Source organism: Gracilinanus agilis, chromosome 1 (genome assembly GCF_016433145.1).
Source record: "Gracilinanus agilis isolate LMUSP501 chromosome 1, AgileGrace, whole genome shotgun sequence".
Lineage (NCBI taxonomy): Eukaryota > Metazoa > Chordata > Mammalia > Didelphimorphia > Didelphidae > Gracilinanus > Gracilinanus agilis.
This window is the reverse complement of record NC_058130.1, coordinates 590,693,890-590,765,731: the sequence shown is the minus strand read 5'-3', so window position 1 is coordinate 590,765,731 and position 71,842 is coordinate 590,693,890. Positions and strand designations below refer to the sequence as shown.

The following is a 71,842-nucleotide window of genomic DNA, read 5'->3' as shown; positions in this document are numbered from 1 at the left end:
TAGTGTTGCTTTACTTCAAATACTTGGAAAGTTTGGAAGCTGGGCAAAATTCCAGATGAAGCCTTTCGGACACTCCCTAAAGAAGGAGCTGAGCCCAAAGGGACCGTTATTTCCCTGACAAATCAAGGACCAGTCTTGGTAGGGAGGATGGAGAAGGCTCAGGGCTGGGGGTGAAAAAAGAACCTTGTTTATCTGGAATGTTCCCATCACTGGTGAGACATAAAGTGAGTGAAAGTAGATAAAGTTAGAATAATAGTGTCTGGGCTGCCTTAGCCTGAAACCTCAGCCCTGGAAGGGAAGAGGAGGAAGAAGAGGAGGAGGAGGAGGAGGAGGAGGAGGAGGAGGAGGAGGAGGAGGAGGAGGAGGAGGAGGAGACCTGGACCCTGGAATGTCATAAGATTTATAGTGTCTTCAAACCTTTCCTTTGGCCACTCCAGGATCTGGTGAAGATAGGATTAAAACTCCCCTTTCTTATTTTTAGTTAATCAAATCAAGAACTTAAAGTACCCCTACTTACCATTAAGTAGGAGAGTTCATAAGTCACTTACTAGAGTAAGCTCGCATCTCCAAAAGCTACTGTTCCCCCTCCCCCCTGCAGTGCTAGGCAAATTGAAAAACTGCAATTGGTTTCTGTGAAGAGGGAGTGACAGGAAGTGATGTGGATAAAGGAGCACAAAAGAAGAGACCAGCAAGCTCTAGGTATCATTCCTTTCCTGGCATTTGTAGTGAGTGGCTGCAATTCCTTTTCTTGCCTTTGGAGACTTTTCCCCTGAATCCTGAATCCTGCATCCTGTATCCTGCATTGGCTTGCTGGGTGAGTGCCTGAGATTCCTGCCTTGGCTTTGGAGGAAGTTGTGTGGTGGAACTCTAGCTGAAGTTACCACCAGGACTTCTGGCTGAGGATTACTGGTGACATGGGCATTGTGCAGAGATGGCAGAGACCCTGTACCCCTTAACTCAGGCTGTGAACAGGGAAATTCCCTTCCCCCTTTCTGGCCTGGTGACTCCCTAGGCAATGACCATTGTCCTTGGAATTCCTTTAAGTTGAGATAGATAAAGAAATACACCTCCTCCATAACATCAAGTTGTATATCTCAGACGTCCATCTATTCCCCCCCACCACTCTAGAATCACATGCTCATCATGACACAGCATCATGTCCCCACAATTGTAAAAAGTATATAATCCCCAGGATTGAGGGATTGGAGGGGAGCCTCCCATGGCTGCTCCACTCATGGTGTCTTGCTGGCCATTAATCCTATCTTACTAATAAATCTTTCTTTTTTACTTTTAAGCTAAGTTTGGAGTCCTCTCATTCTTGAGAATGGTTTCCTTCCCGAACCCAGGGGTTCACCAATTTGCACCCCTATAACACTGGGAAATCCACATGGAAATAGGGACTTGAGGAAGACCCTGCCAGGGCTAAGCTAGACTTCACCAGAGAAGGGCTGATAGGCTTGTTAGGAATCCATCTCTTTATCTACATTTTCCACTTTCATTCTTTCCACCTCTTTGTAAATAAAGCTGCTAAAAGTCATTTTGACTTAAGCTATAATATTTTGAAATCTGCCACCACAATATTTTATAACTCATTTAGTCATAAAAACCTAAATTTAAATCTTATAATCTGATCAACCCCAACACCATGAAACCTTACTAATGTAAACTGGTTAAGAAATAGTAAATAAGAGTTCAGAGTAAAAACCAAAGAACAAGTCTGGCTTTAGTGTGAATTAAATTCAGCCCAATTCAATAAACTATTAAGAAGCAACTAATTGGGTAATGAGGTGGCTCAGTGGATTGAGAGCCAGGGCCAGAAACAGGAGGTCCTGGGTTCAATTCTGGCCTCATTCTTCCTAGCTGAGTGACCCTGGGCAAGTCACTTAACCCCCATAGCCTAGACCAGGGATCGGCAACCTTTTTGGCCATGAGAGCCATAAAAGCCACATTTTTTAAAATGTAATTTCGTGAGAGCCATACAAGTGCTTGCAGTGCACGCTCCTGTAACAGCCCCTGAAAAATAAATGACTTTATGGCTCCTGTAGAAAGAGCATATCTGGCCCTCAAAAGAGCCAGATATGGCTCCCGAGAGCAATGCATTGCCGACCCCTGGCCTAGACCTTACTACCTTGGAACAATGTCTCCGAGAAAATGCACCATGAATAGAAATGTCCATCACAGGAATTTCCCTCATGAGATTTTCCGAAGTGTCGATGTGAAATCTAGAGACCTCAAACTTGTGGCCTAGTGAGATCTGATGAACCCCAGGTTTTAGGAATAGCTTGTAGGTTGGAGACCCCCAAAGCTTGTGCTTGTTCCCTGTTCCCTTGAGAATCCACCCTGAAGAGAATCTCAGACTAGCAGTAGCAGACTTAATAATGGACCCTAGAGTAAATGCTAAATACCCTTTTGTCTTAGGTAATCTTCCTTCCCCACAGTATCTGAGACCCTTTCCCAGGAACTCACCTAGGGGAAGGGACCATCCTATAGTATCCATTGTAAGTAGCCCCTTCCCTTACACCCTAGCCCCTGGCTATAATTCCTTTCCCAGGCTTGATTGGTCAGTATGATAATGTCAATCATCTTTCCCTGCCCCTGGATCTTCCCAAATGGTATATAAGTTCCCTGATTTCTTTTGTTCTGAGGAGTCCCATCTAGAGGTGGCACTCCTAGGGGTCAGGGACCAGAGCAAGCAGTGTTCAATCCTCGGACTCAGCTCTTGAGTTGAGGCCTAATTAGCCCTGTTCCTTTTCCTTAAAGAGTGGCTTTTATGACTATTTAATAGTTCCGTGTTTTTTCTAAGTTAAAAGAACTGAAGAACTTGAGGTCTTATATACTCTTTGGATAATAAAGGAAAGGACTATGATTGGCTTACATGGAGGCTAGGGAAGGATTCCAGCCTGGGGCTGATATACCTGGGAGAGGCCTAAATATACAGAGAGAAACTTCTAAGACAAAAGGGTTCTTAAGATATGATTATCTATCTTTCCAATTCAGGGTGCTTGTGTCCCAGTTTGGGACAAGGGTCAGTTTGAGAGTTCCTTGAAGGCAATTTCCCAAGGGACAAAGATAAATTTGGGGATTCCATAAAACAAGGCCTGTAATATGCTTCCACCGTAGTGGCCCTTTACTCCCATTGTTGCATTCCTCTTGAAGCCTCTATTCTGGATTGATCCCACCCTTGCTCCAGACTTCTTTCCAGAAAACCATGCCTCCATGCCAGGTGGCCCTTCCTCTCAAGACAGAAATACACACACACACTCCTGGGTTTTCAGATCCTTTCTGTGCTGTCCTCTCCTGTTAGAATGCAAGCTCCTTGAAGATATCTTATCATCTTATTTTTTCCTTCTATTTGTATCTCCAGAACCTAGCACATAGTAGATGCTTAATAAATACTTGTTGCCTTCCTACCTTCCCTTTTTTTATTCTTTCCATTAAGACCTGGTCCATAAAAGGAAAAGAGGTTACTAGAAAATAATGTTCACTCCAAGATTCTCTTGTAATAGTCTCATTCTAAGAAATTTAAGGAATGAGTACAAATTTACAAGATAGATAAATGATGAAAGGATATGAACAGGCAGGTTTTAAAAAAAGAATCTTACCTGTGTGAAGTAAGAAATTAGTAAATTCTCAAGTTGTTAATATCTCCAAGTTAGTAAAAGCTGGTTCCCCCCTCCCATTGTACCCCATCCCCATTCTTCTCCCAGAAGGACTCTTTAAGTGTTTTGGGTTGGGTCTTTGGAGTTTGTTTGGAAACTTGCCCTAGGCTTGAATCCCAAAATGCAGGTCTTATAACCTGAAAGTACCCAAAGATCAAATCCTTAAATACTCTTCTGTTTTAGAAGCCTCTTCTGTAGTATCAGAGGCTTCTTCCAGGACTTCCAAGTCCTATGGCCCAAAGATTGTCAGTCCCCCCCCAACCCCCCCAGATAATCCAGTCCTGACCTCTTCTCTTTGAATAATATTCTTTATTTCTGGATGAAAACCTTTGTCTTCAACCCTGGATCACTTCTAGAAATGTTAATTTGCTTGAATGTATAAAATAAGCCTTAGGGGGCAGCTTGGTGGCTCAGTGGATGGAGAGCCAGGCCTAGAGGTTCAAATCTGGCCTCAGACACTTACTACCTGTGAGACCCTGGGCAAGTCACTGGACCCCCATTGCCTAACCCTTACCATTCTTCTGCCTTGGAACCAATACACAGTATTGATTCCAAACCTGAAGGTAAGGGTTTAAAAAAATAATAAGCCTATTGTATTTCCCCATAAGTTGGGAGTGTCTCAGTCATCCTGGAAACATTTTGTATTAAGAACACTGAATCAGGCTTAGTCTGTTTCTGGGGCATCCCAGACAGACATGGCCATCTCTCTCTCTTTAAATTTTGGGGGGCAGTTGTCTGAGGTCAATAACTTGAAGTAGTACCCCACATTTCTCTCTCAATAAATACATTCCATTTTAAAGATGGGTTTTAAAAATATGATTAAAGAGGGTATAATTTGCTATTTTCGAGGTCCCATTAAATTTCCACTTCACACATGTCTTAGAATCAAATATATGTATTGGTTCCAAGGCAGAAGAGCAGTAAGGCTAGGCAATGGGGATTAAATGACTTGTCCAAAGTCACATAGCTAGGAAGCTTCTGAGGTCACATTTGAACCCAAGACCTCTTGCCTCTAGGCCTACCTCTTGATCCATTGAGCCACCTAGCTGTCCCCAGAACAGGCAGTTTTCAACAGAAGAAATCCAAACCACCAACAACCATATTAAAAAAAACAAAAAAAAAAACACTTGAAATCATTAATAATCAGAGAAATGCAAATTAAAGTACATTTTAGGTTGTACTTTAAACCCATCAGATTGACAAAAATGATAAAAGAAGAAAATTTAAAATATTGAGTGTGGGAGGGAGCCATACTAAAGCACTGTTGGTGGAACTATGAATTGGTACAGCAATTCTGAAGAGCAATTTGGAATTATGTTCCAAAGATCACTAAACTGTACATGGGCTTTAACCTGGTAATACTACTTTAAAGCACATAGGCCAAAGATTCAAAGAAAAAAAAGAGAAAGGATCTGTCGACATGGAATCTAGAGTCCCCAAACTTGTAGCTTAGTGAGGTATGAGGAACCCCAAGTTTAGAAATAGTTTGTAGGTTGAAGACCCCCAAAGCTTGTGCTTGTTCCCGGTTCCCGTGAGAATCCACCCTGAAGGGAATCTCAGGCTGGCAGTTGCAGACTGAATAATGGACCCTAGGGTAAATGCTAAATACCCTTTTGTCCTAGGTAGTCTTCCCCATTGTATCAAAGACCCTTCCCAGGAAGACTACCTGGGCAGGGACCATCCTTTAGTATCCATTATGTAAGCAGCCCCTTGCCCTACACCCTAGCCTCTAGCTATGATCCCTTTCTCTAGCTTGATTGCATCCGGTCAGTATAATGTCAATCATCTCTCCCGGCCCCTAGATCTTCCCAAAGGGTATATAAGTTCCCCAATTTCCTTTGTCCCTAGGAGTGGTCATCTAGCACGGTGTCACTCCCAGGGGGGTCAGGGAGCAGAGCGAAGCAGTGTTCCTTTAGACTCTGCACAAGGCGCAGCTCTGCATAAGAGGCCAAGTAGCCCTCATCCCCCTTTCCCTTGATTAAAGAGTGGTTTTATGACTATTTAATAGTCCCGCGTTTTTTCTAAGTTAACAGATCCATATGTACAAAAATATTTATTGCAGTTCTTTTCATAGTACCTAAAAACTTGAATGAGGAATGACAAAAGAATGAGTTTAGAAAAACTTGGAAAGACATATGAACTGATGCAAAATGAAGTGACAAGAACCAGGGGAATGTTGTATGTATATAAATTATATATATAGTAACAGAAATATTGTAAGATGTGAAAAGACTGTGAAAGACTAAACCATTTTCAGCAATGTGTCAATCTTGTTTCATGAAACCTGAAATTTACCTTTGTCCTAGGGGAACTCCCAGACTGAACAAAAAGCCATCTAGCATCCATTAAGCACCCTGAATAGGAGTGATAGAGATACAGTGGTACCTCCATAGATGAGCACCTTGCGTCTCAAGCAGAGCAGTCACAATTGGGATTTTTTTGCTTTTAAGTGATGAGCAAATAGTTGAATCATGAGCTTTTGCCACCTCTCCACTAGATAGGTTGCCAAACGTTTGGTTTCGAGTTAGACACAGCTATCTTGTTCAGTGTTTATCTGACTGTGTGAGCATCTGTATTGAACTGTTTTTGCTTTCTACTTCAATTTTGTCTCTATCGGTTTTTTTGGCAAATTTCATAACTTTTAACCATAGGTCCTGACAAAGGAAGAACTGAAGGAGTTACCACAGCAGCAGCATATGGAGGTTTTGCAGGAAATTAGTGGGGAGGAGCCCGAAGTCAATGAGGTAATTGGTACAAGTGAGATTAAGGAAATGTTGAGGATTTGGGAATGTGGAACCTAGAGAGTCAGAATTAAAAATCCAGACCCCTGTATAACACTATAGTGAAACAGGCTTGTCTGCAGGAATTCCAAACCTGCAGACCTTTGGTCTCCAGAGCCTAACCCTTGCAAGATAAAACAGCCTTATCTACAGGAAACTCTCACCTTGCAAACATCTACAGGAATTCCAATCTTGCAGACAAGATCCTGTCTCCGCCCTTTAAAAACTCAGTTCTGCACAGCTTGGGGTTCCACATCAGCATTTCTATGTGAGACCCTAGCCTTAAGCTAGACAATAAAGTCCCTTTGCATTTTGCACTGCTGGCCTCAGACTCTTTATTGGGACCAACTCCAGGCACTTCAGGGAAAAAATTTAACAGTTTATTGAAAAGATACATCCAGAAAAAGTTGCAACAGGTCGTGCATTGGAGAACGACACTTGTATCACACACTATTGAAACATTCTGAAAGGGAGGAAGAAACAAACTTCCATGAAAAGGTTTTTGTTGAAACAGCCTCTAAGTTAAACAGAGGAAAGTATGGCAAAACAGTAAAAATTCAATAAAGAAAATGATGATAATTAAGTAAAATAGAAAAATACCAATTAATTTTAACAATAGTTACATATCATAAGTAATGTGTAAAGTCAATTTTGCATTTAAAAGTAGCGTTCTGTGTGTAGAGAGTAAGTTATGTTATGTTAAGCAGCACATGAAACCTCTGCCTGAACTTGCAAGTAAATAACATTTCATTAACGAGTTTATTTCTTTACATTCTTTCTTATCTATAAACATATTTATTATTCATAAAGTACATTTTTTGTATTTAAAAGCATATAAAACAAAAAATCCATGTGTTTTTTTGGGGCCAGAATGGATTGTATTTCCATTTACTTAAATGGGGAAATTTGATTTGACACATGAGTAAATTGAGTTACCAGCTTGGCCATGAAAAGAATTAAACTCAGGTATGTAGGTAGCCAGGGACTCAAGTCTTATGTACTCCTTTTGGTTTCTTGGTTTCTAATTGTTTTTGGGTCTCTCCCAGACACCTTAGCCTCAGGCCATAACCTCTTTCCCAAGCCCCTATGTAACTGGTCAGTTGTTCTTCCTTTACTATATTTCCTATATTCCCAAGTTCTTTAGTTCAATAGAAAATCTCATGAAGAAGATTCCCATTCTTGGAGTATTTTCCCAGAGACACTGCTCCCAGAGTCTCAGAGCTTAACTCAGTGTGGTGTTGCCCTGTATATGCATGACTGTGTGGTTGCCATAAAGCACTGTCTTCTTTGTCCTAATTAAAGACTTGTTCTTTGTAACTGCTTTCATGGTTTGTTGTTTTTCCAGGTTGACAAATGCAAGGTTCCAAGATAACCCCAAAAGACATGATAAAATAAAGTCTATCTGTAGCCAAAGAAGGAACTGTTGGAATCTGATTGCAGATGAAAGCATTCCATTTTTCATTTTTTTATTTCCTTCATGAGTTTTTTCTCTTAGGTGCAATGCCTTCTTTCATAGCACAAGGAATATGGAAATATGTATTACATAACAGTACTGGCATAACCTATATCAGATGGTTTATCACCTTGGGGAAGTGGAAAGTGATAGGAGGGTATGAGCTTTCCAGAGATATCCCCAAACCCCAGAAGATGTCCCAGATCAGAGAATACATAAAGGATTCGTTTTTCCTTGCATTCCTGTAGTGCAGAGGTAACTTTGAGCTGAGAGGAACATTCCCTTCAGCCTCTCCCCTCATTTTTAATGAGCACAGATAGGCACCTCCCAGCTTGCTTCTAATAAGCATCTGTTTTGAGCTCAGATATCTAAACAATCCCCTGAACTGGACTCATTCACCCCTCCTTTTGACTTTGAAAAGGCATAGGACACCACCACATGACCCATCTCAGGTCCCAGAGTCCCAAAAAACATCATTCCTCTCCTCTGTATCATAACATGTCCTCCAACCATCACCCCATCTCTGGTCACGGAAGCCCTGTTGTGAAGAGGGTATAAATATCCCAAACTTCATCTCCTCTAGGAGGCAGTATTCCACCTTCTCCTGCCTCCAAGCCACTCAACTCAATAATTCAACTTGCATTAAACTTAATACATTTTTTCTCTTTTAAAGCTAATTACCGGAGCTTTGTCATTCCTGAAAAAGGATCCCTTCCTGGCCCAGGTTTCCTGATCAGCTCTCCCACAACAGGTGGGAATGGGGGAAAGGAGAGAATCTAAATTGCAAAATGTCATATACCAATTGTTAAAAATTGTTTCTACATATAATTGTAAAAATATTTTTTAAAAAAGGAAAACGGTTTGTGAATGTAATGGAATATTATTATACCATAAAAAATGATGAAATGGGCAGTTTCAGAGGACAAAGAAAATTTCTCTATGAAGTGACTACACTGAAGAGAGAACTAAGAAAACAACTTATACAACGACATTATAAAGAACAATCATTTGGAAAGACTTGGTCACAATGCTCAGAAAGCTAAAGATTAAGCATTTGTTACTATCCATTTCTTACAAAAGGTTATGGGCTTAAAATAAGGCAGCTTTGGACATGAAAAATATAAAAATGATTTAACTAGGTATATTTGTTAGAAGGGTTTTAATTCTTTCAAAAAAAGAGTTCAGATGGGAGAGTGGAGATGAGTAGGAGATCAAAAGAAATATTCATTGTTGTGAATTGATCCAATCATTGTGGAAGGCAATTTGGAATTATGCCCAGAGGGCTTTAAATAACTGCCTGCCCTTTGGTGGAGCCATACCACTGTTGGATTTGTATCCCAAAGAGATAAGAAAAAATACTTGTAAGAAAATATTTATAGCCGCACTCTTTGTGGTGGCAAAAAATTGGAAAATGAGGGGGGTGTTGTTCATCAACTGGAGAATGGCTGAACAAATTGTAGTATCTGTTGGTGATGGAATACTATCATGCTCAAAGGAATAATGAATTGGAGGAATTCCATGTGAACTGGAAAGACCTCCAGGAATTGATGCAAAGCAAAAGGAACAGAACCAGGAGAATGTTGTACACAGAGACTGATACACTATGGCACAAGCAAATGTGATAGACATCTCCATTAGCAGCAATGCAATGATCCAGGACAATTCTGAGGGACTTATGAGAAAGAACGCTATCCACATCCAGAGAAAGAATTGTGGGAACAGAAACACAGAAGAAAAACATTTCCTTGATCACATGATCTAATGGGGATATAGACTCTATTGTAAATATTAATAATATGGAAATAGGTCTTGATCAATGATACATGTAAAACCCAGTTGAATTGCTCGTTGGCTATAGGAGGAGGGAGAGAAGAGGGGAGGGAAAGAATATGAATCATATAACCATAGAAAAATATTCTAAATTAAATTAATTAAAAAAAATGTTAAAACCCTCATCTTCAGACTCATATAAATGGAAATATTACTCTGAGCAAATGCACTCAGCCATATTAAAAAAAAAGAAGAAAAAACTCATTAACTGGGGAGAAAAAAACAAGTGGTTTTTAAAAAATACTGGCCCCAAACTAGAGAACTCCCAAGGCCCTTTTCAAGTCTGATTCAGACATTGATTTACTGGTTGGAAATCCATGAACAAATAAGAATTGAGACTTCTTTATATATAAAATGAAGATAGTAATAGTACTTACCTAATAGGATTGTTGTGAGGATCAAATGAGGTAAAAATGTAAAGCATTTTGAAAAACCTTAAAAGCACTATAAATGTTATTATTGTTAATAATTTTTTCAAAGAACTGGTCCAGATTGGTGACCTTGAAATTACCTATATAATTTTAAATGTTCCTACAGGAAAATAAAATCCAATGGGATAGAGTAACTGCTATGTTGCCTAATTAGCAACTTAGACAAGAGCCAGTCTTTTGGCTACCAAAGATTTCTTCAACTCTTTCCCCAGATGGATTTGTAAATCCCTTACATGTGGTTGAACTCAGAAAGCCATGATTTCTATGATCTCATCTGAAAGACTGTAAAAATGATACAATCAACTCAATTTGCTTCATTAACAAAAACCCAACTCAGTCACCCAATTCCCACTTTAGAGATAACAAAATAAAAGCATCTGACCATAATTAAAATAGTCATGGAGAGGTTAGGGTAGAGTATCAACCTATATTTTGTTTGTCACTGAAGAACAGACTAAATTAAGAAAAAGAGCAAGTCAGAAATATATCTAATTAAATTATTTTGATTAAGAACTTCCATGTAGAACACTATGATGTAGTGGGAAGCACAAAGTTTATATAAAACATCACCTCTGATCTCATGGAGGTTACTGGGAGAAGACAGTTTTGACTGCTTAGAAACAATGCTGGACTTGGAAAATTAGGGCAACCCAAGTTCAAATCCAACCTCAGACATTTATTAGCTGTATGACCAGGGCCATTTTACCCTGCTTGAGGTTCTTGATCTAAAAAAAGTATCTCCCCGCTGGGGTGGTTATGAGGATAAAACAAGATAAAATTTGTGAAGCATTTTGCATGTAAATCTTAGCTATTATTATCAGTCAACAAGAATTTTAAAAGTATTATGTGACAGGCACTGTGCTACAAAATGAAGGTAGAAAGGTAAAAACAATCCCTTCTGTTATTCTACTGTGGGCAGTTAGATGGCGCAGTGGATAGTATCAGGCCTAGTCAAGAAAATACATCTTCCCAAGTTCAAATCTGACCTCTGGCCATTATTAGCTATAGGAACCTCGGCACTTAATTCTCAATTTCTGCTACTATAAAATAAGTTGGAGAAGGAAATAGCAAACCACTCTACTGTCTTTGTTAAGAAAATGCTAAATGGGGTCACAAAGCTTCAGACATGGCCATTGTGGAAAGCACTCTAAGTTCTGCAAGTCAAAGGATCTGGGTCCAAATCCAACTAATATGACTCCAGGCAAGTCTCAACCTCCCAGGGTCTGTTCCTAATCTGTAAAATAAAGTTCGACTATTTGGCCTCTGAAGTCCCTTCCACTTGCTATGACTCAAACATATACCTATACTACCTAGTGATATGTACATTGATACACTGTTGTTCATTCATTTTAGTCATGTCTGACTCTTTGCTTAAGACAAGAGTGTAGCCTCTGGTCTTTCTCCTTTTTCTGCTCTAAGAACATCCTCTGAATCCCTTTTCTACAAGGCCTAGCTCTAAGCTGGATGCTCGCTGGTCCTGGGTCTCAGCTTCCTTAGTTGTAAAAGAATAAGAGGATATTTGTACTGGTCAGGAGTTGTACAAGAGAGTGCTAATGGTGCTACATCCATGAGTTATTATTATTACTCTTAATTTTGTCTGGACTTGTGATTCTAGCAGGGAGTTCCTGGGGAGCAAAATCTCCTAAGATGCAGATCAGCAACTATTCTGCCTTGAGAGGGTAACTTGTCCCAGTTCATTAGACCAATAGATATCAAAAAAGCTGGATTTGAAGTCTAGGTTGTCCTGAGAAGGGCTTTCTATCCACTACTCTATGCTCTCATTATTATTATTAATATTTTAATAAAGGTCTATAGAAGGTCAAAAGCTATTGAGGAGTTCATTCAAATAATCAATTTCTAATAGAATGTTAAACAGAGGGGGCAGCTGGGTAGTTCAGTGGATTGAGAGCCAGGCCTAGAGACCGGAGGTCCTAGGTTCAAATCTGGCCTCAGATGCTTCCCAGCTGTGAGACCCTGGGCAAGTCACTTGACCCCCATTGCTTAGCCCTTACCACTCTTCTGCCTTGGAGCCAATACACAATATTGACTCCAAGATGGAAGGTAAGGGTTTAAAAAAAAGAATGCTAAACAGGTCATATTAAAAATATCAAACATTTGTTGTTGTTTAGTCATTTCGGTCATATCCAATTCTTTGATCTTATCTAAGGTTTTCTTAGCAAAAATACTGGAGTAGTTTGCCATTTCTTTCTCTTGCTTATTTTATCAATAAGGAAACTGAAGCAAAAAGGGTTAATGACTTGCCCAGGGTCACATAGCTAGGAAGTATCTGAAGTTGGATTTGAATTCATATCTCCCTGAGAGTTGATACTCTGTCTGCTTTGTACCTAGCTGTGGAGATAGTCAACACTTATTAATCAAAACCTCCTTATAAAGAAGCACTGTTTCAAAATATAGTTTAAAATTCTGCAGAATCAAGGCCAGTCTTGGCTTTCATCTCCACTGCTCTGCTCCCCTCCCACATTTGAACAACCTGTGACACTGGGCACAATGACCACATACTTAATGTGACCTCTGGCTTTTTTCCACATTTTTCTGCTCTTTTGGTCCATATCCTAGACTTAGCATTCAGATCAAACAACACTGGTATACTATGAGGAAAGGGGAAATAAAATGATAGGTATGGAAATGACTTAAAGTCAATCAGTGAAATCAGTTTTAGAGCCAAAATAGAATTCTTTTCTCTGTTTAAGCTGAGAAAGAAGGAAAACAATTAAACCAGTAGAGAAATGCAGGTACTATAATTGGTATCTTTTGCACATCTGAACTTCCTCTTAAATAGCTTAAAACATGTTAAAAGTTGACTCTGTCTTACAATACCCAAGTGAGACACTATTCTGCAGACACAGTAACATTAGATGATTTGCACATTAATTTATTCATCACTCCAAGTCAGAGAAGGTAGAAAATTTTTTGTGCAGTGCTATGCATTCAATTTAATCCCTGTGCATCCACGAACAAGGAAAAAATAGTTTCCTTAAGCAGAGCAGTTGGGGCAAACACGACTATCCAGCAAAACTTGAATAGATCTAAGTCAACCTAAAGCAGAAACCTCTATGCATAGCATAGGTTGGGTTCTAGTTCTATAATTAACCAAAGGGTAAGGAATGTAAAGGTGAAGGGTAAGGTCACTGACTCATTTACCCATGAAAACATTTCCAAAACATGTTATTCAAAAATGATTTCATTTTCAACATCTACCTGAACTCAACTTTCTTTTCCTTGTTCCTGGGTCAACTAGTGAGAGAGAAAATTAATTTCGATTCTTTATATGTGACTTGAAAGGAGACATAATAGTAGTTCTTTTATATCCTTTAATAAAAAAGACAAGGCAGTTTTCTCATGGATTTAACCAGATAGTCTTACATGATTATTAAATGACTAAGATTAATCACATTATCCAAAGTTTTCCAAAATGATTATTTGATGTTAAACTACTATGATTAACATTTTTACATTTTCCTTCCAGTTAGTACACAGGAAATACAGTGATTTATAAATTCCATTTGCCTTTTTCTTTGCTATTACTCATTATTTTCTTTGTTAATTCAGGCTAATGAATAAAAACAAATATGTCCCATTTTTCATTGTCTTTTACTCATGCTTATCCTTTTCCTTCCAATAGCCATGTTAAGGAAGTGGCCAAGATAAGACAAAGGACTAGGAAAGCCACAGTCCTATCACCCAGAAGATCCACAAGGGCAGTAGCAGTAGCAGAGTTGGTACTAAGAAAATCATGTCTTCATTTCAACCAGACCAACCAAATAGACTAGAGGGAAAATTAAAAGTCCAACTAAAGAAGGTCTTTTATTTAAAACTTACAGTTCTCTGAGAGGAAAAAAAAATCTGTGGAATGAATCTACAAAGAGAAACAGTAATGGAGCGGTGAAGATTCAGCCTCTTGGGTGATAAAGTATTTTTCCAAAACAGGTTCAAAATATCATCAAATCTTTGCAAGAAATCTGACAAAAAAAAAACTGTACAACAGGCTTAAAAATATACACATCTGAAAAATATTCACAGTATTACATCAAAGCCACAAAGAAGACCCCAATGATCACTAGGAAATCTACCACAGTCCAGCTTTTCCAACCCAATTAGATCCAAATTGCGTGGAATAATGTGACAATCACCTGCTGCAGGTCTGAAAAATATCCGATCAAATCGTAGTTTACAGCTAGCCTCTATTGCCAAATTAGTGTTCGCTTGTGTATCCCAAGTATACCGACAATGCTCAGGTTTGCCCAAAAACTCCCAAACATCCAAAATTTTGTCAGGCAAACCACCCACTTTAGAAACCTAAAAGAGAAAGGGAAATCTTTCATCAAATTTATAGGCTTTTTTTTTTTTACTCAAAAAATCTGCTTCCTTTGTTTAGGAATAACATTTAATATTGGAACAGTTAAAGCATTTGTTTAATGAACCCATACAAAATACTTAAAGATAACGCAATGTAAAAATAACTCTGCTACATGGTCACAGAAAATAGCACAAGGAAATAGCTAAGCTAAAAAAGAGTAAATAACTTGCTGTGTTGTGAACTATTCCTCCCACTCCCCTCATAATAGGGCAAGGGATTCTTTTTCATTTTAACTTTTAAACTTTTAGTTTTAGAGGCTGGGTCTCCCTATGTCATTCAGACTGGAAATAGAAATAATCACATGTGGGACCGATACCAAATTTTTGTTGGTGTGGAAGGTTTGGTCTCCATTATGTGGGGCTCACCATATTGGTGCTGACTTAGTGTAGGCATCCACACTCATCTTAGCCCACTCCAGCTCAGAACTCCCAAACCCAAGTGATCCACCAGCTACAGCCTCCCCTCATTGTAGGGATCACAGAAGTGGACCACTAAGGATTCTTAAGTACTGCATGAACATAGTTTAGAAAAGAAATATTTTGGTCATTATATTTCAAAATAATAGGTTTCTTTTGTAATCTTAAGTATTTTGTTTTATGGTCTGGAATGAAAAAAGTATATCTTCAACTCTGATTTCAACAAAAGCTCAAAAGGCGGCATCGCATATATGTTCCAAGTATGCTCCAGTCACCTTTTTCCTCACTCAAGATTCTTGCAGTTTTCAAAAGATTTATTATATTTAATTCTTAAGGATTTTAAAGTCAATTAACAGGCAAGTATTACATGCCTATTATTTCTAGGAACTGTGCCTGGCACTGGGGACATAAGTGACTGTGCAAGGTCATATCGCTAGTCTGGTTGTGGTCTGAATTTGAACTCTGGTTTCTCCCAACTCATGTCCAATGCCCATGCTACCACACTGCACTATGCTGTATCACATCTAAGGGTTGTCAGGAGTCTCAAAAAGTCTGGTATTAAATAGTTTTTGATATGTGAACTAAGGCATAAAGTCATTGGGATTGGAGAATAAAATTTTTGTTTTATTTGGAGAGGTATCAGAATACATATAGAATGGGAAGTTTAATTTATTTAGGACTCCCTTTTAAGGCAGAGCAGAAGTAAATAAATGCCCCCATTTCAATTCATTTTCATTTTGATGTAAACTAAGAAGCAAAAAGTAAAATGGAAAGCCAAATCTAACAATATAATATTTATGGGATCTCCAGCCTACACTAAGGTCAGCCCAGAATATACAAAAGGCCCAAAAACAGAAACAAAAGTTCTATTCTCTAGGGAGGTTAAATTTTAAGGCCTTAAAACAGGCCTTCCTGTTGCAGATACTTCTCACTTACATGGTGCCTACTTAGATGTTTCTCAAGCAATATTCTTAATAGATTAACCATAATACAGGGAAAACCTGAGAGAAATAGCAGCAGTTTGTTTTAAGCCCTATTAGGCTAGAACCCCCAAGGTATTTCCAATGAAATATATACAGTAAATCCAAGAGTCCACTGTACATATTCCAACTTTCTGTCTCTCACTTCCAACACAGGAATTCAGCTTTAGCCAGGGGAGGTCTTTTTATTCTTTCCCAAACATATCCTGCTAGGTACCACCTACAGCTCCCTGAAAGATAGGTGGCACCTAAATTCAAATCCTCAGTCTCAGGCACTTATTAGCTGAGAGATCCTAGAACAAGTTACAAGAACCCATTGGCCTCAGTTTCCTCAAAGTTAAAGTGAAGATGATTATAATAATGCCTATCTCCTAAGGATATTGTGAGACTCAAATAAGATAATTAAGTGCTTAACATAGTGCCTAGCACATAACAGGCATTTAATAAAATGTATATGCTTCCTTCCTTTCCTTCTCATATTTAATACCCTTCCCCATGTCCTTATTCTTTGCTCTTAATCATCCTTTTAAGTCAAGTACCATCACCTCCATGAAATCACAGGATCAAAGACAAAGAGATTTGGGGGAGGGATATGGAGGGTGTCATTGAATCTAGTAGTTCAGAAATTAAGTGATCAAACACCTACTAGATATCTGAGAAAGGAATAGTCGGCCAGTCTTCCTGACACCAGGTTTTGCATTCAATCCAGTAGGACACAAAGCCACAAGATTTCCTCAACTACTCAAGTCTATATAGCCTGCTTCTTGTTCTGAACTCCTATGGCACTTATTGTCTATATGACTTCTTTTGGTACTTAATTATATACTAGAGTATCATTGCCTCCCCTGTTTTGTTTCTCTAAGAAAATTCTAAGGTCTTTATGGGTAATCATGTCTTGGACTTTCTTATATACCCCATTCTATCTATAAGAACAGTAGGCACATACCAAACAATTCACAGAATCAGGTTTATATATCTATGTGCATGTAACAGATTAATTAAAGACATGGGCTTAATGTAATTGGTCAAATTATTGTTGCAAAGAAGCAAAATGAGGCTCCTCTCAAGAAGAAAGTAAGCTTTTTCAGGGCAAGGACTGACTTTCTTTCTTTCTTTCTTTCTTTTTTTTTTAAACCCTTGTACTTCGGTGTATTGTCTCATAGGTGGAAGAGTGGTAAGGGTGGGCAATGGGGGTCAAGTGACTTGCCCAGGGTCACACAGCTGGGAAGTGGCTGAGGCCGGGTTTGAACCTAGGACCTCCTGTCTCTAGGCCTGACTCTCACTCCACTGAGCTACCCAGCTGCCCCACGACTTGCTTTTTTTTGTATTTGTATCCCCAAAGCTTAGCACACAGCTCACTGGAGAGTCTTAATAAATACCTGCTGACTAACTGAAATAAAAGAAATTTCCTAACTCTAGCTATTTCAAAGAAGAATGGGTCTTCTTGGGAAGAAACCCTTCATTGGAGTCCTTCCAGTAAAGTCTGGATGACTATTTGTCAAGTAGGCTGTAGTAGTGACTGTTTTTCAGTTATAGGCAAGACTAGAAAAACCATCAAGGTCCTCACACCTCTGAAATTTCATTCTGTGATCCCAAAGAGAGAAAAAAACAAGCCCTAGTTTACCACAAGAAATCTACAACGATACGCTGTAACTCACTTCATGGTCCCTTAAATTTGTATCTCCTCCAAATATAACAGTAACTGACTCTGGGATCTCTTGCATTTTCTTTAACACTAGTTTTAGCTGATTCATCCGTTCCCGAGCGTGGTTTCTGGTACTCTCCAGATGAGAACTCATAAGGCAAAGTTCATTGCCACATACAGACACCTGCAAAATAATAACAACTCTTGAGTTAAGTTCTGTCTGCCTATTTTAATATCCAATGCTAAACTTTAATTAAAGGAGGTCCTGAGGATTACTCACGAGTTCACTATATCATCAAATCAGTAATACCATTGACAAATCAGGAACTGCATCAGTAAAGGCAAGGAGACATGAGAATGTAGGATGTAAAAGATGACACTGATAACAACAGACTGGTGGGGGTGAAAGCCTTATAATGCAGTGAGGACAGAGAGCAGCAGGAAAGGAGAGTGAACAACTTTCTCAAGAAGTCTGACTGAAAGGGAGAAGGGAGATAAGAGAAGGAAGGGCTGTTCAACTCCTTTATCTTTTGAAGCCAAACTTAAAAAATTACAACATCTAAGAATTGGATAGGATCTCAAAAGGCTATCTATAAAATCCTCAACAAGAGGTCATCCAGCTGCTGACTGTAGAAATCCAATGAGGGAGAGCCATCTCCCAAGGCAACCCAGTGCCCTTCCAGACAAAGCTAATTGTTGGAAAGGTTCCCCTGTATCCAGCCTAAACCTCCTATCTCTGTTCTCTGCCCAAGAAAACTAACTCTCATATCTCCAGCTTGTCTTCTCTTCTCCATGACAAGCTGTCATCAGCTCCTTTGCAGGTGGTATCACCACAAGGTTTCTCACCCCCCCACCCTGGATGCCCTCTTCTGCACATGCCTCAAACATACTGATATCCTTCCTAAAATGTGGCAGCCAGACCAGAACTCCAGCTAGGGCAGAGTATAGAAGAACTATTACCCCTCTTATTCTGGGTACCATGCTCTTATAACATAGCCTGAGGTAATGTTGATTTTTGGGGTTATCATGTCATACTTATAGTGAGCACAGACACTACGAAAACTATCAGATCTTTCCTCACACTTCAGATCTTCCATAAACTCTTACCCATACCCTATCTTCCCCCATTTTGTATTAATACAGTAGAGTCAATAAACATTTATTAATTGCTTACAATTTGCCAGGCATTGTGCTAATCCTCAGATACACATAAAGGCAGAAACAAGGCCCCTATTCTCAAAGTGTTCACTTTCTAATAGGAAAGGATAGGCAGATAACGATGTACACCCAAAATATGGATAGGATAATCTATAACCTCTGATTATAATCTCAGGAGGAATGCCCTGACAGATGGAGAAGGGGGAGAGGAATGATAATGGGAAGAGTAAAGATCTGCAGAAGGTGGGATTCCATCTTTCTTGAAGGAAAACAGGGAAGCTTGGAAGAGGCAGTGTCAAAAGAAGAATATTCAAGGGATGGGGGATAGCTAGTGCAAACACATGTGCAGTGTGGGGAATGTAGGGCAGGAAGAGTCATGTTCTAGGAACAACAACAAGTAAGCCAACATAAGTGGGTCAGAGAGTATAAAGAAGAGAGAAAAATATTAAGGTTGGAAAGGGATGGAGTGAGGAGTGAATTTAAGATTCAAAATTCTTTCTAAAAATGTTGATCTTAGAAGTAATAGGGAGTCTCAGATTTACTGAATTGGGTGATGGGGGATGCAATGGTCAGACATATTTAATACAGTCAGTTTGACAGCTGAGTGGCGGCAATGTCAGAGGTGAAAACCTTTTTATATGACTGGATTAAAAAAAAGGTGAATTAAAGAAATTCACCTATACTCTCAGTGGAAACTACTCATATGTAGTCTTGCCTAACTATTTTAAAGGAATGCATTGTGGATATGTATGTTGACATTCTACCACTTGGAAAAATACCTATGGAATAAAAAAATATTGTTCAGGAGAAGAAAAAAAAGAGTGGAAAGGGAGGAAGAAGCAAGATTCTGAAGGGCTTTAAATGTCAAATGGAGTATTTTCCAATGGACCTGGAGGTAGCAGGGAGCTACTAGAGTTTATGACATAGCCAGATCTGTACTAGAAAATAATTTTGGCAGCTGAGTAGAAGATAGATTAGATAAGAAGGGACTTTAAAAAGCAGGGAGACCAATTAAAAGAGTACTGCAATAGTTCATGTGGTGATGAGGGCTCATAAAAGAGGGGGTGTCTGTCTGAGTGAAAAGGGACATATGGTGGAGATGCTGTGAAAATATAAAGAACAAGATTTGATAAAATTACTTATGTTGAGGGGGCAGCTGGGTAGCTCAGTGGATTAACAGCTAGGCCTAGAGACAGGAGGTCCTAGGTTCAAATCTGGCCTCAGACACTTCCCAGCTGTGTGATCCAGGGCAAGTCACTTAACCCCCATTGCCTAGCCCTTACCACTCTTCTGCCATGGAGCCAATACACAGTATTGAATCAAAGATGGAAGGTAAGGGTTTAAAAAAAACCCAACCCCCCCCCCCCATATACTTATGTTAAGTGTGAGTAAGGAATCAAAGCTGACACCAAAACTATGGAGCCAGGGTTGACTGGGAGAATGGTAGTACCCTGAGTAACAGTATAGTTGGGAAGGGCTTAGGACAGTGATGGGCAAACTGCAGCCCCCTGAAATGTTTTATCTGGCTCTATCTGACATTATTCCTAATCTGACGAATACAATGAGTAGGATACAATACAATGAAACTTCGAAAGAGTTGCCTTAGAAACAGACTGACAGATGAGCATTTCTTTTCCTTTGGCCCCCTCTTTAAAAAGTTTGCCTATCACTGGCTTAGGGGGAAAAGTGTGGAAGGGGTTTTGCTTGATTGTACATATTTATACAAGCATTTTTTTCTTTTTTCCATCCAATGGAAGAAGTAGAAAAGAGAAAAAACTAATTTTTTTTATTAACTGGAAGAAATAATTAAAAAAAAATTTTTTTACCAATTACATATAGTAACAAATTTCCACAAAAGTTTTCCAAAGTTATATGATACAAACTGTTTCCCTCCTTTCTTCCCTCCTATCTCCCAGAGCTGGCAAGCAATTCAAACTGGATTATACACATATTACCACACAAAACACAATAAATAATATTTTTTAAAAAAGAGATGTTTTCTGTTTTGGACATGTTAAGTTTGAGATGCCTAAAAGTTTTCCAGTTGGAGATATCCAAAAGGCAGTTGACAATGCAGGACTGTAGCTCAGGAGAAAGACTGGAAACACAAATCTGAAAACTATCTGCATGGAGATGACAGCTGAACTCATGGGAACTAATGAAATTACCAAAAGGGACAATAAAAAGGGAAAAGAAAAAAAAAGTTCGGGCAGAGCTTTGGGGGGGATACTCACAGTTAATGGCACAGAGAGATCCAGGAAAAAAAGAGATCAACAATATCATGAAAACCTAAGAAGAATATCTAAAAGAAGAAGGTGAGCTGACAGTATCAAATTCAGAGACAGGTCAAGGACAAAGAATAAAAAGACTGAAAAAAGTCATTAGATTTGGCAATTAAGATAACTTTAGTGAGAGCAGTTTCAGGTAAATGATGAAGTCAGAAGCCTTAGTACATAAGTAAATGAAGAGAAAGACTAGAGACAACCACCACAGAAGGATTTTTCAAAGAGTTTAGCCTTGAAGAGGACAGGACGAAAGCTAGCAGGGATGGTCGGAACAAGAGAAGGTACTTTAAGGACTGGGGATACAAGGCTGTATTACAGGAAATAAGGATGGAGACTGAAGGTTGGTGGGTAAGTAAGGATGAGAATGGACACATTATGCTAAAGAAAATGAAGGGGATGGAATCAAGGGTACATAAAGAAGGGTTTGCATTGGTAAGAAGGACCAATACTTGGAGAAGAAAAAAGACTTGGGTGGGGAGTCAGTGGATGAAGTTAACTCAAAGACACTTCTAAAAAGTCTTCCCTAATGTTCCCATTAATAGTCTTTTCTTCTTGGGCCTCACATAGTACATCTTTCTTATATATTTGCATACATGATACATAGTAAGAGTATAGATCATATGCTCCTATCAGACTGTAAATTCTAGGAAGACAGGAACAAAGTTTTTCTAAACTTGTATCTCCCATTACACTTACTTTAAATAAGCTCCTTATAGCAGTATAATATCTTATACTGGTTAGATTCAACAAACTGATCCTACTTCTATTGGGCGCAGACACTATGCAATGAGAGGGGTACTATGTGAGGTCCAAGTGGGGAAGGTCTTTACTTCCTAGAGAAAATGCCATTTGAATTAGCTTCATTCAACACTTTGGATAAAGCCATGAAAACTGTTTGCCAAAATCCATTCCTCTCCACTACCTTCAGATATTTTCTTCTCTAATTACTGGCTGGTTAACTGAGGGCAATTCACCATTTAACATCAAAGTACCAGCTACTTCGAGAACTAGAACAATTATTTCAGGAAGCAAAAATATACTTAAATCCATCTATCTTAGGAAAGATATACCTTCAAGACATATTTAAACAAGTTTATTTTGACCTAGCACTCTATCTAGTTCGCACAAAGTTTATGAGCTAATTAAAGGAATCTATTTTAAAGAAAAAGGTACTTCTCTTAAAAAAAAAAAAAACCAGAGGGTTATGAAATCACAAAAATGTGGATAACACAAGTTCACTTACATGCACGCATAAAAGGTTTCTCATCATTTGGGTAGCTGGAAAAGGTGTAATTTCATGGCTTATTAACTTCACTCTTGACTTCTTCAACATTATTACTGTAAAATAGCCGTCTTCATTACCTTAAAATATTTTTTAAAGAGAGACAGTTCCTTTCCATGAACAGGTCATTTAGAGCAGTGGTATCAAAATGAAATTGAAACAGAGGCCCTTAATCCATATTGAGCCATATATTGACTTAGTTTTAAATTGTAATGTTGTTATGAATAATGGGTATCAAATTTCTATCTCTTTTGATGGTGGGATAGCTGGAGAAGGGAGAAAATTTGGATCTAAAAATAAAAAAGGTTACCTATATTTTATTTTATTTTATTATATATGTTGTTAAATGTTTCCCAATTACATTTTTTTTTAGACAATTATCTTCTGTCTTGGAGCCAATAGCCAATATTGGCTCCAAGGCAGAAGAGTGGTAAGGGCAAAGCAATGGGGGTCAAGTGATTTGCCCAGGGTCACACAGCTGGGAAGTGTCTGAGGCCAGACCAATTACATTTTTATTTTTTTAGTTTTTTTTTTTTTTTTAAACCCTTAACTTCTGTGCATTGACTCATAGGTGGAAGAGTGGTAAGGGTAGGCAATGGGGGTCAAGTGACTTGCCCAGGGTCACACAGCTAGGAAGTGTCTGAGGCCGGATTTGAACCTAGGACCTCCCGTCTCTAGGCCTGGCTCTCAATCCACTGAGCTACCCAGCTGCCCCCAATTACATTTTAATCTAGTTCAGCTGCACTCGAGTGTTATGTTTGAAACCTCTGGTCTAGAGGTTTTAATTAAGAAGTAAGAGCTAGAAAAGGTTTCAAGAATACTCTGAATCCAACCTATCTTCATCTTATGTCCTTAATCACACATTGTACAAAGAACGGTTACAAATGTTCACATAGATTCTTTCAAGAAAAGCACTGCCTGATAGTGCAACTATTAACTGTTTTCAAAGGTAAATTTAATTCAGAGATGAATTTGTTTTGACCTCAAATAGCATCTGAAAATGATATCCCCAAAACTAAAGTCATTTACATCTTATCAGTCATTGCTGATCCCACTCTAAGAGTCAGATAACACTAACCTTCTTTCCAGCCACTATAAAGCTAACACCAATTATTAAAATATTTCAACTAAGGAACAATTTTCCAAATTTGGGGGTGGAATAGAAAGCTAAGGTGTTTTTTAAAGAGGTAGATATTTTGAAAATCACTCTTTTAACAGTTAAGCTGTATTATTAGAAAGGTGTTACCTGAAATAATTCTATAACTGGTGGCTCTTTTCTTTAGGTAATCATAGTATGGTGGAATCACCTCTTGAAGAAATACCACATCTGGAGTGTACCTAATTTTAAAAAATGAGTTTGTTAAAAGATTAATGACAAGATTATTCACTATGAATAGATGGGCTTTATATCAGGAATGCAGGGCGGGTTCAATATTAGGAACACTATCAATGTAATTGACCATATCAATAACAAAACCAATAGAAATTCTATGTTTATCTCTATAGATGCAGAAAAAGCTTTTGACAAAATAGAATACCAATTCCTATTAAAAACACTAGAGAACATAGAAATAAATGGCCATTTTTCCTTAAAATGATAAGTAGTATTTATCCTAAACCATCAGCAAGCATTATCTGTAACAGGGAAAAGCTAGAAACCTTTCCAATAAGATCAGGAGTGAAGCAAGGGTGCCCATTTTCGCCACTATTACTCAATAATGTACTAGAAATGCTAGCTATAACAATAAGAGGGAAAAAAAGAATTTGAAGGAATTAAAATAGGCAATGAAGAAAAAAATTATCAGTCTTCACAGATTATACAATGGTATACTTAAGAGAATCCTAGAGAATCAACTAAAAAATTTCTTGAAATAAAATATAACAATTTTAGCAAAGTTGCAGGACATAAAAGAAACCCACATAAACCATCAGTATTTCTATATATTGCCAACAAAGCCCAGCAGTGAGATAGTAATCATCAAAACAGTCTGGTACTGACTAAGAAATGGAATGGTAGATCAATGGAACAGATTAGATACACAATATACAAGGGGTAAATGACTGTATTCACCTAGTATTTGATAAACCCAAAAGCCCTGCTTTTGGAATAAGAAGTCACTATTTGACAAAAACTGCTGGGAAAACTGGAAAACAGTATGGCAGAAACTAGGTATAGACCACTATCTCACATCCTCCAGGAAGCCAGCAAGACTCACAAAAATATGGCCTAGAGCAGTGATTCCCAAAGTAGGCACTACCACCCCCTGGTGGGTGCTGCAGCAATCCAGGGAGGCAGTGATGGCCACAGGTGCATTTACCTTTCCTATTAATTGCTATTAAAATAAAAAAAAATTAATTTCCACAGGGCTAAGTAATATTTTTTTCAAGAAAGGGGGCGGTAGGCCAAAAAAGTTTGGGAACCACTGGCCTAGAGGAAGGACTGGAACTGCCAGGGAGAGTAGAGCAAGGTAACACCAAAACAGGTAAATGATTTAGACATATAATAGTTTATCTGGCAGATCTGTGGAGAAGGGAAGAATTTAAGACCAGACAAGAGACAGAGCATTGCAAAATGTAAAATGAATAATTTTGACTGTATTAAATTAAAGAATTTGTACAAACAAGACCAATGTAACCAAGTTCAGAAGGGAAACAACTAGGAAAATTTTTCTACAGCAAATTTCTCTGATAAAGGTCTTAATTTCTCAAATTTAAAGAAAACAAGTCAAAGAATACAAATCTTTCTCCAACTAACAAATGGTCAAAGAATATGAACAAGCAGTTTTTAGATGAAGAAATCAAAGTTATCAACAACCATAGGAAAAAATGTTCTAAATTACTCTTGATTAGAGAAATGCAAATTAAAATAACTCTGAGGTACCACCTCACACCTATTAGATTAGCCAATATGACAGTAAAAGAAAGTAATAAATGTTGAAAGGGATGTGGCAAAATTGAGACACTAATGCATTATTAGTGGAACTGAACTAACTGAACCATTCTGAAGGACAATTTGGAACTAGACCCAAAAGGACTTTAAATTGGGCATACCCTTTGATCCTGTAATACCATTACTTAAGACTATAGTCCAAATAGATAATTTTAAAAGAGAAAGGACTTATTTGTATAAAAATATTCATAGCACCTCTGTGTGGTGGCAAAGAACTGGAAATTGAGGGGATGTCCATCTATTGGGAATGGATGAACAAGCTGTTTATAAGAATTTAAATTTAGGTTTTATGCTAAATAAGAATTCTAAAGTAATATTGTGATCACCAATTTAAAAAAATTAACTCTCAAGTCCCAATGGTGTCTTCAGCAAGGGTTCCACCAATGAAGCCTCCTCCAGGAAAGGAAGGCCTCTACAGAATCAATTTCTCCAGAAGCCAAGAAAGGAAGACCAGATGCTCACCCAGCAAGCTGAGGCCTATAGGACCCAGGGAAAGAGTCTCTTCTTTCAGTCCAGCTCACCAATATAGAGTGTCCAAAGATGAGCTCCAAAGGAGAAGAAGGTCAAAGGAGCAGTCCCTTGGACGGGAAGTTCAGGACTTTTTAAAGTCCTTTTCCCACATCACTTCCTGTCCCTTCCCCACTTTACAGGAACCAATTGCAGTCTTTCAATTTGTCTAGCATTGCCCAGGGAGGGGGTATTGGCCTCTGGAGTTGTCACCCACTCTAGCAAATACAATGACCCAGGACAATTCAGAAGGACTTATGACAAAGAATGCTAACAAAGAAAGAACTATTGGAGGTAGAATGCAGATCAAAGCATACTCTATTTTCCACATTAGTTTATGTTTTTATTTTGGGGTTCTGGTTTTATATGAGTATGCTCTTATAACAATGACCAATATGGAATAATGTTTCGCATGATAATACATGTATAGCATAGATCAAACTGCTTGCCATCTCAGAAGGTTGAGAGAGAAGGGAAGAAGACAATTTGGATCTTATAATTTCATAAAACATGTTGAAAATTGTTATTAGATGTAATTGGGAAAACAAAATATCTTTTAAAAAAATATGAGATATGGGCAGCTGGGTAGCTCAGTGGAGTGAGAGTCAGGCCTAGAGACGGGAGGTCCTAGGTTCAAACCCGGCCTCAGCCACTTCCCAGCTGTGTGACCCTGGGCAAGTCACTTGACCCCCATTGCTCACCCTTACCACTCTTCCACCTATGAGACAATACACCGAAGTACAAGGGTTAAAAAAAAAATATGAGATAGAAAAAAACTGCCCCAAAATTATTTTCTAAAACTAGAAAAAATAATAACAAATTTATCTGTAAGAACAAATGTCAAGAATACAAAGAGAATCAATGAAAAAAAAATGTGAAGGAAGGTGGCCTAGGAGTACCAAATCTCAAACTGTATTACAAAGCAGTAATCATCAAAACAACTTTTTGGTGGATGAGTAATAGTGGTGGATGAGTGAAATAGATACGGTACACAAAACATAGTAATAAATGGACCATAGTAAGTTAGTGTTTGATATATCAAAAGATCCAAGCTTTTGGGACAAGAACTCACTACTTGACAGAAACCACTGAGAAAACTGGAAAACAGTATGGCAGAGACCAACAACTCACATCGTATATACAAAGATAAGGTTAACATGGGTACATGACCTAAACATAAGAGGTGATAGCATAAGCAAATTAGGGAAGCATGTAATAGTTTATCTGTCAGATCTATGGATAAGGTAAGAATTTAGGACTGAACAAGAAGCAGAGAGCATTTTAAAGTGTAAAATGAATAATTTTGAATATATTAAAAAGGTTTTTGTACAAACAAAACAAATGCAACCAAAATTCAAAGGAAAGCAGAAAACTGGGAAAAACAAACTTTATAACAAGTATCTCTGATAAAAGTCTCATTTTTCAAATATACAGAGAACGAATTCAAATTTATGAAAATTAAAGTCATTCTCCAATTGGTAAATGGCCAAAGGATATGAATTGGCAGTTTTCAGATGAAGAAATAAAATTCATCTATAATAATTTTTCATAAATCTAAATCTTAACTAGAGAAATGCAAATTAAAACATTCTGAAGTACTGCCTCATACCATTTAGATTGGTTAATATGACAGAATAGAAAATGATAGGTGTTGGAGGGGATGTAGAAAATTGGGATCCTGTTGGATCACACTGTTGGAAGTGTGATCTAATTCAACCATTCTGAAGAGCAATTTATATAATTTTTAATTTTTAAATATTTTTCTATGTTTACATATTTCATTTTCTTTCCCTCCTCTCCTTTCTCCCAGATCCAATAAGCATTTCCACTGGGTTAAACAAATGTTATCACTTATACCTATTTCCATATAATTCATTTTTGCAATAAAGCAATCTTTTAAAACTAAAACCCCAAATCTGGAGAGCAATTTGGAACTACGTCCAAAGGATTCTTAAAACTGTGCATACCTTTTGATACAGACAGGTCTATATCCCAAAGAAAACATAAAAAAGGGGAAAAAACCTATCTGTATAAAAATATTTATTGTAGCTCTTTTTGTGGTAGCAAATAACTGGAAAATGTGCAATTATCCACTTGGAGAAGGGCTGAACAAGTTGTTGTATATGATTATGATGTAATAATATTGTGCTATAAGAAATGACAAACAGGATGATATCAGAAAAATCTGGAAAGGCAAGTAAACTGAGCAGAATCAGAAGAACAATGTATACAGTGACAGCAATATTTTTTGATGAACGACTGTGAATGACCTAATTATTCCTAGCAAAGCAGTGATCCAAAACAATCCCAGAAACTCATGATGAAAAATATCATCTGCCTTCTGAGAAAAACTGATGGGAGAGTCTGAAGGCAGACTGAAACATATCTAGTATATTTCATTTTTTTCATACTTCTACTTTTTTTTTTGTTTGAGATCTCTTCCATCAAATGACTAACATAGAAAAATGTTTTACTTGAATGCACATGTAAAATCTCTATCAGATTTCTTACGCTCTCAGGGATAGGGGAGGAGTGAAAGGGATTTAGAAAGGGAAGGTGGGAAGAAGGGAATTTGGAACTCAAAACTTTAAAAGAAAAAGAATGTTAAAAAATTGTTTTTACATGTAACTGGAGAAAAAATAAAATATTTTTAAAAGACTAATAAGATATGACATTCATTAAAATAAATTCAAGGAAATAAGTCCAAAACTTACTGAAACACAAGCTGTCTTATCATTTTGCCAGAATTCCAAAAATGAAGATAATTTTGTTAATAATTTACTATATTTGTTGGCTACTGAAAGGTACTTATGATCAGAAATTATAGCACTAACTCTTCATTTTTCTAATGATGGATCAAATTTATCAGCTGAGAATCAGTTCTGCTTTTCCCTCCTTCTAATTTAAGTATTACAACTTAAGTAAATTGCAACTTTAAAAGCAGTTTTCCCCCCAAATCTTTTACTTTTTACCTCTCTAGCCTGTATTCTCAAAAAATGATCCTCTAATTACTTTTGCTGAAATCACAAGTTAGTATTAAAAACTCCCCAATACAGTCAATGAATAAATAAGCAATGTAAGAACTATTTCCATGTTAAGTCCAACTAGATGTTGACTTCAAAAATATGTTCCTGTCCAAATGTAATCCCCCTATAAATGAACACTGCATTCCTTTCATAAGAAATTTTGTTATCCCAAGCTCTGGTATTTTGATATTGACTTATCAAAACACTTTGACAGCTACTCCTTTGCAAAAGATGCTCTTATGAGCACTATGTTCTTTTTAGAATTATATTTTGGACTTAATAAAATATGAGGCAGTTTAGTGGAAAGAATATTCTTCTAGGAATCAGTTTCGGTTCTGGCTCTTCCTCTAATTTAACTGTAACCTTAAGACACGCATATGCTTAATCTCTAAAAGTTCTCAATTTTTATTTGTAAAATGAGGATGATTATTCATGCCCTACCTATCCCTCAGAGTTATGATTAAATAGATGGGAAAACACTTCAAAATAGTAAAAGTAGCTATACAAACATAAAGAACTGCTATTATTAGAAATAAAGAATACTTACAAAGCTAAATATTCACAGACGCTTCTAGCCCTAGCTTGCAAATTGTTTACATCCAATCCATCAATATTCCAAGTAATTAAAGAAAACGTACTGTCATCTTCTTTCTGGACACAATTCTCTATATTAACATCAGTATTGGTGATATCAATCGTTGATTCATTTGTCAGGTCAACACTAGTGAACAAAAGAAAAATAATTTTATCAATGATGCATAATTTAAGAAACTTAAAAACTATTTTAAAAGCATTTCTTGTCTTCATTTTGCATACAACTTAAGGCACCTGTCTGAAAACATACAATATATACTCTGATGACTGAGGAAGAAGTAAGTAATTTAAACTATACTCTCTAAATCAGGGGTTCTTAATCTTTGGCAGTCAGGTGAAACCACAGACCTTTTATGATGTTTTTATTTATGTTAGGTAGACTTTGCTATCTGAACTTCCTTCTTTGGCATGCTTAAATTCATCAAAATTTAAGAGTTTCACTCTAACCTACTTTCCTTTCTTATCCAGTGAGGTTCTCAGTTGCTTTAATTTTTCTTCATTATGTTTACTGGAAAAAATGAGGGAGTAGTTCAAGATGTATTATCAAAAGGATATTTGTCTTGTTAGAAAAAAATCAGCAAGGAATAACCAATTGGGTCCAACCAAATTTTTTTTTTTGGTCATTTTCACATAACTGTTCCTGGCTTTCAAAGATTAACCTAAAGTAATTCATTAGCCTTGCTTGTATGTTTGAATTAAAAGTTTATAGGGCAATGGACAGTCAAGAAACCTATTGATTAAAAATGCAATATACATAAAGAGCAAGCTGCCTATTTGGCCAGGGTGCTCCTCAATTCCCTCAAATGCCTTTCCCTCCAAGAATTTGCTTTCATTTCTTCAGATAGCAAATAATCTTTACTTCCTCAGACTCAAATATCACTTTGTACCATTCTTATGTAATGGTCCTGTTCTGCTTTATATAAGAAATATTTGGGGGAAAAAAAAGAAATATTTGGATATATCATTTATTTCCTTATTAGATTATGGATTCTTTATGGGTACATGCCTAGACTTATTAACCTTTGTACTTCACACCATCCCCCTCTCACAAGGAAGTAGACAAAGTCCTATCTAACAAATGCTTTGTTAAAGTCTACATGATTTTTATTCAAAGACGTCATGTGTTAAAGTTAAAAACTCCTGGTTCTTAGTTTCCATAGAGTTTAATATTACTTGAATAAAGAAGGCAGAGATAAAAACTTATTTCGAATCTAAATGTCAACTGTTTCTAAAGTCTAATTTAAGTTAAAGGGTTTTTTTTCTTGCCTTAGTAGACAGTCCTGGCCTTGCCACCATCAGGAAAATTCCAGTTATAACTCTGCCTCAGCCATTTATTAGTTGTTGTATTATTAGGGCAAAGATAACTTCTCTGAACTTTAGTTTTCTTCCATAAAATGGGAATAATAGCACCTACCTCAAAGGGATGTGATCACTTATCTAAAGTGCTTTGCAAACCTTACAGCACTATTTAAACTGATTTTTAGTCCTTCTGAAGTCTTTTGTGCTTTCCATACATGACCTCTCATCCTTGAATAGAATTAGTCAAAAAGCATTTATTAAACTCTTAAAATGTGCTAGTTAGATATGCTGAGAGCTGAGAATTAAAGAAAGGAAAAGAACAAAACTAGGTCCTGCCCTCAGAAAGCTCACATTCTAAAGGAAGAAACTCCATGCAAAAAAAAATTGTACATGTAAGACATATATGTGGTATTGAGACAGAAAAGGTAGAAAACAGACAAGCTGTGATGGGGAGACAGAAAAAGGTCAGCTTATGAAAAGCTTGAAATGCCAGACAGAGGCAGCTACATGGTTCAGTGGAGAATCAGGTCTGGAGGCAGGAGGTCCTCATACACTTCTTAGCTGTGTGACCCTGAGCAAGTCACTTACATACAATTACAATTTATACTTATAACTGATTCTAGGACAGAAGGTAAAGGTTTAAAAAAAAAAAACACAACAAAATATAAAAGCTAGAGGATTTTTCTATTTGATCTGAAGATAACAGGGAAGTATGGTTGTTTCTTAGGTAAAGAGATGACATGGTCAGATTTGTGCTTTAGAAAGATTGTTCTGGAAGATGAACAGAGGATGAAGTGGGTTTGGGGAGACTCCAGCAGGGAGATCACTTTGAAGACAACTGCAATCATCCAGGAATGAAGGGATTCCAGTGAAATACGGAGTATGATCTTGGGAAGCCATCTAGTTCAGAGGTGGCTGTATGAATGGAAAGGAGTTAAGAGTCTACAAGAGACTTGGTGACACTTGGCAACAGACTGGATATGAAAAGCAATTATCACGTACTGGATCTGGAGAAGACTTGAACCTGGGTTCAAATTCTACTTCTCCCACTTACAGGTGTGGCACCAAGTTAGCTAAATCTTTTAGCCCCTTTAGAGCTTAAGTTCCTCATCTCTAAAATGAAGAGAATGGAGTATTTGAGATTCTTAATCATTCCTAGATGAAGAACCCTTTTGGAAATCTAGAACCCCTCAGAATATTTTGTTGTCTCCTTTATAAATCAAAGGAAATGCTAAATTTGTTAGTTTAGGAAATTAAAGATGTAATTCCCTCCCTGGACCTCTGAATTCTATCTAACGTTGCCCCCTTAGAGAGTACCACGTAACGAAACCTTCCATTGGGACAGATAAGTGGCTCAGTGGATAAGAGAGCAAGGTCAGCAGACGAAGTACAGGGTTCAAATTCGATCTCACTCTCTTCCTAGTTGTGTGAGCCCGGGCAAGTCACAACCCCAATTGCCTAGCTCTTACAACTCTTCAGTCTATGTTAATATCGATTCTAAGACAAATGGTAAGGATTAAAAAAACAAAAACAAACAAAATCCTTAGCATGGAAGGTTTCCCAAGCTCCTTCCATAGTGAAATTCATGTTTGGTGGATACCTACCTGCTTATGTACCTCCCTAAATTTAGCTCCATTTCCTTCTATAGACACACACACAGACATACACAGGTATCCACACATAGACGTGTATATAGGTGCACTTATGTATGTATGTGCCCATACAATATATACATACAATGATACGTAACTAGTCCGAACATAGCCGCCGGCAAGTAGCTAGAGCTGGTCTACATCCAGCTTTCTTTGCAACTCCAGCCCCTCGCTCAGGGCCAGGACCAGAGCTTAGTAAACATTCGCAGACTCGGGGGGGGGGGGGGGGTGAGGAAGAGACTTCAGCTAGAGCAGACTAGAGCCGAGGCCCGGGGCCCTTATCTGAGGGTCCCCCCTCCCCGCCCCCTGCTCCCTCACTCACCAGACCGCCTCCGCGGAGCTGGGGGCGAGCGGAGGCGTCGGCGTCCTCGCGTCCTGCGCTCCCAGATCCACCGCCGCCTCGAAGTAGGAGTTGAGCGCCCTCTGAAAAGCAAAGGCACAACAGGGATGGAGGCAACAGCGTTCAGCCACCCCACGCCGGAGCCCCGAGAAGGGAGCGCTGGCTTACTTCCATCTGCCAGTCATTCTCCGCCAAATAACACTGAGCCACGTCGCAGCCGCGGCCCGTAATCGCAGCAAACTCGGCGCACAACCGCTGGCGTTCTTCCACCACAAGCTCCTCCGGTGCAGCCACGGTGCCGTCTACCTCCATAGCTCCGAAAGCTCCCAATACCCGCCAGCGAGTCTCCGGACCACTGCGTCCAAACTAAAGTGCCTCTTCCTCCACCGCCCACTCTGCGCAGACGCGCGGCGCTGCCCAAACAGCCCGACTGGGAAACCTGCAGTCTACCCTCATCTTCCATCCCTTCTCTTAAGCTCTATGAGGAGGGGGGAAAGGGAGCGCCCTGGGAAGGGCTGGCCAGGTCTAGGTGGGGTAGATGGAACTATGATTAGGGTTCTCGCAAATCTCCTGGAGGCACAGAGCGGAGCGCCGCGCTGCGGAACTCAAGTTTTGCAGTCTTCGGGAGCTGCCGGAAGGAACTGGGAGCACCAGGGAAAACCTTTATCTTCCCGGGCTGTCACATTGGATGTCATCCTGGAGGTCGTCGTTTTTGGAAGAACTTGTCTTGCGCGACTGTTGTTCCCACGGTCACCTGGGTTTTTTTGTTTTTCTTTGCTTTTTGTTTTTTTTGGTTTATAGGTTCTTTTTTTCCGTTTGAGCAAGACTGAGTGAGAAGCTGAGAAGCAGCTGGCAATGGGTCCCCAGACAATGCAGAATTTACAGCAACTATTGAAGGCGTTCTTGGACTCACGTTGCTTTGATAGAGTTTTAGGAAAGGTATTGGAAGCCTGCCACGGGCTCGTGGCCCAAGCGGAACGCTTGCACTCGGGCATCGGAGTGGGTTGCAGGGACCTGGTTTTAGTCCTCACTGATTGCCTTGGAGGCATGGTTTTCCCCTTCCGTACTTCATGGTTTGATTAGGCCTGAAAGCTTGTCAGTAGCCGGTTTGGTTTTTTTCCTACCCCCATTTCCCTCGAGCCCCCAAATTCTAGTTATTTCATTCCTATTAGGAATGCTGCCACCTCCAACTTATGAATGTCCTGTTATCAACATTGCTATGTGTGGGAGGAAAATGACCCTGGTGTCTCTGTGACCCGAGCCTGTCGAACTGGAAGGGCTTCAGGTATAGAGCTGCCAAGACCAGTGCAATGTATTTGTTGTCTGATAATCCACCTGGGGAAATACAGGGAAGCTTCTAAGCAGTAGCTCGGTGATGGAATTTGGGGGTTCATAATAAGTCATCTACTAAAGCTTGGAAAATGTTGCATTTGTGTGGGTGTCGGAGAGTGCCTACCCTCAGTTCCAGACAAAACTAAGCAGATGGTAGAGGTTTGAAAAATCTTGGTACATCCCAGATGGAAGCACCATGACGCCATGCAGAATATTAGTGACTGTCATGTGAGATTTGAATTTGAATACTGCCTCCTTATTCCAGTTCGGTGACTTTGAGCAAATCACTTTTTGAACTGAATTTTAGCCAATATAGGGATGTTAGCCTAGGAAAGTATTGAGGGGTAGAGGAAAAAGAACAGGTTGTAAAGTGTAGGAAAAGGTAGAAACTGAACATTTGTGGATAAGATCAAAAAAACATTCTGAACTTGTTTATTCATTTGTAAAACATTACTGATAATACAGGGTATGACCACATAGGGTTGTAAAGATCAAATGAGTAGGGGCAGCCAGGTAGCATGGTAGATAGAGTGCCTGCTCTTGAAGATCTGTAAATCATTTTGAAAAGTTCTGTGCCATATGATTTTTTTTACTTTAATTTTATATTTGAGTACTTGGGAAGAAAAGAAGTCTATCTCTTCTAAAGCAAGTTGTGAAGGCTTTTTGTGACTGAAACATAAATATGGGATAACTATCTAGCCTTGATTGGTACTGGGAAGCAGTTTTGTAGAGTAGAGCTTATTCCACAACCTGTGAGCATGTGGCCAATGCCTTCTTTCCTCCCCTTTCTCCTTTCTGCTATTCTCATTCTCTTGATTCTAAAACTTTGGCTACTGATGACAAACCCCACTCTAGCTATACTTTCTCTTGGTTCCACCTGCCTCAAATCTAGCCTACTATTTCCCTTACGGTGTCCGTCCACTCCAGATCTACCTACCCCTTCTACTTTGACTTTTGGATCTTACTCCATAATGATGAACTTCTTTCATACTAAATCTTTTCCTTTCTCCCTCCTATCTTCTTTCCTTCACTAAGCCCTTATTCCTTCCTGAAGTTTCCCTGGTCGCCCATTTCAGCATTAGCTGCATTTTCATATTGCCCAACTTGCTAGTCAAGATGGGTGTCAGAATATACCTTGTTCCCCAATGCTACCTTAAGACTGTTCCACCATCATTTGGCAAATTATTTGAATCCAGACCAATTCTCTTCCAGATTATTCTCCCTCTTTTCTCATTGAGTTCAGATCTTGGCTTAAAATCTTTCTCTCCACCAACTTCTGCCATCATATTAGAGAACTTCAGAGTACATATCAATGCCCTTCCTCGATGACTAATTTCCTAGACTCTCGATATATCTAGTTCACAATGACTTTTCTACTCCACCACCTCCCCATACAGACATACCTTTGAACCAATCATCAGCAACAAATGTTCCATTTCCAAATTCATGAACAACAAAATTCTCTTAACTGGTTAAGCAGAGTTTGACCAACCATCTTTGACCAAAGTTTCCACTTTTGCCTGCTCTTTAATCATATTCTTTTTTCCTTACTGAGACCCCTAATCCCTGTACTCAGTACTTTTCTAGGTCATCACTCCTATACTGGCTAAAATCTTCACCCAAATCTTGATCTTTTGGTGAACCAGCTCAATTCTATGCAATACTGTGTTTACCAATCTTTATAACATCTCATCTGTGCCTCATTTCTTCAACTCATAAAACCAGAAACCTTTTTCAATTCCTCATTATCTCTCACCTGGATTATTGAGTAGCCTTCAGTTGTTCTTCCTGTCTCAAATCTTTCCCCACCCCAACCCCTCTGCAGAAGTGATTTTGCCAAAGTGACTGACTGGAACCAGCCAAAACTGTTAAATAAAGTAAAATAAAGAAACTGAGTATCATCCAGACAATTTATTAAACTTTGCATGCTGGTTTAATAATAAACAAATGTCAAAGTTCTTAGTAGCCAAGGACCCTGTCCTAGTTAATATATGATTTGGAGGGAATGAAAACCAAGAAAAACAAGGTGACGGGATCATGACACCAGGTTTCTTATTGAGAGACAATCAGGTGAGAGGTAGTGTGTGGTATTCTTGTAGTTGACATCTGGGGCAAGGGGAATAAACTTCTGATTTACAATCAAGTGACAAAAGGAACTGAAACTTGGCTTCACTAAATGGTGGTTAAAAAACAAAATGGAATGAAGTGTATTATTTTAATATATCCTTCTTAGAATCCCTATTATTCTGACTCCTCCATCTTAACCTTCAAGTTGGGCAATAAGAAAGTACAGCCAGTGCTGGAAAGGGTGACCAGGGAAAATTCAGGAAGAGGCAGAAGTGAGTAAGGAGAGCAGTCTAGGCATGGGTGGTAGCCAGTTCAGAGGCAGGGGAGCCAGGGTTATGGTTTTATATTAAAGGGAGAATATGCCAAAATGATGAGCAACTGGAAGGAAATAATGTGTAGAACTGGATAAATAACTAGGAGCTCTATTACCTCTTATTTAAAGTGCTTCATGATCTACCTCTTTTTCATTCAGGATTCCTAAAATCTCACCTTCTGCAGGTCTTTCATTGTCCTCTCAGTAGTTGAGAGAATAAAATAGCTTTAGAGGTTACCTCCTATCTAATCTGTATGTATTTTGTATATACTGAATTTAAGAATGGTCTCTTCCTCCTCCTGGAGGGTAGGGACTACTTTTGCCTTTCTTGTATCATCAGGACTTAATATAGTGCCTAGCACAAAGTGAAAAGTGCCTAATGTTTACTCACAGATTTTTAACACTTTGGGGAAAGATTTTGTAGGAAGATTCTGGGTGAGTACCACTCCAAACCCTTCACCAATGTAAATTAGCAATTGTACCAAACATTATAGAGAGTTATCCAGAGCACTGAGGCCAAGTAACCCAGTGTGACATAGCTATATGTGTCAGAGAAGGATCTTAAACCTGTCATCCTGACTCCCAGGTCACCTCTCTTTCCACAATACTATGTCACCTCTAAATAACATTTCTGAATTTAAACAAACGATTCTATATAAGTTCATAATAGCCTGAATTTTGTAGAGAAATAATTAGCCCTCCCTGAAGGACTGTTTGAACTAGATGGTGGGAGTTCTATAAATAGGAAATTCTAGAAGATTTAGTGGCTATTGGAAGAATGTAGACTTGATTTCATTAATGATTTCTGAGGTAACTATGACTACAAAGTTAGTGTCTAATTTTTCTATGACTATCTCTATGACCTGTATGTTACCCTTATGAGCCAAATTTAGATAGTACATTTGAATAGTGCCTTACAATTTACAAAGCGTTTTCACATCCATTATAATTCAAATTTTAATTAATTTTTTACTCCAAATGATAGTTTTCCAAGACTTTGTACTATGAGATAGCCTGGAATTTATTACTTTTAGGGGTACATAGTAGTGTAGAATGGGTAAACTTTGAGCCAGAGATTGTAGAACAAATACTTGGCTTTGGGTATACTGGCATGCGTCCCAGATTCCTTAGCAACTGGAAATGCCTTAGAGGTAGAGGGTAAGTTTTGTCCTTCTGACTGGCAGTAAAAGATAGCTAAACAAATACTGAATAAAAATGAAGCATATTTACAATGTACAAATCTGGAATGCATGCATTATATAGGATAAAAAGTGAAAAGTACAATTGCCTCTTTTGACAACCAGGAGAAATTATCAATTTTTTTCCCTCAGACTTTGCAAAGAGAATTACACAAATAAAAGCTTTAATTTGGATTCACTCTAACTGATCTCTCATTTGATCAATATTGACTAGTTGCCTATGATGTACAAAGCACTGTCCAAAGTATTTTGAGAAATATAAAGAGATATAATATCCAGCCCCTGCCCTCAAGGTATTTTAGCATGGTACCAAGTGATAACTGAGTCAAAGGACCTGATTATGACTGACAAAGATCTTCATCAGGTCCTCTGAATTTAATCATTATCAGTGCCAGTGACTTATATCTCTATATGTGCAGCTTTAGTCTCTCCTGAGTTTGTACTATACCACCAGTAGCCTATTAGACATTTCAACTGGATATCTCAGGACAACTCAAAATTCAGCATGCCCAAACCAAATTCATCTTTCCCCACCAAACCCACCCTTTTCCCAAATTTCCTCATTTCTATTAAAGATACTACCATTCTATCTCTCTCCTAGATGTGTAACCTCTGCGTTATTCTAGATGCTACACCAGAGAAAATCAAATAAAAATCACCCACAGGGAATATTCATTGATTTTCTCTTGAGGGGGTGGGGGGAGAAGGGAAACTTTGTTATCTACTCTTTTTCAGTTTATGCTTTTAGTAGAATACCACTATTTTACATTTGAATAGTGCCTTACAATTTACCAAGCATTTTCACATCCATTATAATTCAAATTTTACTTTATTTCTTTTTCCCTCAAATGATCCCATAAGGTTTATTACTCTATTTGAGATCTAAGGAAGAATTGACAGCCTGTAATCCCATTTTTTTTTGCTCAGATATCGGAAGATAGGCAAAGAACTTTAAAGTATTGGCTATTAAATTTCCCATTTTAAAGGTTATAAATCAGAGGCAGTCAGGTAGCACATTGGATAGAGAACTAGGCCTGGACATAGCTAATGGGTTTAAATCTGGCCTCAGATACTTCCTAGCCGTGTAACCCCAGGTAAATTACTTAACCCCAGCTGACTAGCCCTTAACCTCTTCTGCCTGGGAACCTATACTTGGAATCCATTCTGACAGAAGGTAATGTTTAAAAGGGAGAAGGAGGAAAGTACAGAATTACTCTTAGAATAATACACTTGCTTTTCATTCTTTTGTCTGGGAAAATGACCCAAAGTTGTTAAGAGGATTACCTGTGATAGATGAAATAAAACATAAACTTTTGATTTTCTTTTTATTGAAACTTGGAGAGGAGCTTTCAAAGACATATACCAAAGGGGCCACTTTCCTCACCCAAGACCAGGGTATTGTTTTGATTTTTTAATAAGTTATAATTTAATTTTTATTTCATGGTTGAGAAAGGCTGCATTTTACCATTTATGTGCATTTACTTATATGTAAACTGCCTAATTACATTCAGCGGAATCTGGGTATATTCTTTTTATTGGGGATTTAAAAAAACAAAACACCTTTTGGTCCCCATTTCACTTCCCTTTTACATTTTGCTCACATTTAAAAAAATTAAAACCTTGACTCATCAGTTGTTTTCCTTGTCCTCCCATTTCTTAAGATATTCAGAAATATGCCTGCTTTCTCTTCTCATTTGCAACAGGATTTTTTTTTTTTAAACCCTTACCTTCCGCCTTGAAGCCAATACTGTATATTGGCTCCAAGGCAGAAGAGTGGTAAGGGTAGGCAATGGGGGTTAAGTGACTTGCCCTGGATCACACAGCTAGGAAGTGTCTGAGGCCAGATTTGAACCTAGGACCTCCTGTCTCTAGGCCTGGCTCTCAATCCACTGAGCTACCCAGCTGCCCCCTTGCAACAGGATTTTAAAGATTATTTTTTGATTCTTGTAAATCTTACCATCACAACCAGGATGTAAACTCCTTGGGGTAGGAATGCTATTACAAACACATAAAGGTGTTTGGACACAAGTAAATGTTTTCCTGAAGATTGTTAATTTATAGGCTGGCAGCCCAGAAATGGAAAGAAGTGCTCATAAAAGTTGTCAGTACATGAAGGATAATCATTTCACATTGAAAATGCTGGGAGTGGTGAATTTGCAAAGCTCCCCAGTGAGCCGCTAAATATTGTATAGGTGTGAGCACATTTATACCAAGTAAGATTTCATTCATATGTACAATGTATCTTAAAGGAATAATAATTTTTGTTTACTGTTTTAATACAGCATAAGAAATACTTTTGTATTTAACACAATTATATAACATAATAACCATTTTCAATTGAGACTATTTTACTTTAGTTTTTTTTGTTGTTTAAGATCAGTGATGGGCAAACTTTTTAAAGAGGGGGCCAAAGGAAAGGAAATGCTCATCTGTCAGTCTGTTTCTAAGGCAACTCTTTTGAAGTTTCATTGTATTGTATCCTACTCATTGTATTCGTCAGATTAGGAATCATGTCACAGGGCAGGATAGAACATTTCAGGGGGCCACATGTGGCCCGCAGGCCGTAGTTTTTGCCCATCACTGATTTAAGATGAACTTTGAAAAAGTTGTAATTAAAAATTTACACCAAATTTGGGGATGAAATTTAATGTTTCATTTAAACTTTAGGTTCTCCCAGAAATACATCTTACTCACTTGTATGGCTTGCTCTTTGTTCTGATAAAATTATGTGCTGGATTTAGTGAACAGTTGTGTTCATCTTTCCTCTACATTTAGGTTACTCTTCTTTCTGCAAGTCCTGGAAAGGTGGTTTGTGAAATGAAAGTTGAAGAAGAACATACCAATAAGATGGGCACTCTACATGGTGGTCTTACAGCAACTCTGGTAGATGTTATATCTACAATAGCTTTTATCAACACAGAGAGGGGAGCACCTGGAGTCAGTGTGGACATGAACATAACGTATGTACCTAATGTTTTAAATGGCATCTACAGAGAGAAAAGAGCTATTAAGATAAAAAATAAGGGGGCAGCTAGGTGTGGCTCAATGGATTGAAAGCCAGGTTGGATGGAAGGTCCTAGCTTTGTGACCTTGAGCAAATCACTTAACCCCCACTGCCTAGCTCTCTTCTGCCTTAGAACCAGTTACACAGTGTTGATTCTAAGACAGAAGGTAAGGGTTTAAAAAAAAAAAAAGGAAAGGAAAAGAAAGGAAAACTACCAAAGTGGAAAAAATCCTAAGGCTGCCCACTGATTCCTAATTGGTATATCTTTAAGCTATAAAATTTCCCACTGTGTTGGGTACCTTATTTTCTTTTTTAAATATAACTTGCACCATTATATACAACTAAGCACAGATAAATTCCATGACACACAGTGATACGAAGTTATCAAAGTAAATGTGGGTCATTACCTTAAAATAAAATTCCAAAGGAAAAGAATTATCATGCTGGAAGTACCTGAGTATACACCAGAAACTTACTGGTTAGGGTATAAGCTTACTAGTATATTATATATAAGGACAGCCATAGGAAAAGAGAGATTACATAGCTTCTTTGCATTTCTTAGTATCCTTTCCTTAGACCAGGGGTCAGCAACCTGTGGCTCTTGAGCCATATCTGGCTCCACCTCTGACCCTTTTGAAGAATTGTGAAAGAGTTCCAGATGTCATATTTTGTCAGCTGTGTTGAGAAAAGGGTATTTAGGTCAGTGTATTTGCCAAATGGCAAACACACAAAATAGAATTAAATTGTCCTTTTCCATAAAGGAGTATATTAGAGTAAAAGAAAGATGGTGGCCCGAGTATCAAAATGCACCATCAACTTCTTTTCAAACTCAGCAATGAAAATAAGAAAATTTGAATTCTTTTAAATTATTGACTAAGGTTACAAACACACAATAGGGCAGAATGCAAGTTAATGTTATTTTTCCCTTAAGTGTTAGAAAATTGAGCAGAAAAGACTTTCCTTGGTTTTTCCTAGGAGCCCATTTTAGTCCATCTGAGCAAAAATGGGATTACTTGCTAACACTTCTTCCTTAGACCTCCAGCAAATTTCCTAATCTAATAGTTTGTCCCTTGCCCCTCAACATAAAAATCACATTTCTGAAACTAACTACCCTGAAAAAAAATTAAGTATTTATAGCCAAAAGTGCACATTAGGCAACCCCTTGTTGGAGCTGTCAAGTTGAGTCACTTGAAGGTAATCTAGGATAGTCTTGAGTAAATTGTTCAGCATTGCCCATATTTGAAAGTCAGTTCAATGGCAAGGCTATAATTCTTGGCATGAGTAAATGAGACTGTCATGGTCCATGGGGGTATATATTGTATTTTGAAACTGAACTCCTTCTTGAAGTGGATTCTACAACATTAAAACTACCTCAACATTCCACTATTAAGAATTTGACTCTGGTAAAATGCTTAGTCAAATAAACCAGCAAGTGTTTTTAAGCGTCTGCCATGTATCAGGCATTAATCTTTTAGTAGGTCACAAATGTAGGTTGTCAGACCAACAAGAGGAAGTTCAAGTTTGAATGTTGTGCCTCTAATTTTCCAAAAGAATTAGAAGGGAGGTGAGTAAGTCCCCTAAAGCTTTGTACCCAGAAGTTTATAGGTATCCCAAATTGAGAAACAGAAAAAATTGGGGTAAAGTTATCAAACTAAAGTTTTAATTAAGCATGGTTAGTATTTTCAATTAATCCTTTTAAAAATAGTCTCTGTGCCTGGCCCATTACATAAGAAATGAAATCTTCCTTTACTGCATCCTGGAGCCTTTTTAACTTGATATTCTTGTTCACATGTTGGCAAGGAAACTTAAGATAGTTGCTCCTGAAGCTCCTTTGAAGTAGGGCAGCTATCCCCAAAGTAGGGTCCATGGGCTCCTGGGGAATATATCCAAGACCCTATTTATATAACCTACAGAAATAACTCTTTGGAGTCCTCCATAATTTTTAAGAGTGTAAAGGGGTCCAAAAAAAAATTAAGGGGCCCTAGTAACAGAAATTTAAGAACTATTGCATTAAGGTTAGCAAGATATTTAGATATAACAGAAGCTTGTGTGATTGGTGTAAAAGCACTTTCTTTAAAAAACAAAAAAAAAGTTTATTTTCTGGCTAAAGTATTTTAAAATGCACTAACATGGAATCAGAAGTCAAATAGAATATACAAGTGTATGGCATATACTTAGAAGGCATGTGAATGTAAAGAACAGGCCAAGATATTGTGCCAGTGTTCCAGGTATTTGTAGAATACTCTTAGAAGTAATGCCAAATAGTTGAAAGCATGATAGATTTTTAGGTGGGGGGACATGGGTTCAAATGTTGACTCTTCCTTCCACTGTAAATTCATGCAAAATCATAACTTTTTGTAAAAGATGGGGTTTTCTAGATGGACTTTAAGGTCCCTTCCATATTATCTATTACAGTATGTATTAGATAGCAGTTGTACTTATTCCTTTTGTCATTTTCTTTAATTGTGTCCCTTATGATTTCATTCAAGATACATGTCCCCGGCTAAGCTAGGAGAAGAAATATTGATTGCTGCTCATGTTTTGAAGCAAGGAAAGACTCTTGGCTTTGCAAGTGTGGACCTGACAAACAAGATCACAGGAAAGTTGGTAGCACAAGGCAGACACACAAAACACCTAGGAAGCTAAAAAAAAAAAAAAAAAAAAAAAAGCAAAATTTTCTCAATATTTTGTCCTTCAAGAATCAACTGATCATTATATCATTGTATTTGCATTTGAACAAATAGCTTACTTTTAAAAGCTTAACTTTGAAAATAAATTCATTGTATTTGCATTTGAACAAATAAGCTTACTTTTAAAAGCTTAACTGAAAATAAAGTCGATTGTTACATTCTGGGGAAACTACTCAAAAGCAAAGACTGTATATCTAAAGTTGAAGCAGTACATCCAGCAGGGAATACTGTGGTGGGGTGCCATAAAATTAATATTAAGTTTTGTACAAATGTATGCAGGGAGTGGTTCCTTTTAGTTCTACAACTCAAAAAATATAAGTGGCAGAGTTCCTCTTGGAGTCAAGAAAATCTGGCTTCAAATCCTGTTTCACATACTAGTAGATATGTGATCCTACACAAATTATTTTCATTTCTCAGCCTAGTTCACCCTCTGTAAGATGATAATAGCACCTACCCAACAAAGTTGTGAAGCTCTAATGATTTTTTTAAAGCATAGAAATAACAGTAAAAGAAAAACTAATCTAGGCTTATAGTGTAAAAACAGTAACAGGAACTGGTTCACCAATTTCTTTAATAGAGAACTCACAGTGAAGAAACACCTACCAATAGTGATTTGCAACTTCATTCTTGGGAAGTTGCCTGGTTCAGCTGGAGAGGTTAAATGACTTACCCAGAGTCATGTAGAGCAAGAAGCAAGACCTAAATCCAACTCTTCATAGCTTTGATGGGAACTCTCATCTTTTATACCAGCCTACCTCTCAACAATTTGCCATAACCAACCTTTGTGTATTTCACAGAAATACAAAGTCAAATAGCTTTCACCTATTTTATTTAGATCTCTGTTTTTCCAATTCCAAACAAAAGCTAATATAAATTTGAAACAGGTAAGCACTAGTTTTTACCCCAAGGGAGCAGGCTTATACAGATTTACTCCAATAAAGTACTTAAACCTTAAGCAAAGCCTTCTTCATTTTAAAACAAAACAAAACAAAAACAAAACAAAACAAAACAAAAAAAACAAAAAACCCTATACAGTAGTCTTCCTTAGGTTCATTGCACAATCTTAACAAAATATGTTCTGTCAGAACCAACTTTGACACTCCAAAAACACTATTTTACAATTTAAGATCACAACTGTTTTATAATTTCTACTTAAAAAAAAAAAAAAACAAACAAAAAAAACCTTACTGGGTTTTTTTTTTATGACATTTTTGAAACCAGTATTTCCTGCACAATTTACCAGCTTTTTAAAAAAAGTGTCATCTCTTCAAGGAAACATAAATTCTATCATGAATGGTTTTTGCAGCTACAAATATATTTTGTCTTACTTTTAATAGCTGCTTAAGCTACTTCAGACTCCAGGTCTGCTTTAATGTGTACAATTGTATCCACTCAGCAGAATACTCTTTACACAGCAACTTGGGGAAAGAGATCTGAAAAAGACATTGAAGTGCTAGGAAATGAAACATGACCTAGCAAAAATAAGAGGCAAAAATGCCTACAATGAATGAAATTCTTTTTTCATGTGAGATTTCTTTCCCCACTACTATTGTAGCAACCATTTCTGTTCATTAGAATGAATTGGACAGTGGTCTAGAACTGATTACAGCAAACAAAGGCTGCTTTTAAAAAAAAATGTATATACCTGTTACATTCACTTCTCACCCTCTGAATATTGATGACAAAATGTTGGGGAGGCATAACCAGCACAAATGGGAAGACCATCACAAATGAATTTCACCTTGTGCTTTCAGATACATTTAAGCATTTCAGTGTACAACAGTCCTTTCATTTCACATTTTAGTAAGATGCTGATGCAATGCAGTATTATGCAAAGCATCTTCTTTCACAAGGTCCATGCAGAAGACATCTTTTTTTTTTTAAGTTCCGAGATACAAATGATAAAAGAAAGATCCAGGATGAAGAAGTTTCACAATGTATAGTGTTCTGTGCATGAGTCCATTTTCTTCTAAACTCTGAAAGAATAAAATGGTAAGAAAACAAGAAAAAAATTGCTGCTGCATTCTGTGATCTTCCCCATTTTGCTGGCCAGTACTCTATTCTGGCATGTAAGGGCGGAGGTGATCCTCAACGGTACCAACCGCCCAGTGGGTGAGCTGTTCCTGTGGCAGGTACAGGCAGATGCTGCATAACTTGAAGATTGTAGCTTTGTTTTTTGGAGTCTGGAAAAGAAGAAAATAGTTTGTTAGTGAGTTTTTTTAATCAAGTTTAATCAAACTTTGTAACATAAGAATAATATGTAAATATAATTTGTTTAACCTACGTAGTGCTGGTCTTGATACTGAGGAAGTTAAGACTGTCTTGTCCTTAAATTGCAATCTAGTTCTAAAGACAGATGGTTCTCAAACCTATATACCAACTCTAAATTTCTCTTGAATTAAAATCCCATGTAACAGCCTTTTGGGACAACTCTAAACTGAGGCTCTATTCAGCATGTCCAAAACAAAAATTCATCCCCGCCCCCAAAACTCTCTTCTCTTAAAAAAATTCCTTCATAGGCTCTCAAGCTTCAATGTCATTCTGATTTCTTTCACTCACATAAAACATTCAATCTACTGTCAAATCTTGTCATCTCTACCTTCACAACCTCTCGTAGACATCACTTTCTCCCTCATCTTTCTCACCTGCACTTTAGCAATAGCTTTCAAATTGGTTTCTCTGCCTTAAGTGTATCTCCATTCTCATCCATCTTCTAAAGTGTAGCTACGGGGGGGCAGCTGGGTGGCTCAGTGGATTGAGAGCCAGGCCTAGAGACAGGAGGTTCTAAGTTCAAATCTGGCCTCAGACACTTCCCAGCTGTGTGACCCTGGGCAAGTCACTTAACCCCCATTGCCTACCCTTACCACTCTTCTGCCTTGGAGCCAATACGCAGTATTGACTCCAAGATGGAAGGTAAGGGTTAAAAAAATAAAATAAAATAAAGTGTAGCTATGACCACATTTCCTCACAGTTCCCTCAAGGAGCAAATGTAAAATATTGTTAGCATTTAAAGCTTTCCCCAAATTCTTCCCCTTTTTTACTACCCCAAGTTCTTTTAGAGTTCACACTTTACTCTCCCCTCCATAAACTCTTTACTATAGCTAACCTGGCTCACTATCTCAAACACTGCCTTTATACTAGTTATCCTCCATACCTGGGAAAATTCTCTCCCCTCACTTTCATGACTTATCTTCCCTAACTTCGCAAAAGGCCTTTTCAGATCTCCCCTGCAATACCTTCTCCTAGACTGCTTCCCACCTATTCAGCAGATATCTTTTTTTTATTTTATTTTATTTTTAAACCCTTAACTTCTGTGTATTGACTTATAGATGGAAGAGCGGTAAGGGTAGGCAATGGGGGTCAAGTGACTTGCCCAGGGTCACACAGCTGGGAAGTGTCTGAGGCAGGATTTGAACCTAGGACCTCCCGTCTCTAGGCCTGGCTCTCAATCCACTGAGCTACCCAGCTGCCCCCCAGATATCTTTTTATATGCTGTGTCACCACTGGAATGTGAGCTTCTTGAGAGATGAGGCAATATCTGACTTTCTATTTATTTATTTGTTTGTTTGTTTGTTCCCTTACCTTTCATCTTTGAATCCAATACTGGGATTTGGTTCCAAGGCAGAAGAGCAGTAAGGACTAGGCAATGGGGGTTAAGTGACTTGCCCAGGATCACACAGCTAAGAAGTGTCTGAGGCCAGATTTGAACCTAAGACAGGAGGTCTCTCTAGGCCTGGCTCTAAATGACTGAGCTACCAGCTGCCCAATATTTGTCTCTTTGCAACCCTTGTGTTTGGCATAGTGCCTAGCATATAATCAGCATGTAATAAAAACTAACTCACTGAATAACATTTATTTTTCAAAAAATTAAATAGCAGCAAAATAAATAGCAAATAGCAAACCAAAAAACAAAGTTTTTAGAAATCAAATTAGAGCCTTTCAATTAAGAAGTGGCTATTAGAGATAATTTTAGAATTCAGTACTAACAATAGACAAAGAGATGCATTAGCAAATCATGAAAGGAAGAAAAGACTCTAGATGCCTATAAATTAATTTGCTAGGAGGAAATGCAAACTGAGGCTGAGAATAAATGCCTTGCCCAAGTTCTCACAGCTAAGTGCCTGAAGTTGTATTTGAACCCTGATCTTCCAGACTCCAAGTTGTCTTTGTTATTAGTGTGCTTTTGATAACTTTAAAGAGCTGAATTACTATATAAAATGGAAGTGTTAAGACAGAAAGTATTAAATCTGATCTGGTAAACCTGTCTAAAAACATTGAGGGTGAAGAAGAGGCTTATAGTTTTAAGAACCAATCTTCTCTAAATTTATATTTATTATGCAATTTATTCACATTACCTATTTCAACTTTCAGAAAGGGCAAATTTTAGAAGATTATCATATTACTATGAAGGAGTGCTGATTATTATGAGAAAACTTGAGTTTTAAACACACACCTGTTAACTATTCATAAATCATCAATTTAAAGGCCACATCTCCATTTAATTTTGTAAGTATCTTTAAACAAGCTTGAAAGTTATGTACCTGCAAGTGCTGTCTGTCAATGAAGAGAAACACTGACTGGTTAGGATTGTTGACAACAATTCCAGTCTTGTCCTTTCGGCTCAGAACATGCAGAAACTGTTTTTCGTAGTCACCGTGATAAAATTCAAACTTGGCCTAGACGAGAAAGATATTGATTATATAACTGTATTATACATTACAGTCCATTTTAATGGGAAAAGTAAATATAAAGAAAAAAAAACCAGAGGGATTAAGAAAATCATTTGAGAAATCAAAACAAAATGGGCTTATTAAAAGGAATTAGAAGAGCAGAAAGACACAAAGCATTCCATTCTCGAACAACTCTAATCAATAGGAAATGTGCCCTTATAGTCAGTCCAAGTCTGACTTTCCAAAGCTTTATGTCACTTAAAAAGTAAATAAGCATGTCATTTACATTTCAACCACATCATTTATAATTGTGGGAAGTGTATAAAACCAAGCAAAGACAGATCCTGAAGAGTGCTTCAATAAATATATTCCTTCAAGTTGACACTGAGCTACTCAACTATTAAAGATTCTTCTTTGGATCTAGTCATCTAACCAATTCCAAATCCATTGAAATGTACTATCTTCTATCCTAAATTTGTTCCTATACATAAAATTAACATGAAAAAATTATTTGACAAAATTGAAATTAAGATACTTAAAATTTAAATTCATGCTAAAATATTTGTGTAACAAAGGAAATTAGAAATTTGGCATATGGAGAATCTAAGCCCCAATGTGGGTTTAATGATTTAGTGGACACTAGCCATTGCACTTTTTCTCTCTGAAGGTTGGTTTTTAGATTCAACTTTGTAAAAATTTGACATTAGCCTTCACTCCTTTCTTTGATACCCAAGACAAGCCCATTCTAAAGGCCCTATGACTCTCTGGTCTTTTGGAAGACCTACCATTTGCCCAGTGAGGTCAGTTCTCCAATCAGAGAGACTTTGGAAAGGAATGTCACTAAGTGCATAAACTAGACTACTGGAAGGAAGAGGGTGCTTTTTGCTGGGACTCCAAAGTAAGTAAATAATTATAAATTAAGATATAGTCTCCAGAAAATTTTAAAACTTAAGAGAACCTGGATTTCAATTCTAGTCATGGTACCTATATGACTCTGAGAGCAAGTCATTTTCAAACTTTGGACTTCATTTTCTTAAATCAAATGAGGCGGCTGAAGTAGATCTCTGGTAATGTCAAATTCAATTTCTTACCCCAAATTCACTAGTTGATGCCTTCATATTCTATGCTGCCATTAAACTTCGGATAGCTTCAGTGTTGTGTGTGTGTATATAGAAAAAAAAATCTCTTCAAGTTAAAAAAAACAAACCACCTTATTCCATGTTCAATCTCAAATTTAAAAAGATTTAATTTACATTTATTTCTTTTGAAAAGCACTGGAATTTTAAAAAATGTAAGGAAATTTCACCCCGGTCTAGTGTACTAATTCTAGAATTAAAGGTTGTAACAATTTACATGCCCAAGCACTAAATGTACCAAACTTAATTTTTCAAATGCTGCTATGTTGAATTATCAATTAAAAGACCCAGATTTTACCATCTTAGCCAAAGATTTTTAAACTGAGTCTACTTTTCTTTTTTTGTAATCTGCATATCAATAAGATAATATCTAAATTTTTTTTAACCCACTACATTCAAATATACTTTAAAATCACCTTACTGAATTTAAGATCATTCAAATCTGGCACCATAAGTCATGACATAAGCAATTAACTTGAACTCTTTGTTTTAGCTGCTGCAAGCTGAAATCATTACTTTAAGTGTAAAAAATCCTGAGCAGTCCATAAAATTTACTTAGTTATGTGGTTAATTCATTGGATATCACTCTTGCTTCCCCATCCAATATCTTAATATCAGTGGCAATTTCAACGTATTGTTCTTTCTTTTACTGTGAGCTTTTTTGGAGAATCACATTTCATTTGTAATTATTCTTTCCATTAATAAGCACTCATATTTTATGCTCCCTCATTTATGGTCCAGTATTCTCATATTTAGCTAAGTGATTCCTCTACTCCTAGAAGGGCCTACAAATAAATCAAACCCCTCAAATGAATAGGTTCCCTTCAGACAACTATTTTCACCAATGACATCTAAAGTAAAACATATCTGGAATCAGTCACTGTCCTCTGCCCTTAGAAGACCTCTATTTTTTTTCTTTAAGGAAATAAGCTCTTTCCTATTCTCCCTCTGGAAAGTCTGTGAACAAACCAGACATACATTACTTCCTATCTCAGATTCTTCTTTTAAAATTTAAGTATAATACTTCCCTTTCTAAATGTTATTACTCCAGCCCACAAACTGTTTCTAATCAACACATTACTCAATCTGAAAAAGATTTCATTAAGAAAAAAAAGACTTCATTGTTTAATCAAGGCACTTGTATTTTATTAAGTTTCAAATAATTCTAGAAATAAAAATACCTGAACAGGCCTAAAGGGCTCATCAGATCCTTTCCACCTAGAAAACAGGAGACAGACAATCTTCTCAATATCATTCCGAGGCCAAAGAATGAAATCCATCTCCTGAGTACAGCCAATTACATCCTATTAAAAAAAAAAAAAAAGATGAAAAACAATGTTATCCCTTGCTAGAGGATTCAACTGTAGTTTTTAAATGAGGAAATCACATAGTTCTCTAAATTTTAAAAGTCAGTTGGGTGGGACAACTTGGTGGCTCAGTGGATAGAGCACCAAGCCTGGAGTTGGGAGGACTTAGGTTCAAATCTGCCTATAGAGAATTCCTAGTTGTGTGAACCTGAGGCAAGTCACTTAACCCCAACTTCCTACCCCTTCTTGTTCTTCTGCCTTGGAAAGGATACAAATCTAAGACTGAAGTTAAAATTTAAAAAAAAATATTAGGTTACATATATACCTAACATTTCATATATTAATGCCAACAGTGTCTTATCTTAGAATATGTAGGCAAATCAGTTAGCTTAATGTCTAAACATACCCATAGCATGCTGGAACACAGCAGATCTCTTATCTACACCTAAAGTGTCAACAAACAATACTTTCCTTTTATCACAGATATAGTAATCTTACCCAGTATAGTCACTCTTATTCCGTTTACTATTTAATAAAACTTAAACATACACTTGTATGTTTCATATTGGGGAGTGAGCTGGCACAAGTGGATGAGGGCCAGGCCTGAAGTCAGGAAAGCCTAAATTCAAATCCAGCATCAGACATTTACTTGGCTGTATTGACCCCAGGCAAGTCACTTAACCCTGTTTGCCTCAGTTTCTTCATCTATAAAATGAGCTGGAGAAGGAAATGAAATGGCAAACCACTCCAGTATTTTTGCCAAGAAAACCCTAAATGGGGCCAAAGAGTCGGGAGACCAGTATTTATAAATCATAATCCAGCTCAGGGTTCCTGATGAACATAGGTGATCTGTGATTTCTAATAGGAACACCAGTCAACTCTAAGTACCTACTACCAACAAGCACTGTGCTATTCTATTATGTAACTGAGATCTTATTACTGAGTTCTATGTGCACAACCTCATCCTTTTTCCACTCCTTATCAGAGTATATTATTTATAAAAGCCTAGCCTTACTAGACCATGTTTCAACACTACAAAAAAGCACCACACAATTGGTGTTTAAAAAAAAAAAGAAAAAAAAAAGGCCTGTTTCCAGAAGTTGGAACTTAGAAGAAAACACTATCTTAAAAGGGGTCACGAAGTGAAACATTACTGAAACAAATGAACAACTTAAATAAAACTTAAGTTTTGTTTCTATAAAAAAAAAGAGAGGCATAGTTAGTCTAGAGATCATTTGAGTATTTACAGAGAGAGAATTCCAACTTGCACTGATAGAAGAAGTTCTCCTTGCTTTGTATACCAATGAAATCACATGTTCAACCTTCATCCTTTCTCTCCTCCCTATCCCAATTCCAGCCTCTTTTCCTCCTCCCTCTTCAATGCTTAGCTAGATTTATTATCTATCTGGTCTGTTCAAGACATTAACTATTTAGATTGATCATCCAACTGCACATCAAGTTTTACTAAAAGTTCTAGGAAGAATTAAAGTTACAATTTATCCAAAGAATGGTAAAAAGCTATATAGTGGGTGGAGGCACCCTATCACATAATTATAGGAAAAAGGTGGAAAAATGAACAACCAGAAAGACCTCTCAAGAGTAAAAAAAAAAAATTTTTTTAAGCAAAGAATCAGAATCAAAGAGTGTATGGTGCCTAGACAACTAGAGAAAGCCAAACAAATGTATATGAATACAATAGCATATACAGGTTTCCTTCAAAAGTGATGATTTTGGAGAATCACAAGTAGTACAAACTCTGAGTGAACAGAACCAGATCAATTTACACAAGGACAATTATATTGTAATGAAAGCAATTTTGAAAGGACTCTCATTATTGTAATTACTGTATCTCCAGTATTCACTGTAAAACATGCTACCTACCTCCTGAAAAAGAAGTGATGGACTCAAGGAACAAAAAAAGAGACACACTTAAAAAAAAAACAAAAACAAAAACAAAAAACACCAAAAACTTGGTTACTGTATGTATTCATTTTGCTTTATTATATTTATTATTACAAGGGTTTTTCTTTCTTAATTTGGAAGTGGAATATGGGGAGAGTTGGCAATAGTAATGCCAAAAAAGAGAGACCATTAAGACATTTTTTTTAGAATGCAAAGAAAAAGGACGCACAAACAGCTTTGAAAGTAACAATTTATTACATGCTTTTTTAAAAGCATGCAATATGAAATTAAAATTAGCAGTTCCATATACAATCTTTTAGTTTTATAGAAATGCATGGACAAGAATTACAAACAATGAAAAGTCATTTATCAAATTACAATTAGTACTTATTCTGTCTTCGAAAACAGCCAAAGTCCATGGAAATATCAAAGCACCTTTGTTTAAGATTCATTTCATACCCAGTCACAATCTTAATGGAAATAGGGACTCCTTTTCCCCAACTCAGATATACCATGAATTCTATAAATTTTTAAGTGTTGAAGAGTTTTAAAAGTCTGAAAAATCAAGTCCCTAACATCATAATTTTCTTGCCCCGCAAAGACTAATTTAAAAAGTTTTTATTTATTTGGGAGCATTCTACTACTGCCCCTCCCTTCATGGGAGTATCCAGATCCGACTTTAAGTTTTGGTACTCCAAGGATGGAAACTCTTCACTGTGGAAGATCAGCAACTTCTAGTTTCAGAGTTGCACGGAATGGGTTAAGTGATAATGTTAAGCTAACACTGTCAGAGGCAGTACTTGAGGCCATATATCCTGACTCTATCCACTACATGAGGCTGTCTTCTTTTTTATTGTAGGAATATAAATGACTTTTCAACTTAGATCCTAAAAACTTGTGCTCATGATTATTTGATATTTAAATTAAAATCCAATGAGGACTTCAAAACCAGTAAGTGTACAATTAAGTTAGCAAAGAACACTGAACACAGGAGATCCATAAACAATTTAAAGAAAAAAAAAGATATCTTGGATTTTTGGTGTATTACTGCTGTCTTTCCACTTCTATTTCAGTGACTTGATAAATGCAACGTAATTGATTTCCCAAAGGTAAAATTTGCACAAATGTGAAACTGGTTCACTGTCTAAACACAAAATATATAGGGGAAATTAAAAGCAGAAGTGTGGCTTAGGTTAACTATATGCTTAAGAAGGCAACTGTAAGGCACTAGAGGGGGAAAAAAACCACCACTCTCCAAGTTTAGAAAGCTAGCTAAGAACTAATTGACAATACCCACAGGGCAAATAAATAGAAATTAAAAATTAAAACTCACTTGCTTTTAATTGACCACTGACTGACAAGGTTTACCACAGTATACAGTCTTAAGTTGGTCCCATAAGAGTTGTGAAATAACCCGAATTTCAAGTTATACTACTCAAAGTTGATTCAAGGTCAATCTGTCAGTTTGTTCTTAAAGAGTTATGATCCAAAGATGTTTACTGCATAAAAATAATAGCCACAGTAGCTATTTCCATTTTAAGAATATTTCTTATTGTAATCAAATTACCTCTAAAACTTTACCAGTATCAAGCTAGGTATAAGGAAAAAATAAAGCTCTTACCCTTCGCATGGACTGGTAGCGGGGAGCATGGAGCTGTACTACATCCTTCTGCAAAAGTTCTATGGAACTTTCCAAGGAATAGCTGGAATCTCGCACACCTTTCAGAATATTTTCTTCATAATTGTTTGTCATGACTGGTATCACTTCAGACACTTCAAAAAGTGCTGATTTTTTCTTCTAAAAAAAAATATTTTTATTAGCCCAAGTTTTCAGCTATACACAATTTGGTAACTGCCAGTTAAAATTTTAGTATTAAGTACAATCATTCTAAACTAGAAATATTCTTAATTGTATTGTGTTTGCAAAACAAGGTACTTAATTTCAAAAAGACAAAAAAAAAGCACCTTAATTCTTATTTTCACTCAGTTAAAATTTAGACCCTAACATTTCCCAATCTCTGCCAAACTAAGTTCACATTACTAGCAAGGCAGTAGTTTGCCTCCTTTAAAGTAAACTGAATTTAGCTTGATCTTAAAAATTCCAAAATTTAAATTTCCATCATTAAAAGAAAAGTAAGACTAACCAAATAAGTAACTTTTATTATTTAGCATATAGCTCTTTTGGTCTTTCCTCCTAAATATACACATGTCAACATTTTTAGACAAGAACCAATGAAAATAACTTTTGAAGTGTAGCACATTTAAAAAGTATTCCAAGACCTAAGATCAAGGGCGTGCAAGCAAACTATTTACTATTTACCATAATAGTCATTGCAATTGTCAAGACACTTCACTGACAGGTTACACCCAGATTAAGTTTCTATAGGGGGTCAAAACTAATGTATCATTGAGTCTGTGCCAACCTTCTAGGTAAATTACAAATTTCAAGGTCTAATCATTTAGTTTTTAGGTTGTACTCAGTTTAAATTTCATTACTAACTGACCATGTACCCTAGCAGCTTTTGCTGAAATCCTCCAGGAGAAATGGTTCAAAATCATTTCTATATAGTTACTGGAGGTAGTGATGATAATGATCACCTATGTTGGAACAATTTTGAGTCTAGCACTTCCAAAGAGTAGATATCTGGCATTCACTACTTTGACACCTGCTTCACAGCATCTAATTTTCCTGGATTCAAGTTTTTGGTTTATTTTGGTTGAGGTGGGGGTGAGTAATAATAAAATAAAATATGTCAAAGTTTATTTTACCAATAGGATCACAGTTCACAGACAAAAGCAGTCACATATGGCATGCAATTCAACAAATGGTTTAAGTGCCTACTATGTGCACAGCATTGTTACTGATAAGTTTTAAGACGTAACTTTGTTCATTTTAAGATTTTAAGATCCAATCATGAAGTTTAAAACTTTTAGACTATTCACTATTCCAAAACTTTGTATTGCCCAATCCTAAGAGCTGGCTTTAAAAATATGTCTGCCTTCCTCTTTTAAGTGTTTTCTGAGTAAAATTTCCTTAGTAAAATATTAATCAGTTGTGGTATTACATACTTCTTTGAAGCAGTTTCCTTTCTTGTACTTGTGACTTGTCAAAGCAGATCAGTCACTTAAACTCCAATAAAGTAGGTGCTAGCTACTGAGTTTTGGTAAGGCAATATTTTAATGCTTTTATTAGTCCTTATTAACATTTCTAATATCTCCAACTCAAAATGTCACCGAAATGTGATTCAAATGTCAGATACTGAATCATTTACATATTACTTTACGTAAACTTACAAGCAATGGCTTCCCACAACACTACAAGGACTACAGCACAAAACTGATTACAAGAGGATAAATCTCTCCTTCCCCCAAAACAAATTACATATGTACTCTTATATTCAGCTACATATATCTTGCACTTGACATGAAGCAGGGGCAATGTCAATTTTAAGCAATTTTCTTCAATTAGTATGCATACCTATTACAGTTAACTTATTAGTGTTATCCTTTTAATAAAGTCACCCGACTGTTCATGGAACAAGTTTAAAGAGGTTTAAGTTACCTTCTCCTTGAATACAAAGGCAATATACATCTTGAAGTCAAACTGGTCAGCTAGAGATTCTTTTTTCTTTCTAAGCTGAGCACGAAGTCTGTTCAGAGCTTGTTTCTTCCGGGAGTTTGGGTCCCCCATTTTGTAAAATACAGGTGGTACTAAAGCCTTTGGAAATTGTCGCTAAACTATGGGCACTTTTTCTTAAGACTCAAGTACAACAGAAACAAGTCGATTTATTCCTGCTAATATGATTGAATAGCTAAAACAGCTGTAACCCAAAAATGCACCCCAGGCAATTATTAGGAGACTATCATATTAGAGGGTTAACAAAAAAATTGCCATCCAATCATGTCTTGGACAATAAGATTTTGGAATGGATAGGAATGGGGGAAGAAGGGAAGAAAGAGAGGAAAGAGTTTGAATCAAAAATTTTGAACACACATTTATGGGAGACAACTTAATTGCCAAAATAAAAACTGGGGGAGGGGGGGGCGGGAGGGTGTTAAGTAAAATTAGAAGCCTTTCATCAAGATTTAGGTGTACAACAAAACGCAGCTAACACCAGCCCAATCCTTTAAATCCATCTGGTGGGGTTAGTTTGGTTTTTGGCCCGTTTAAAAAGGAAGAGGATCAGAAGGGTAAATGGGGAACTGATCCCCGATTTTTTTTCAAGGGTAAATGAATGAAACTGAAATATCCAATTGAGTTTTACCCAGCCAGATCCATGGCTGTGGTATCTAATTATTGTTAGTATTTCAGATTTCACTATTGCTATGTATCGCCAGTGCTTGTTATTGATTACACTTGGTGGAGAGCAAAGAGGAAAGTGCGAAATCGGTAGAAAAGGAAGAGAGGTACAGGATTTCCCTGCAATAAACTACAGTGTACACCGGGGGCGGGCAGCTGTTACCCAAAGGAGCCAACAGAAAAAACAGCGGAGTCATTACCAACTTCCCCATCACCCACATTTTCACCCTCAGGCGGCTGCAGCTGCTGCCAAGGAGGATCATGATGGCAGGAGGAGAGGGGATATAGAAATACCGTTTAATTATTATTCCCGCTCTGTGGTGAGATCTGATTTAAGTCTGGGATCCTGATTTCCCCCAGCCCGGTGAAGTGTGCTACATTCCCCCAGGGTTCCTTACTGAACTTGACCCTCTCTCTCGCAGCCCTGGCTCTCTCTGGGTGGTGAGGAGTACGATTTAGCTGTGGGTGAGCATGGCAGGGCAGGTTGGCTCTCCTGTCCCAGGCAATGGCCAGGGCCACCACCTGCCCTCTACCCCGCCCCCACCCCCTTTTCCTCAGCGACTCACTCGCACCACGGGATATTTAGGGTCACTCGGGGTTTCGTTCATCTCATCGTGGAAGCGATTCCAGCCCCCCACCCCCGATAGGGGTGGATGGAAAAAAGAAAAGTTAACAATTAAGAAAATAAAAAGTTGTTAGAAAAAAATTTAACAAAAAGGACCCTCCCCCCACCCCTTAAAAAAAAAAATCCCAGTTTTCGCTTAGTTTTCCCTCATGTTGGGCAGATCATGTTCCCAAGTATTGGTTTAGGGTTTGGGGAGGGCTGGGAAAGGATTTTCTTTTATTGTTTTTGTTCCTTTTTAGGCAAACAAAAACAGATGAGGAGAGGGCTGGGGCAGGCTTGGGCAGTTTAGTGGGGCTGGGGTGGGATCCCCTTCCCTGTGTCCCCGCAGAGACCGGGACTCACTGACCGACTCTCTTTTTCTCTCTCGGGTGGGGTGGGCTCGGGCTTTCTTAGCCGCAGCCTGCGGGCGGAGCGGTGGCGGCGGCGGCGGAAGAGGCGGCGGCGGCAGGGGCGCTGCTAGCAGCACGGGCAGGAGCCATGTCAAGAGAAAACCACCAGCCAACTGAGCCCCTCCATCCCCGCTGCAGTGCGCACTGTGACCGGGCCGCCCGCGCTGCTGCCGCCGCTCAGCCCCCACCTGGGACCCATAGTCTAGCTCGGCACCCCGGGCGGCAGCTGAGGAGGAGGCGGTGGCGGCGACTAGGGAGGAGGCAGGGAGAGAAAAAGAGGAAGACAAGAGGGAAAAGGAGAAGGAGAGAGGGGGGTGGGAATGGCGCTGGCGGTGGGGGAGGGGAGGGGAGGGGACCCTGCACTAAGGGGTCCGTCAACCGAGTGAGCCCCAAGAATTAAGTTATTCCTGTCCGAGCATCGGCTCTCGCTTGTTTCTTCCCCCCTACGAGCTGGCTCCGGGCTCTCAGGAAAAGGACGAGGTTGATGAGGGAGGAAAAAATAAAGGTTGAAGCAGCAGCGGGTGGTAGGCGTCGACGGACGGTGGCACAGTCTGGGGTTTTTTTTTCCCACCCCCACCGGTGGCTGCAGAAGCGGCGGCGGCGGCGAGCGCCTCCCGGGCCGGGGTAGTAACGCGTTTGAGGGAAGAAGCGAGGAGAACAAACAACTTAAAATGGCAGCGACGGCCGCTGCGTCACCCGCCCCTCCGCGGCACCGCCCCAAGGCCACTGCGGCTGCGCGTTCCTTAGACCTGTACCACCCGCTCCAAAGCAAAGGGGGAAAAATATAAGAAAAAAGAAAATATATGTGATAAAAGGATAATAAAAAGAAACAAAAAATAATAGAGACATATGTAATTTTGAAATTGAATGTATCTTTGTAAATATGGCTTCTATAATGAATGAAAGTCCTCTGAAATAAAGAAATTAATAAAAACCACTCCTCCTTCGATTATGGTTTCTCCGAAGGGCGTGAAGGGTCTCCCCGCCACTCCCTCTGCTCCCCTTCTGAGGGGTCGCGTGTAGCTTCCAGTCTCCTCCTCCTAGTGACGTCAGATTAACCCCCCCTCCTAGTTTCTCCCCACCCCACTTCACCCCCCACGAAGCACCCGGATGGAAGTGTAGAGGACAGCTGGGGGAGGAAATGAAAGAGATCCCGACGAGACTTTTAAAGTTGGACTGGGAGGAGAGGTACCCGGTAGTGGGCCTAAGGAAATTCCTTCCCAGAGATTTATGTTCTAAATCGCTAATCACGATCCCCGTCCCCCACCGGAGGTCCACCGCAACAGGGAGGAGGGAGCGAGATACTTATTGTAACTAGATTCAAGTTCAGCTTCATCACTCATCATCCGGAGAAAATGCTCCAGCCAAAACTGCCCATTGATCTTCGTTCCCTTTACTTCATGGAGCCAAATGCCGCGGAAAGAGCGCTGAATTTGGAGCCTGGATCGGGCTTCTGCTACTTACTCTGTGTCTAACTTTGGGCAAGTCACTTCCTGAACCTCGGTTCCTCAATCTGTAAAATGGGAGGAGTCAGACAAGTTGGCTGCTAAATCTACTAAAGTATTGTTTTTAAAATGTGGTGTAAGAGAGGGATGGGATGAAGGAAGTCCGAGGCCCCTTTTGGCTGAAGCCTGTTGGTCATCTTTCCTCACCGTCCTTTCTGCCCCAGACTGACGTTCTGTATTGTACTTGAAACTAGCGCAAAACCTGACTTTCCCAGATAAATTGTGAAGTCTTAAAAAGGGGAGAGAGAAGCCCTTCTTACAGTATTTGTTTGTTGTTTTTCTGTTATTGGATCACTGTGTAAATTGGTTGGGCCAGATCCTGGGAAGTCTGGACTAAATGAATTTTAAGGTCCTTAATTAACTCTACATCCATCCTTTTGAAATAATTTTGAAAAATTAATTAAATTCATCTGGAAGAACAAATGGCCAAGAATATTAAGGGAATTAGTGGGAAAAAATACGAAGGAAGATGACTTAGTTGTATTGGATCTCAAAATGTAACTAAGTGTCAACCATCAAAATTTCAGCCTCTTGTCAAGAAGGATTAGGGTTAAGAAAAAAAAAATTTAAACTCTTACCTTCTGTCTTAGAATCAATACATGTATTGATTGTAAGGCAATGGGGGTTAAATGACTTACCCAGGGTCACAGAGCTAGGAAGTATCTGAGGTTACATTTGAACCCAGGACCTCCCATCTCTGGGCCTGGCTCTCAGCTGCCCCCTGGGCTAAGAAAATTTTAAAGTTACTGATTAGTGGCTAGAAGCCAGCCTCACAATTGAGATATGGGTTTAAATTCTGCCTCTGGCACACGTACTGACTGAGTAGCCCAAATATCAATCACATAATCTCTCAAGATCACTTCTTTAGTATAAAAATGCCTTCCTCACTTGGAGTTCCCAATGAAGTCACATGTTCAATCTGAAAAAAAGTCATTGGTTACCTCAAATAAAGCAGTTTCATTAAAGAGGTGGGGACAGAAGCCAGACTGCAGAGAATTAAGGAATAAATAGAAAGTGAGGAAATAGGGGAACAGTGTAGAGATTGCTTTCCCTAGAATATTAGCAGTGAAGAAAAGAAATACAATACCATAATTTGAGGAAGTAGCATTATCAAGGGAGAAAATTGTTTTTAGAATGGAGAGACATTGAAAGTGTTTGTAATCAAAGGAGAAGGAACTACTAGGGAGGAAGAGTTTGATGATGAGAGAAAAATAATAATAGTTATTTCCCTAGGAGAGAGGTAAAATGGGATCAAAGGCAGAAGTGGAACAGTTAGCCTTAGGAGAAAGAACCACTCCATCTTCGAAAGCCAAAAAAAAGTCACACTTGCATTGTATAGCACATAGTCCTGAAGTACTTTTTTAGTAACCTACAATCTGAAGGAAAGAATCCTGAGTTTTTAAGTATCCCCTCCTAAATTTGAAATAAATAGAATCTGCCTAGAGTATGTTTCATTATCTTGTAATCACAAAGTAATGGTGTTGATACAGTGCTGTTCCAGGTAACAACAAAAGATCAACAGGACTATTTCAGTGCATGGATAAAATCCAAAAGACAATCTTAACACGTGGTTCATTTAAGCACTGATTGATGTGTCTGTGAGTTATCCTTGATTTAAGCCTGTGATTTCACTGATGAAAGAATTCTTGCATTATTGCTATAGAAATGAGAAATAGGCTAAACAGAGCTAGTTCAAAAATTCAATCCAACAAACAGTAAACATGTGTTTTATACAAATGTACTATGTACCATACCAGACAGAGGGCAAGAGAAGACATAATCCCTATTTTCAAAGAGTTTGTAGTCTAGAAGGGGAGATAAGATAAACATTTAATATGGATAATAATGTTATAGTATAATGAACTTATGGGAGAGGTCCAAACATAGCAATATAAGGGGATTAAGTAGAAATCATTTATTGGGTGAGAAGTGGAAGGTAGTATATGAAAAGATGACACCTGATCAGGACATTACAGAAGGAAAATTATTTTAAGAGGAGTAATGGGAGAGCAGGAGAAGGGGAAGGCATGTCAATGGGAAAGGGCAAGTCAAGATGGAGGAAGAATCTGAGGTTTTGAGGTTGGATAACTTAGAGAATAGAAATTGATATTTTTTTTAAAAGAAAGGCAAGTTTTGAGGGGAGGAGGTAAGTTCAGTTTTGGACATTTTGAGTTTTTGGTGACAACATGGCATTGTCAGAAATAGTTTTAGAAAGAAATTTATCAGGTCATTTGGTAAAGGAGAGGCAGTGGGTGAGAATTTGTGGCTGCCTCTCTTCCAAGTCCTGGAGGGTTTATATTGGATTTAGATGAAGGGTATCTCATGGACCATAAATTCACAACTTGGTTGTAAGAAAGCAACTTGAAAGCAAAATGAATTGAAATAGATATGAGTAATTAAATATTCAACAGAATTTTGGCAAAACCAGAATACAAGGAAAACAAAACATTGGATAGACCCAAAACAAGACCTGTATGTGGGGACCCAAAACAAGAATGCTTTGGGTGTTCCAGGACATAAGAGAACCCACAATACCTTGTAACTCTCACTAGTGTTCCTGGAGAGTTACTGGAGTCAGGCAACATTCTAAATATGGACCACCTTTAATCACATAAAATTGGAATTGACAGTATAATAATTTTCCCAAATAACATAATAAATAATTTGCCCCATAGCACCCATCTATTTTGAAATATAGGATTTGGCACAAGGGGGAAAAAAGAGTTTTAAGAATTATTCACACATAGGTAGTAAAGATATTTGAGTGAATAAAGCCATAGTCAAGCAAAAGAATGTCCAAGAGAGGTAAAGGCCTAAAACAGAACCTTAAGGGACATTCACATTTAAGTTGCTAGAATAAGATGAGAAACTTGTAAGGAAGAATAAATAGAATTAAGAATGCAGCATTATAAAATCAAATGAAGAAAAGAATCCTGAGGAAGGATATTTAATAATGCCAAATGCTGCAGAAAGATCAAGGAGAATGATAACGGATACAAGTCCTTTGGATTTAGCAAATGGGAATTAATTGGCTCAGCTTTTCTGTAGATATAAATGGACTTAACTGTATTTTGTTTTAAATGACACATTCAGAGTCTGCCACAATAGTAGGCAGATACACAAAAAATTTCCCCCACAAACTGTTTTGAGTACCTTAAAGTCCACCATTCCTTCTACTCTCAAAGGTTTTCTGTTTTCAGGAACTTCCTATAAAAAGATTATGTCTTTAAACCTGTCAACTAATACTTTAGGGGGATTGCTCAGTCAACAAGCATTTATTAAGTAGCTATACAGTGCCAGCATTTAGCTAAACACAGAGGGGTGTTATTGTTTAGTTGTTCAGTCATGTTCAAAACTCTGACCCCATTTGGGGTTTTCTTGGTAAAGACATTGTAGTGGTTTGACATTTTCTTCTCCAATTCATTTGACAGGAGAAGAAACTGATGCAAACAGGATCAAGTGACTTGCCCAGGATCATACAGCTAGTCTGAGACTAGATTTGAACTCAGGAAGATGAGTCTTCTTGCTTACAGGCCTGGCACTCTATTGTGCCACCCACCTGCCCTGGCACTCTGTGCCACTCACCTGCCCAACAACAACAAAGCCCTCCAAAAGCTGAAAATCTAAAGGAGATGGCATGCAAACAAGTACAAACCAACTATATATCCAATAAATAGGAAATAATCACCATAGAGTAGACCCTAGAATTATGAAAGATTGGGAAAGGCTTCCTTGTAGAAGGTGGGATTTTAGTTGGAACTTGAAGGAAAACACAGAAGCCAACAGGTAGAGATGAGGAGGGAGAGAGTCCAGGATTGGAGGACAGCCAGAAAAAATGCTTGGGGTCAAAAGATGAAGTTTCTTTTCAAGTTACTGGATCAGAGTATAGTGGGGGAGGAAGGGAGAACAAGAGGCTAGGTTAAAAGGGTTTTATAACCTAGAGCAGTGATGGGCAAACTATAGCCTTGGGCCAGATTTTGGGGGGGAGGCCTGAAATGTTCTATTTCCTTGTGCAATTTATTCCTAATCTGATGAATACAATGAGTAGGATACAATACAATGAAACTTCGAAAGAGTTGCCTTAGAAACAGACTGACAGAAAAGCATTTCCTTTCCTTTGGCCCCCTCTTTAAAAAGTTTGCCCATCACTGCCATAGAGTGTTTGTGTTTGGGAAGTCATTAAGAGTTTATTGAGGTGGGGGGGAGGGGGGTTGACATGGTAGAAGTCAAACGTTAGGAAAATCCCTTCAGTATCTGCATGAAGGATGGATAGGATGAGAAGACACTTGTGGCAGGCAGACCAAGCAGTAGACTGCTGCAATAGACCAAGTAGAAGGAGACAAAAGCTAGTCCCAGGGTGTATAACAATATCAGAATAGAGAAAATTTATTGGAGAGATGTCTGGAAGGTGGAATTGATGGGCCTTGGCAACAGATAGCTAAGGGAGATGAGAGAGGAGTTGAGGATAAAACCTAAATTGGGAGTCTAGGAGGATGCTAGGTCTTCTATGATAATAATGTTTGGAAGAGGGCAGGATTTAGGGGGGAAATGAATGAGTTCTGTTTTAGACATGCTGTATTGAGTTTAAGATGTTTCCTGGAAATCCAGTTTGAAGTGTCTGAAAGGCAGCCAGAGATATGAGACTGGCCTGGAATTTACCTTCAAGAAACAGGAAATAGACCAGGTACTTGGTGGGAAATAGAAAGGGAGGAGGACAAGATAGGGGACATTCGAAGGTCAGAAAAGTCAAACCTCTCTACTTCACAATTTTTCCAGAAGATAGGCCTACTCAAAATTTCCAGCCTTATTATGTATATTATAATATCCTTTCTACATTCTATGATCCAGCCAAAGAGGGCTTTTCTCTGTTTATTATTACCTATGGCATTCTATCTTTCATTTTTGAGACTTTGCACTGGCCATTCCCCAACCTTTCTGAGAACATCCCCTTCTTACCACTGCCTCAGAGAATCCCTCTCCTCCTTGAAGACCATAAAATAGCAGAGAGACTTATGTGGCCTTTTATTGCCCCTAAGCTAAAAAAAGGGCTAATTGCTTTAACTGGGTGTGGTTGATTAAATCTCTAGAGAGAAATGGGGTAGGGAGGAGAAGGCAGAGAAAAGATCTTCTCCCTGGAGAGAGGATCTGAAAAGCCTGGGAAGGACTGGGCTCTGCTCCTATCTAACCTGGAGGAAGGAGCAAAAAGGATCTAATAACAGCAAGTCAATTTTACCCTTCACAATGACATTCACACCGATGACATACTCACTTTGGTGTTAAAAGTGGATTCGAGGCTTTATTTTTCATACTTTTTGGGGTGGGGCAACGTGGCTAATATGGAAATATGTTTTGCATGATTTCACATGTATAATTGATATATTGCTTGCCTCCTCAATGGGTGGAAGAGGGGCTAAAGGGAGAGAGAATTTAGAACTCAAAAACAATTTCAAATAAATGCTAAAATAGATAAATAATAAATTTATGTGGGGGAAAGGCAAGTGGGTACAAGGCAGAATGGTACAGGAGATAGGGCATTAGGCTTAGAGTCAGGAAGACCTGGGTTCAAATTCTCACTCAGACATTTACTATACTGTAATCCTGAAGTCACTTAACCTCTCTGAACCTGAGTTTCTTCATTTGTGAAATGAAGGGGTTGGATTCAGTGATGACTTAGATCTTTTCTAAATCTATGATCCTATGAAACTCTCAACTTCTAGGTCCTCTCTAACTACTTTGTATTTGTTCTTTTTATATTTATTCTCTATATAATGATTTATGTACCTTTTGTCTCCCCTGATAAATGTAAACTCCTAGAAAGTAGAGATCATTTCATTCTTCATATTTGTATCCCTGCCATCTAGAAAAGTGCCTGGCATACAGTAGGTGAATAATAAATACTTATTGATAGCCTTGAATCATAACAATCTGGGCCAAGTAAAATTTACATTGTCAAAGTCTTCCACCTCAGCTGCAGAGGTCTCCACAAGAATTCAAATTTAAATTACAAAAAAAAAAAATGGTAGAGTTTACATTAAATTTATTATGGCCACTGGAGAAGGGAAAATGAACTTTCCTTCGTGAAGGGACTATGGGTGTGGCATGTGTAATCAGAGAAGAGAGCTATTTAGTTTTGTTGAACTGTTTTTTGTTTGTTTTATTACAAGACTAACACTAAGAACCTATTGCTGGCCTTGAGGTAGAATTGGGGCTGGGGTATAATTTAACTTCCTTCTCTCTTCTCTCTTAGCTCCGGATCTAGCATTTGGCATAGTGCCTGGCATAGTAGGAACCGAATAAATATTTCTTAATTGAAAAGGCCAGGTTCAATCCTGTGTGAGCTTGGCCTCTAATGAACAGAGTTGTGATTAGACCTCTTTCCCCTAAACTGTGTCTCACAAAGCTTTGCCCTGGTGCCCCCAAGAAAGATTTACTTAAAGTTTAGGTTTTGGGCTCATGTCTAGATCTCCCCAAAGGAAAAATGTACAATATGAATCAAACATAGATTAGTTAATTTCTAAAAATGCATAAAAATGCTAATAGACATAAAAGGTAGCTTTCAATGAAAGAAATATTAAAGATGGGATTCAGTGACTAATAACTATTGCAGTCTCTTGGGAGGCTTATACTGAGGAAAGTTAATATTGAATTGTAATTGTTTATTAGTAATATTTCCATGTGAAATCATTCTCCCTTTACCCTCCCAAGGTCAGGCTGAAACAGCATGCTTCCAAGCTAAGGTTACTCCTAGTCCCACAAGCTGTCAAACTGTGCTGACACTTTTGATAAGACCTTGAAAAGATTAAAGATGGGGGAGGGAACCTCTAACCCATTTGAAAGTAAGGTGGGTCTACACATTTCCCCTGTGATGAAGACTAAGGATGGAAGAGATAAGGTCTCTAAGTCTACCTTCTCTCTCTCTCCTCTATTTCTGTCTCTGTCTCTTTCTCTTTCTCCCTATATTTTTCTTCTCTTCTCATCCTTCTTTTTCTCTAACCACCTTTCATGTCCTAACCTCTCTCTTTTTCTTCTTCCTTTTCCCCCTTTTTCCTCATGCTTTCAAGTCTACTAGTGTACCTATGAGTATTACTTAATTCTACCACTGATTCTCAGAATCACAAAATCTAGAGTTAAGTACTTTGCTGATTTTTCTCCAAAATAATTTGGCTAACGTCATTTAATTTTATTTTCCAAATCCAGTTCTCTAAACTTAGAGAAATAATAAAATATCAATAAATTGTACAGTTTGTCTAACTCTTGGTTCTTATTAATAATAATAGCTAATGGGGCAGTTAGATGGCTCAGTGAATAGAGAACCAGGCCTGGAGTCAGGGGGACCTCGGTTTAGATCTGGCCTCAGACACTTCCTAGCTGTGTCACCCTGGGCACATTGTTTAACTCCATTTACCTAGCCCTTGTCCTTCTGTCCTAGAGTTGTTACTAAGACAGAAAGTAAATGTCAAAAAAATAAATAAAGCTAACAGGGGTTTCCCCAGGTCACATGACCAATAAGATGGAGGACTAGACATTTTCTCTGATGCTCACCCTCACTCACACCTTTCCAAAACAGAAATTATGCAACAAAGATAAAGCAACTACAGCTATCTCCAAGGTCTCGGTTACCAGGAATCCCAAAAAAAGGTTTAAAAAAAGACAATCATGAGCTGACATCTACTTTGAGCTAATTCAGAACCCAATCCAGATGTGAGGCTACATTCACTGGATCCAGCACAAGGCTTGCAACACCAACCTGGCTTTCAGGCCTCCTTTCCCCTTTCCATTGTCACAGAGATCCAGGCTTCTGGTTCTCTAGGCTGTAGAAGTTTACTTGGGCTATCACAGTCAATACCTCAGCATGTCTGTGCTGAAAAAAATCTCCACAGGAGAGCAGAAGACAGGAAAAGGGGGAAGACATATATCTGTGTTTGAAGTAGAACTCAACACAACCCTCCTTCTAGAGACTCAGAAATCCAAACTACAGAAATCAAACCTATAATAGTCATAGTGCAGCAATGCTAGTGCCAGAGCAGGACATGGAACACAGGAAACTGATTCTATGTGTGTATGCGTGTGTGGAGGAGGAGGGATCTGGTCCATTACGAAGCTTGAGAGAAATAGTTCAGCATACAGATGAGACCAGTTCTGTCTAATCAAAATCATTTGGGCCAGAAACCTAGGCTAGAATCATGAACTGGCTAGTGTGGGAGGAAGCTAAGATACTTTGAGATTCAGGTCCCAGAAGGAATCAGAAAATGAGCAACAGAGAGGTAAGAAAGGAGAAAAAGACTGAAATGACCAACGATCTCAGAAAGAAAATTCAAAGTCCTTGAACATAAACAGGTAAATTAACAAAGAAAACATTAACAGAACAACATATGACCTCCAGATCTAGTAATCAAGTTCAGGCATCTATGAATAAATTCTGCAAAACAAAGAAATAACGTTCCAATACTTAATGAAACAGAGGTCTCTATGGAATATTAGGAAAACATGGAACCATAACACACTGTTCCTGAGGGGTTCAAAAGAAAAATAAGAATTCTGAAAGCAGAATTTATGCCTGCACAGCAAAAAATGATGGGTGAATTTAAAAAACCTGGAATCTACAATGGCAAGTCTCCTCAAAGAAGCAAAAGAGAAAACAAAAGATTGATATAGAAAATACACAGAAGTGAAAGAAAAATCTAGAAGAGAAGCAAAAGCAAGCAAAGCATACTAATCTTGAAGAAAAATGTAGGTTGTTTAAAAAATCTAGAGATCATAAAAGCCTCTCAGAAGAATATTGCAAGGCAAAAAACCTGAACATCTTAATATGAGAAATAATAGATTTGTCCAAAAATTTTTAACATAAAAAATGAAATACTGTTTGAAAGAATTCATGGATAGCCTCCAGAAAAACTCAAGGCTGCAAACTACAAGACATATAGTGGTTACATTTAACAATTAAATTCAGAAACAATAAGTTCTATAAGTGATCAGGAGAAAAATCTTCAAATACAAAGGAAAGAAAATTCAAATACCACAAGACTATTTTGTACCCTCTAAAAAACTCAAGAAGTAATGAACTATTACTTTCTAAAGAGCAGTGCAGCTCAGGATGTAACCAGTGAAACTGAGGAGATTAGGTTAGCAAGTAGTTAATTGTGGCAACCTAGTGATTCAGTTCCATATGTGATTCAATTCTGGAGCTAGCTCTTTTTCTTTTCTATCCAATTATGGGTCTAGTCCAATGATGGGCAAACTATAGCCATGGGCCAGATTTGTGGGGGGAGGCCTGAAATGTTCTATTCTGCTGTGTGACATTATTCCTAATCCGATGAATACAATGAGTATGACATAATACAATAACACTTTGAAAGAGTTGCCTTAGAAACAGACTGACAGATGAGCATTTCCTTTCCTTTGGCCCCCTCTTTAAAAAGTTTGCCCATCACTGGTCTAGTCCAATTCTATCTTATGAGAAAACTTTATTAAATTGTAAGAATTGGGAGAAAACCTTATCGCATTTTTTTAACCTAGCCCTACCTGCCACTTCCACCTGCTGCTTAGAGACCTTTAACTAAGGTCCTAGATTGTACTGACCAGAAGCCTGTCAGATCCAAATACGGATGCAAGGAATTTTCTCATAACTGTATATCTCAAGCAATCCATCTATCTTATCTGAAAACTGGCCCTGAACTGATCAATCAGTTATGCTTCCATATTCCCTTGACTGTTTAAAGATACTTGGGGAGCAGAATATCTCTTTTTTATGAATTTTGAGAATTGTATTTGTTCCCTCTCTCAACTTGGAAAGTCTCTTTCCTTCAACTAGAAATCAGATTACCTACCCCAAAGAGATAAAAAAAAAAAAAGTTTGTGCAAAAATACTTATAGCTGTGTTCTTTGTGGTGGCAAAAAATTGGAAAATGAGGGGAAGTCCCGCAATTGGGGAATGGCTGAACAAATTGTGGTATCTGATAGTGATGGAATACTATTGTGCTGAAAGGAATGATGAACTGGAGAATTTCTATAAAAACTGGAAAGACCTCCATGAACTGATGCAGAGTGAAATAAGCAGAACCAGGAGAACATTATACACAGTAATGGAAACATTATGGGACTATCTATCAAATTTAGTAGACTTTGCTTCTAATAGCAATGCAATGATCTAGGACAATCCAGAGGGACTTATAAGAAAGAATGCTATCCACATCGAGAGAAATAACTCTGGGAGTAGAAACACAGAAGAAAAACATGATTTATCACTTATTTACATGAATATGGGATTTGGGGTTTTCATTTTAAAAGATTACTCTATTACAAAAATGAATAACATGGAAATAGTTATTAATACATATATAACCAAGTGGAATTGCTTGTCAGTTCTGGTTGGGGAGAGGTAAGAGGGGAGGGCGAGAACAGGAATCATGTAACCATGGAAAAATACTTAAAAATAAATAAGAAATCAGGTTACTGTACCTAATTTTGTATCTTGATTAATTATTTCCTTTTCATTGGCCTTATTTGATTTTTTTTAATATATAGCAGTCTGACTCCCCCTTAATTTAAGGTCCAGCCTAAGCTGGGGTAAGGCCCTGGGTCTGATTCGTTAGGCAATTGATATACATTGTTTAATAAATCAATAAGCTTGGAAGATGGAAACTTCGTTTCCTCAGTTATTTCATCTTTTCAGTGGTGACTGAAATTCTGCAAATCCAAGTTTAAGCATAAATAAAAAAATATGGTTATTCAATAAAAAAGAGGCTTTTGACACAGTCTTAGAAAGAAAACCAGAAGCACTAGAGGTATTATTTGCTTCTTTAACACATCAGATAACAGCAATACAGGAGGAGTAAATAAATGCAGCAACATTTATTGTCCTGTAAAGTTAGCAATAGTTATAGAATGACAGTAGAGAGACCCTTAAAAGACTTCTTTCTAAATTTATACAAGGTGACAGGGATGAAAGCAGAAGGCTGGTAGAGCTAACAGTGAAGAGGAGGGCCAGAGGCATTACAGGCAGAACCTGGTGACAGCATGCCTATAGGTGAATCAGTTCTTTTTGTCAGATTATATTACAAAATAGGAGGGTATATGAAGATGGGAAAGGGGGAGTCAGAGACACAGAAAGGAATTTGTCTTTGCTTAGGTCAAAATTGAGGGCTAGCAATAAAGGGAAGGTGACCCTATGGATTCAAGAAAAGAAGAGCCTGAATGAAAGGGAGTGAAAGAACTGCCAAGGGTGGAGAAAAGGAAAAGATCTTTCTTTGATGGTAGGAAGGGTTCTACTGATAACTATTCTTATGGGTAAAGGGGATGTTTTATGAAGGGACCTTGCACTGAGTGTGGTCTGGGGGATTTGGTGTTGAAAAGAGCACTTGTCTTGTGTCAGGAGGTACAACTCCTGTGGGAAATCAACACTTAGTAATGGGCGGGCATAGACCAAGGAAAGATATTTTGAGGAAAATAAAATGGAAAGTGACCAGAAGAAAAGTGCAGATAAGTGGTGGGTTGCATAATAAGGGACATATGTTGGGAATGGGAGGCAGGGCAGAGGCCTACCTTGTAGTAGTGTGGTCTCTGACATCTATAAGAATTGACATTGTCCTGGGAATGAGGCACAATGGAAAAGGGAAATCTGCAGGTAAAGCTCTAAAAAGCAGTGGCAGAAATTTCCCAGAAAATGAGAATGATAATATAACATACCGAAATTTCTGGGTTGTAGCTAAAGCAGTCCTTGGGAGGAAAAAAAATCATAGGCCTACATGAACAAAATAGAAAAAGAGAAGATTGATGAACTTAATATGTATTTAAAAAATTAGAAATCCAACAAATTAATAACCTAAAATAAGCACAAAAGAGGAGATAATGAAGATTGGGGAGAAATAAAGTAAAAAACAAAAAAGACAGAAATGTAGAAAAAAGCACAGAATAAAGAAAATGAAAATGAAAAATTGGTTCTTTGAAAAAAACTGATAAAACTGATAGAGTTTTAGTTAATCTTATTAAAATCAAAAGGGCAGGAAATAAAATTAATAAAATAGCCAACAAACAAGGTGGAATCATCAAAAAAATCAGAAGAAATAAAAAGAATAAGCAGATTATATCAGTCATAGTTATGTGTTTAAATATCTGAGAATGCAAACGAAGTACAGGAATACTTTAAAAAATATAAAATGCCTAAACTATTAGAAGACTAGATAGAGTTCTTAATTATTTCCCAGAAGATTTAAAACAAAACAAAATAAAACAACAAAGGAAGCATAACTCTTGATCCTAATGGACTCGAAGGAGAATTCTAGAAAACTTTTAAGAACAACTAATACTTCACAAACTTTTTTCAAAAATTGAGAAAAAAGGTATCCTACCAGAATCCTTTTATAAAACAAATATGAAATAATCTAGACTAGGAAATGATGAAACAAAAGAAAAATCAAAGGCCAGTATCTGTATAGTTGGAAAATTTTGAACCCCTAGAACTGCATTGCCCAAAATTCCTTTCTATATTACCCACAATTCCTTTTGCCTTTCCTATACCTGCATCATTATGTGGTCCATATATAGTTTGGGTTCACTCTGCCATGCCCTCTCTCTTCCACATGAATTGAGTGGTGAATGTTCCCTGTGTTCTCTAGCTCTCTAGTTAAATATTAATAAATCTTTATAAATATTATACTTTGGAGATATTGAATATTAATTTTAAAATCAACTAAATGCTAACTCAAAAATATTTAAACAAATTCTATCAAATAGTATACA

General features: G+C 37.8%; 3 protein-coding genes across 5 annotated transcripts; 1 reads left to right on the top strand and 2 right to left on the bottom strand.

Moving 5' to 3' along the window:
* Positions 1-13,541: 13,541 nt before the first annotated feature.
* On the bottom strand, positions 13,542-33,111 carry TDP2 (tyrosyl-DNA phosphodiesterase 2). 2 transcript variants are annotated; one of them, XM_044667347.1, is made up of 8 exons: positions 32,834-33,111; positions 32,674-32,748; positions 31,000-31,019; positions 29,328-29,501; positions 23,544-23,635; positions 22,259-22,377; positions 17,586-17,756; positions 13,542-14,470 (listed from the first exon to the last, which is right to left on the bottom strand). In XM_044667347.1, exons 1-8 carry the CDS (start codon positions 32,975-32,977, stop codon positions 14,189-14,191), a joined length of 1,077 nt encoding a protein of 358 aa, XP_044523282.1. In that variant the 5' UTR covers positions 32,978-33,111; the 3' UTR covers positions 13,542-14,188. The 2 variants fall into 2 exon arrangements, with proteins under 2 accessions (XP_044523282.1, XP_044523276.1); XM_044667341.1 differs by lacking the exon at positions 31,000-31,019 and having other exon boundaries at positions 32,648-32,748; positions 32,834-33,108.
* On the top strand, positions 30,590-44,225 carry ACOT13 (acyl-CoA thioesterase 13). 2 transcript variants are annotated; one of them, XM_044667381.1, is made up of 4 exons: positions 30,590-30,607; positions 33,542-33,604; positions 40,352-40,536; positions 43,070-44,225. In XM_044667381.1, the coding sequence occupies exons 1-4, from the start codon at positions 30,590-30,592 to the stop codon at positions 43,224-43,226; spliced, it is 423 nt and encodes a 140-aa protein (XP_044523316.1). In that variant the 3' UTR covers positions 43,227-44,225. The 2 variants fall into 2 exon arrangements, with proteins under 2 accessions (XP_044523316.1, XP_044523307.1); XM_044667372.1 differs by lacking the exon at positions 30,590-30,607 and having other exon boundaries at positions 33,418-33,604.
* On the bottom strand, positions 44,083-57,103 carry C1H6orf62 (chromosome 1 C6orf62 homolog). Its single transcript, XM_044667358.1, has 5 exons — positions 55,848-57,103; positions 53,907-54,083; positions 50,258-50,380; positions 47,812-47,946; positions 44,083-45,453 (listed from the first exon to the last, which is right to left on the bottom strand). The coding sequence occupies exons 1-5, from the start codon at positions 55,974-55,976 to the stop codon at positions 45,328-45,330; spliced, it is 690 nt and encodes a 229-aa protein (XP_044523293.1). The 5' UTR covers positions 55,977-57,103; the 3' UTR covers positions 44,083-45,327.
* Positions 57,104-71,842: the final 14,739 nt, after the last annotated feature.

Coding starts and splice junctions, on each gene's coding strand:
- C1H6orf62 (XM_044667358.1), bottom strand. CDS start 55,976: ATGGGGGACCCAAACTCCCGGAAGAAACAAGCTCTGAACAGACTTCGT. Junction 54,084..55,847: donor CCTTTGTATTCAAGGAGAAG/GTAACTTAAACC, acceptor ATTTTTTTTTAG/AAGAAAAAATCAGCACTTTT. Junction 50,381..53,906: donor GCTACCAGTCCATGCGAAGG/GTAAGAGCTTTA, acceptor TTTTTTTAATAG/GATGTAATTGGCTGTACTCA.
- ACOT13 (XM_044667372.1), top strand. CDS start 33,521: ATGGGTCCCCAGACAATGCAGAATTTACAGCAACTATTGAAGGCGTTC. Junction 33,605..40,351: donor TTGATAGAGTTTTAGGAAAG/GTATTGGAAGCC, acceptor CTCTACATTTAG/GTTACTCTTCTTTCTGCAAG. Junction 40,537..43,069: donor AGTGTGGACATGAACATAAC/GTATGTACCTAA, acceptor ATTTCATTCAAG/ATACATGTCCCCGGCTAAGC.
- TDP2 (XM_044667341.1), bottom strand. CDS start 32,977: ATGGAGGTAGACGGCACCGTGGCTGCACCGGAGGAGCTTGTGGTGGAA. Junction 29,502..32,647: donor AGCTCCGCGGAGGCGGTCTG/GTGAGTGAGGGA, acceptor TTTGTTCACTAG/TGTTGACCTGACAAATGAAT. Junction 23,636..29,327: donor GTCTGTGAATATTTAGCTTT/GTAAGTATTCTT, acceptor TTTTAAAATTAG/GTACACTCCAGATGTGGTAT.